Here is a 70,456-nt window from a genome sequence, read left to right as displayed (position 1 = left end):
AGGGCTGGCACACCTCCTCTGTGGGGCATCCTCTCTTTCCTGGAGCTGCCTGTTCCCTGCTATGTTTCACAGGGCACTCCTGCTATGCCTGGCAATGACAATGTTTAATCACCCAATCAACCAGGGTGCAAGAGACCTCCAAGATCATCAAGTCCAACTGATCACCCAACCCTAACTAACCAACCAGACCATGGCACTGAGTGCCTCATCCAGGCTTTGCTTAAACACCTCCAGGGATGCTGACCCCACCACCTCCCTGGGCAGCACATCCCAATGTCCAATCTCTCTTTCTGGGGAGAACTTCTTTCTAAGATCAAGCCTAAACCTCCCCCTGCACAGCTTGAGACTGTGTCCTCTTGTTCTGGTGCTGGTTGCCTGGGAGAAGAGCCCAACCCCCTCCTGGCTACAACCTCCCTTCAGGTAGTTGTAGACAGCAATGAGGTCTGCCCTGAGCCTCCTCTTCTCCAGGCTAAACACCCCCAGCTCCCTCAGCCTCTCCTCACAGGGCTGTGCTCCAGACCCCTCACCTGAGCTTGTGTGGGTGAAGAGGAGCTTGCAGAAGAAATGAGAGTTGTCTTAAGGTCCTACAGCTAAAACCAGCCAAGAAACTCAGAGCAGCCCTGTCCTCTCAGCAAGAGTTGTTCCTCAGCCTGTCCCTGCTGCACTGACCAAGGGGGTCACCAACTCAAAATGGCCTTTTTATTAGACTGCTCTGCTAGGGTCACTTGGAGGCTTTGCAGAGTGAGCTGTGCCATGAATCATAGGATCACAGAATTGTTTGGGTTGGAAGAGACCTTTAAGATCATCAAGTCCAACCTTCCACCTCAGACCACCTTGAACACCTCCAGGGATGGTGACTCCCCCACCTCCCTGGGCAACCTGTTTCAAATCCTGACCACTCTTGCAGCAAAGACACTTTTTTTCTACCATCCAAACTAGCCCTCCCCTGGCACATTTTCAGGCCATTTCCTCTAGTTTTGTCACCTGATTCTAGAGAGAAGAGACCAAACCTCACTCCAACCTCCTTTCAGGGAGCTGTGGAGAGCCATGAGGTCTCCCCTCAGCCTTCTCCAGACTGAACAACCCCAGCTCCCTCAGCCACTCCTCATGAGCCCTGTTCTCCAGACCCTTCACCAGCTTTCTTGCCCTTCTCTGGAAGTGAAATCCTGCTCTGGAGAAGATTTTCTTGGTGAAGCTTCCTGGGCATCAGCAAGGCTTCCTCATGGTTTTTTTTTTTTTTTTTTTTTTTTAAGCCTCTCCCCCCTCTCCCTGCCCATGCTGTAACCACACAGGCATTGATGCACATGAGAGGTTTTGAAGGCCAAGTGTCCATAGATGCCTCTGCAGTGCTGTCAAACTGCTGCTGAGTTGCAGCTGCCTCTGGGGTGGAGACATGGAAGCTGCTGACATTGCACAGTGATGCTCTTCCTCTTTCTAACCATGGGGAACAAAGGTTGCTGCTCTCTTCAGGGGGAAGTTGGAGAGGACTGCTGGGTGGGAGGGTGCCAGAGCTTTGTGTGGGGAGCTAGGGAAAGGAATGAGGGTGGTTGCTGGTGGAAATTCACTGTGCACTGCCAAAAAAAGAACTCCTGTCTGTAAATATTGCTCTGTGCCCAGCAAGATTAGCACAGGGAAATGCCAGTTGTTAGGGTTCCTGTTACCATCTGAAGTATGCAAACAATTTGCTGGAGCTGGGTGAGGAGCTGGGGCAGAACAATGTTGGGTTTTTCCCCAGCCAAACTGTTCCAGTGTGCCAGCACTGGCAGCTTCCATCTGCTGCACAACTGGATCCATCCTGTGCTCTCATGGGACAGCATGCTGTCAGTTATGGCCTGCCCCAGGCCCTGCTGGAAACCTGGAGGTGTTGAGATGCTGACCTTCTGTGCATGCTGCCTAAGGGACCCTAGGATGGGTGCAAAGACCCAGGGAGGTTCTTCTCACCTTCTACTCTGTGCTGATGAGGCCACACCTGGAGTATTGTCTCCAGTTCTGGGCTCCACAAGTTCAGGAGGGACAAAGAGCTGCTGGAGAGAGTCCAATGGGGGCTATGAAGATGCTGGTGGGATTGGAGCATGTCTGTGAGGAGGAGAGGCTGAGAGACCTGGGGATGTTTAGCCTGGAGAAGAGCAGGCTGTGAGAGGGGATCTGCTCAGGGCTGACCATTACCTTGAAGGTGACCCTGCTCTGGCAGGGCAGCTGGACTAGATGACCTCCAGAGGTCACTTCCAATCCTCACCTTTCTGTGACTCTGTGAAGGTTCTAGGGATCACCAAGATCACTGCTGGGGGTGGAGGCTGTGCTTGGCCTTCCATATGTGTGTGTGTGTGGGTCAAGGAGCTCTTGGGACCCCTGCAAGAGGGCAGAGGTTCCTTGCTCCTGGCTGAAGATGTCCATTTGGCTGTTTGGAGGCCAGACACCACTGTGATGGGTCCTGTGGAAGGAATGATAAACACTGGCTCTTCCCAGTGGCTGGCTGGGAGGCTGAGTGACTGTCCCAGGGGCAGTGTGGGGGCAGGATTAGCAGCTGGCTGTCCCTGGCCCCCAGCCCTCAGCGTGCAGCAACACCAATTGCATAACCCAGGGTGAGGACCTGGCCATGGAGCTGCTGCAGCCTGCACCTCCCCATGGGGACAAGCCCTGAACCACAGCTCCCTCTGCTCCTGCCTGCCACTGGAGTGGAAATAGCTCTGGGGTCTGCAGGGGCTGCCCCAGCCAGCCAAGCCCAGCCATAGTGGATGCTAGAGCAGCTCTGTAAGCATGAAACCTGGCTTTGGAAGTGCTGCTGGGCAGGGGCTTGCTCACTTGAAATAGTTGATGCCTTGAGCTTCCTTAGGGTAAAAGTTGGGTTCTCCTTCTCTGGAGGCTTTCAAACCCCATCTGGATGTGTTCCTGTGCAACCTGTGCTGGGTGAACCTTCATTAGCACAGGGGTTGGACCATATCTCCAGAGGATCCTTCCATCCCTCACTCTGCTGGGGTCCTGGGTGAACCTTCATTAGCACAGGGGTTGGACCAGATCTCCAGAGGATCTCATCCATGCTGGGGTCCTGGGTGAACCTTCATTAGCACAGGGGTTGGACCAGATCTCCAGAGGATCCTTCCATCCCTCACTCTGCTGGGGTCCTGGGTGTTGTAAGTTGTGCCAGCAGCAAAGCTTCAGTGTGATGTTTATGTTGAAGACAAGTCTGACCTCCTCCATCAAGTTATCTTCTCTTGCTTCTGTAGGCTGACAGCTGGGTTCTCAGGGTCCAGCCACTCCAGCCCCCACAGGGCTGTGATCCACCTTTCCCCTCAGCACCAGCAGTGCAGGATGAGTGTTGGGTCTGTAACTTATCTCAGGACTGTTATGAGGCACAATTTAGCTGCAAAGCCAAGGCCACATAGTACTAGAGAGGGGTCAGGTTCCTAGGGCACGCAAATTAGCCTTTGAGACTAATTTGGGTGCTGAGTAGCTGGGCAGGTATTTACATGTTGCCTGCAGAGACCCTAGAGGTCTCTGGATCCTATTCTTCTCCCTTGGATCACCTAAAATGGTAAGAATTTGCAAGGGGGATTAAGGTTGTGATCTCTGGGGAGGGGAGTGGACATCTGGTAGGAGCCCTGTCCATATTAATAGCCTCCCTTTAAATGTATGTTATCAAAGGAAGGAGCTCCTGATCTGCCAGGGACCCTCCCCCCTGTCACCTAAGGGGCTGCTGGTGGCTTGGGGCTGCTCACCATGGCTTTCCACAGGCACACAGGTAAAGTGGAACATGCTGCTAGGTGTTGTGGGAGAACTCAGACAACATCTGAGTTGTACCTGGTAAATGGAGAGAAAGGTTTTGCTGGCTAGCAGGCTCCTGCACCAAGAAAAGACCTTCTGAAGGCAGCCTTCAGCCTCAGCAACCTGCAGCTGCTGATGGCAAATAGGCTTCTAAGGAGTGTGGGGAACTGGTGCTGGGAGCACAGTGATGGCAAATAGGCTTCTAAGGAGTGTGAGGGATTGGTGCTGGGAGCACAGAGATGGCAAATAGGCTTCTAAGGAGTGTGGGGATTGGTGCTGGGAGCACAGTGATGGCAAATAGGCTTCTAAGGAGTGTGGGGGATTGGTGCTGGGAGCACAGAGATGGCAAATAGGCTTCTAAGGAGTGTCAGGGATTGGTGCTGGGAGCACAGAGATGGCAAATAGGCTTCTAAGGAGTGTCAGGGATTGGTGCTGGGAGCACAGAGATGGCAAATAGGCTTCTAAGGAGTGTCAGGGATTGGTGCTGGGAGCACAGAGATGGCAAATAGGCTTCTAAGGAGTGTCAGGGATTGGTGCTGGGAGCACAGAGATGGCAAATAGGCTTCTAAGGAGTGTGAGGGATTGGTGCTGGGAGCACAGAGATGGCAAATAGGCTTCTAAGGAGTGTGAGGGATTGGTGCTGGGAGCACAGAGATGGCAAATAGGCTTCTAAGGAGTGTCAGGGATTGGTGCTGGGAGCACAGAGATGGCAAATAGGCTTCTAAGGAGTGTGAGGGATTGGTGCTGGGAGCACAGAGATGGCAAATAGGCTTCTAAGGAGTGTCAGGGATTGGTGCTGGGAGCACAGAGATGGCAAATAGGCTTCTAAGGAGTGTCAGGGATTGGTGCTGGGAGCACAGAGATGGCAAATAGGCTTCTAAGGAGTGTGAGGGATTGGTGCTGGGAGCACAGAGATGGCAAATAGGCTTCTAAGGAGTGTGAGGGATTGGTGCTGGGAGCACAGAGATGGCAAATAGGCTTCTAAGGAGTGTGAGGGATTGGTGCTGGGAGCACAGTGATGGCAAATAGGCTTCTAAGGAGTGTGAGGGATTGGTGCTGGGAGCACAGTGGTGATGATGGCCTCATCCATTTTGTCAGAGGCATTGGATGGGAAGTGCTTTTGTACCTGCTGCTGTTGGAAGGCTGGGGCTCAACTGTTTGAGGAAGATGAGATGTCTCAGTGCTCCTCTTTGCAGCCAGCTTGCTGTGGCAGTCACTGCAGTGAGCAGGGGAAGCCTGCAGCAGCCTTGTGTGTAAAGCCAGGTGGCTTGCCCTGCTCTGGTGGAAGGTTTGTGGTGACTCCTTCTCTGGATTTGTCTTGTAGATCAAATGGGCTCAGCCTCTCCAGTGAGAGGAAAATGTTTTCTTTCCCTTCCCACTAACACTGGCAGGCTTCTTGAGAGCAGGTTTTGCATGTCCCCTGTGGCATGAAGAAGGGTTGTGTCTTCTCAGCCCTGACTGGACTCCAGTGCAGTCCCTCCAGTTACAGACAACTGAAAGCTCTTTGGGATGTCCAGAAGCTCAGCTGATGGTTAGAAGCTCTCCATGTTTGTGTGTCCAGCATGTGTTCACAGCCTTGCATCACAACCCAGAGCAGCAGTGCCACTGCCCCTCTTGATGAGGCATAGTGCAAGAGGTAGGCATGCCTGGAGAGAGGGCAGCAGGTCTGGGGCACAGCTGCCACACACCAGGAGCCAGTGGTGCTCAGGAGACTTGGTTGGAAACATAAAGGCTGCTTAATGCTGGGGAGGAAGTCACACCATGCTGTTCAACCTCATGCTCAGCCTCTGAGGAGCAGGTATGAGCATGAGGCTTCTGGCATGGCACAGAACTACTGAGGATCTGCTTGTGTGACAGACAGACATCAGGCAAGGAGGACTCTGTTTTACAAGGGGACACATGGAAAGCAAGAGTGGTTTGGGGAAAAGTTGCCTTTCTCTGGCTGAGAGAGTTGGGGATGTTCAGCCTGGAGAAGGGAAGGCTCTGGGGAGACCTCAGAGCTGCATTTCAGTATTTGGAGGAAGTTACAGGAAAGCTGGGGAGGGGCTTTTGGCAAGGGCTTGTAGTGACAGGGTGAGGGACAACAGCTTTGTGCTGGAAGAGGGGAGGTTGAGACTGGAGATGAGGAAGAAGTTCTTTAGAGTGAGGCTGGGGAGACACTGGAACAGGTTGCCTAGGGAGGCTGTGGATGCCTCATCCCTGCAACTGTTTAAGACTAGGGATTTGAGCAGCCTGGGCTGGTGGGAAGTGTCCCTGCCCCATGGCAGGGGGCTTGAAACCAGGTGATCTTGGAGGTCCCTTCCAACCCAAGCTGTTCTATGATTCTCCTGGGGAGATTCTGATTAGACACAAGAGGAAAAGCTTTTACAATAAGAACAACTGGGATAATCTGTCCAGGGCTGGAATCCCCAGCAATGGACACTTGGAAGAATCAGCTGGAAAGGGTGCTGGGCCATCTTGTCTGGACTGTGCTTTTTTTATCCTGAGAGAGTTGATCCTTCATGTTCCTTCTCACCTGATAATGATTTCTTCTGTAACTTCATGCTGCAAGCCTGCCTGATGCTGCAGCATCCTTTCATTGCCCTCTCAGCTCTGTTTCCTTTCTCCTCTTCCTCAGGGAGGTGTTCTCTGGGGCAAGGATCCATGGATTTGCTGTTGTGCTGTAACACAAAACGCTGAGGTGGCTTCTGAGCAGATGCTGCAGCTGGAATGCTGCCAACACCAAGTTGTAGCTCAACCTCCACTCCCACACCCCTCAGGGAGCCTGGCTCTGCAGGACAGCTGCAATGGCGTACAGCAGTACCTGCCCTAGAGGGTGAATCCACAGCAGAGGAAAGTCTCATGCTTGGTTTTCAGGGGCACCTGCACATGAAAAGGGCATCAAGCTCATGAGGTGCATAGCTGGGGAGCAGCTGAGGGAACTGGGGTTGTTTGGTCTGGAGGAGGCACAGGGGACACCTCATTGCTCTCTACAACTCCCTGAAAGGTTGGAGTGAGGTGGAGGTTGGTCTCTTCTGCCAAGGAACAAGTGATGGCACTAGAGAAAATGACCTGAAATTGCACCAGGGAAGGTTGAGGGTGGAGATGAGAAGAAACTTCTTCACTGAAAGAGTTCTCAAAGACTAGACCAGGCTGCCCAGGGAGGTGGTTGAATCTCCATCCCTGGAGGTGTTGAAAACATGTGTAGACATGGCACTTTGGGATGTGGTTTAGCAGTCATGGTGGTGTTGAACTTGATGATCTTGGAGGTCTCTTCCAGCCTCAATGATTCTATGATTAGGTTCTGTAACAGAAGGATCTCAGAGCTCAAAGATTAAAGCAGCCTCAGAGTGAGGTGCTGACCAGGACTTTTGCACTTGAGCTGATTTGACTTAACTTTTGAAAGGTTTGGATTTCATTTCTTGAACTCTGCCCAAGTGCTCAGCCTTCCTCCAGGCAGTGGTGCTGGGCACACTGGGAGCCTGGTTAGCCTTAGCTCAGCTCTGTATTAAGTGCAAAAACCCTGGTGGGAAGGGGGGAGGTGTTTGCAGGACTTGGAGCAGTCTGGCTTTGAATAGCATGTCCCAGCTTCCCTGGGGAACTCTGAAGATTAAATAATGACTGGGATGTGCTCAGGCATGGTGGCAATAGGACCGTAGGGAATGCTCTTGGCAAGCGCTCCAGGAACTTGGAGTTGTTCTGGTTCTAAATAAAGAAGTTTCCATTTTATCAACAGGACAATTCTTCTTGAATTATGGAGCAAGAGAAAAGAAACTTCCATTTTATCCACAGGGCAATTCTTACTTGAATTATGGAGCAAGAGAAAAGAAACTTCCATTTTATCCACAGGGCAATTCTTCTTGAGTTATGGAGTAAGAGACTCACAGCTGGCCCAGCCTGGCAATAGCAGAGCAATGTTCTTCCTCCCTCACTGCCAGCATCCCCCCAGCAAAAGTGACCTGCAAGTGACCAGCAGGACCAGGGAAGGGATTGTCTCCATGTACTCAGCATTGAGGAGGCCACACCTGGAGTCCTGGGTTCGGTTTTGGAGCCCTCACTCCAAGAAGGACATTGAGGTGCTGGAGTAGGTCCAGAGAAGGGCAAGGAAAGCTGGGGAAGGGTCTGGAGAACAGGGCTGGTGAGGAGCAGCTGAGGGAGCTTGGGGGTGTTTAGTCTGGAGAAGAAGAGGCTGAGGGGAGACCTCATTGCTCTTTACAGCTCCTAAAAGGAGGTTGGAGTGAGGTGGGAGTTGGTCTCTTCTCCCTAGTGACAAGGGAAAGGATGAGAGGAAATGTCCTCAAGTTGCAGTGGGGAAGGTTTAAGTTGGACATGAGAAGAAACTTCTGCACTGAAAAGGGTTCTCAAAGGCTGGCACAGGCTGCCTGGGGAGGTGATGGAATTCCCATCCCTGGAGGTGTTTCAGAGCAGCAGAGATGTGGTGCTGAGGGCCATGGTTCAGCACCAGCCTTGGTACTTCTGGTAACTCACATGGCCATTGCATAGAGGAATCTGAGGTGAGAGAGCAGGGGATGCCAGGCTGTGAGCTGGAACAGGCGAGGTGTGGGAGGTGTGCTCACTCACTCTACTGAGACAAATCGAAGTGATGGGAAGCCAAAAAACAGCTGCTCTTTTCCTTCCTTACTGCCACAGCATGCAGCTCTGCACAGGGTTAACACCTTCAGCCAAATCTTCTTTCCTGAGTGGCAGAACAATCCCTCAAGTGGAAGCAGAGTTTCCCTTGGTGTTTTGAGAGCCCACACTGGAAGTTCTTCCTTGGTGGTTTATCACATTTGACCATGTTCCCCAGAGACATCAGCACACATCCTCTGCTAAGTTGCTTTGCTTATCAGCTATGCTTCAGCTCCCTTTGAGTGCTTGGGTTTCATCTGGTGTGCAAGCCACTGCCTTGTGGCAGACAGCTCAGAGAGCTCACACAGCTCAACTGAAGCAGGAGGAACCAGCCCAGGGGCTGTGGGAGACAGGAACTCACAGGAGGTTGTACTGAACAGACAGCTTTGGTGGAGTGGCACTTCTCAGGTCTGTAGGTACCCTTTCCATCCCAAAGCTTGCCATGCTGCAGATCACAGCACATTAGAAGTTGGAAGGGACCTCTAGAGATGAAGTCTGACCCCCCCTGAGTCACCCAGGGTAGTCTGCACAGGAATGCATCCAGGTGGGTTTGGAAAGTCTCCAGAGAAGGAGACTCCACAACCTCCCTGGGCAGCTTGTTCCAGGGCTCTGTCACCCTCACTGTAAAGAAGTTTCTCCTCATGTTGAGCTGAAATCTTCTATGTTCAAGCTTGATGTAGCCCTGACCCTGACTGCTGCATGGGAGAGCTTTTTGACTGCCCCACAGCATGGTGTCAGCAGGACTTGAGGTGCTTGGAAGCTGCTGGTGGAGGTCTTTGGAAGATGATGGAAGGCATGGCTGTCCAAGGGCTGAGCCAGATGCTTTTGAAGAGCAAGGGATGCTTTCTGGGGACAAGTGGCTAACTGGCAGCTCTGTGGTCAGGTGAATGTTAGGGCTGAATTCCAGTGGGTCCTTGTGCCAAACAGCCTGATACCTGAGAAGGCCACCAGCCTGGCCAGCTGCCCTCAAGCTGTAGCCAAATCCATCAGGGAGCTACATTTAGATAAGCCCCCTGCCAGGGCTGGGGGGAGAAGGACACCATGCTTGAAGGGGGATTAGTTTCTAGAAGTATTGCTGGACTTTTCCTTGAGCTTTTATTTTTATTGAGGGTCCTCTAGGCTATTTAAGGATGGACATGTACTGAACTTGGCCTTCTCCTCAGCAGCCTGCACTCTTCTCACCTGCTTCTCCCCAGCAGAACATCCTCTGCTCAGGGAGGTCAGGCTGGGTCAGTTCCAGTCTGTCCATACTTTTCCCTCTGTTTTCCAAATCCCCTTCTATAGCCCCAGAGTCAAGCTGCAGTGGGGGTTGGATCAGTGCATGCCTTCAGGGTGGGTGATTCTCTTGAGGTTACAGAGGACACTTGACCAGGCTGCCAGCTCAGAGACACAGCAGTCTGGTCTAAAGCTAGGGCCAGAGAAACTCTGCTTGAGGAACCTCCAAGCTGCAGCCCTTGCCCTTTTAATCACACCACCATGAAATGGAGCACAGGGATGCAGCACTTCTGGTTTCAGTGGCTGGTTTGATGAGTGGGAGCCTGAGGTTTGAGTTGCTGTAGCATGGCTGCACCACAGGGGTGAATTCCTGCTGCATGGGGAAGCTGTGCAGCATGCACTAAAAGAAAGCTCTGAAGGAAGAGCAAGGAGGAGCCATGGCTTTCATGGACCCACCATGGCCTTAGTTTCATGTCTTGCCTGATTTCCAGCTGGCAAAGTCAGGTCAGGGTTAATATAGCTGGAAGCTCTGTGGGGATGTGGTGCAGCTGGGGGCTGTAGAGGTTGTTAAGGAGATAAACATCTCCAAACCCATGATCTGCTGCCCACCAGGCTTCAGAAGATCTGTTTATTTATTTCTTTTTGTAGCACACCACATGTTTTCTGCCTGCCTGCTGTGAGCAGGGACAGTGACTTAGGGGAGCAGCAGTAGGGTGTTAAATGCTTCTTCCTCACAGCAGCAGATCTCTGAAGTCTCCATGGGCATCTGCTTCCCTCTGGGAAAATGATTTGGTGGTCCCAGCATGATTTGCTGGTGTGGGACCCCCCACTGCCACAGACCTGGTGGCTTTTGGGGCTCTCATGCACCAGCCCCACAGAGGTCTTCTGCCCTGGAGGGGCTGTAGAACATGCTCTGGCTGTTGTGGGCTCCTGGTGTGACACAGATGAGCAGAGCCCCTGAGCAGCCAGCACATTTGCTGGGACAATGTGGTCAGTGCCTCTTCATTGCAGGCAAGGGGACAGGGATGACTTTGCTGGGTTTAGATCAGGAATCACAGAATGGTTGGGGTTGGAAGGGACATTAGAGATCACCTAGTTCCAAACCCTTGCCTTGGGCAGGGACACCTCCCACTAGACCAGGTTGCTCAAGTCCTCATCTAGCCTGGCTGTGAACAGTTCCAGGGATAGGGAATGTGCAACCTCTTCCAGTCTCTCATCCCCTTCACTGTGAAGAATTTCTTCCTAATCTTCAGTCTCAATCTCCCCTCTCCCAGCTCAAAGCCATTGCCCTCATCCTGTCACTCCCAGCCCTTGTCAAAAGTCCCTTCCCAGCTCTCCTGTAGCTCCCTTCAGGTACTGGAAGGCTGCTCTAAGCTCTCCCCAGAGCCTTCTCTTCTCCAGGCTGAACAGCCTCAACTCTCTCATAGGGGAGGTGCTGCAGGCCTCTGATCATCTTCTTGGCTTCCTCTGGAGCCACTCCAGCAGTTCCATGTCCTTCTTGTGAACTGGACACAGGAGAGGTGGGGATGAGACTGCAGAGGGCAGAAATCTCCTCGAGGGGCTGGAGGCAAACCCATGCCCTGGCTTTTTGTACCAGAGGGGCCTTTTGGTCCACCAGCTGGCACGAGGTTGGGCAGAAGCTGAGCTGTCTGGCTGCACAGCCAGCACCTGGGGCTGCCAGCCCCAGTGTTAATTTGTCTGTGGAGCTCCAAAGCTGCAGTGACAAATGTCTCCCATTAGCACAGCAGGCGTTAGGTGGCAGCTCAGGGTCCTGTTACCCCCTGAGCAGCAGGGGGGGGGGAGGGTTATTTGTTCTGCTGGAAAGCAACCCTAGCCCTGGCATCAGGAAGGGTTCCATGCCATTTGCCTTGCACTCTGGGCAATGGCATTTCTCCTAAATAAAACCCCACGTGCTCAGGAAGGCTCTGCAGGCCTGGCAGGGGCTCACATAGTTTCCAGGCTTCCCAGCCCAGCATTTGTCTCACCCACTTGGAGTGGTACAAACACAGCCCCTCTAGCTGCCAGCAAGGACATGGCTGTCTCCTGACCTTGGCAAGGTGGCACAGCCAGAACTTGGTCCCCACAGGGTGCAGCCCCTGCCAGCTGCACCTCCAGCCTGCTGCTGGGGGTGGGAGGGCAGTTTTAGGGGAAGGGCATGAAGCCATCCCCCACCTGTGCTGCAGCCCTCCTGTGCCTTGCTCTTCTCTAAGACTTCATAGAATCATAGAATCAGTCAGGGTTGGAAGGGACCACAAGGGTCATCTAGTTCCAACCCCCCTGCCATGGGCAGGGACACCTCACACCAGATCAGGCTGGCCAGAGCCTCATCCAGCCTGGCCTGAAAAACCTTTCAGGGATGAGGCTTCTACTACCTCCTTGTGCAACCTGTGCCAGTCTCTCACCACCCTCATGGATAAGAACTTCTTCCTAACAATCAATCTGAATCTCCTCACTTCTAGTTTGCTCCATTCCCCCCACTCCTATCACTCCCTGACACCCTAAAAAGTCCCTCCCCAGCTTTCTTGTAGCCCCCTTCAGATACGGGAAGGTCACAATAAGGTCTCCCTGAAGCCTTCTCCTCTCCAGACTGAACAACTCCAACTCTTTCAGTCTGTTCTCACAGGAGAGGTGCTCCAGCCCTCTGCTCATCCTGGTGGCCCTTCTCTGGACATGTTCCAGCATGTCCATATCCCACTTCCTGCCTTGCTTTCTGGAAAAGAAATTCTCCAGCTTACTCTGGCCTGGTGTTATCCAAAAAGGTTACACAGGGGAGCCAGTGAGATGACTTCTGGGTTCTATAATCTGTAGAAGAACAGAATCACAGAATGGTGATGGTTGACAGGGACCTCTGGAGATCATCCAGTACAAACTCCCTGCTAGAGCAGGGTCACCCAGAGCAGGTTGTACAGGAATGTGTCCAGGTGGGTTTTGCAAGTCTCCAGAGAAGGAGACTCCATAATCTCTCTGGGCAGCCTGCTCCAGGGCTCCTCCAGCACCCTCACAGCAAAGAAGTTTTTTCTTAAGTTCCAGTGAAGCTTCCTGGGTTCTAGTTTGTGTCCATTGCTCCTTGTGCTGTCTCTGGGCACCACGAGAAAGAGCCCAGCCCCATCCTCATGACCTCCAGCCTTTAGCTATTGATCAGCATTGATCAGATCTCCTCTCAGGCTGCTCTTCTCCAGGCTGTACAGCTCCAGGGCTCTCAGCTTCTCCTCACCTCCACTCCCCTCAGCATCTTTGTGGCTCTCCATGGAACTCTTTCCAGTAGTTCCCTGTCTCTCTTGAACTGGGGAGCCCAGAAGTGGATAATATATTCCAGATGTGGCCTCACCAGGGCACAGTAGAAGGGAGAACCTCCCTTGACCTGCTGGCCATACTCTTCTTAATGCACCCTATGAATTGTGACTTAATGCAGTGTGAGTTCAGTCTCCTACCCCAGCATTTTCCACTGTCTGTCCACCAGCTTCCAGAGCCCAGAGATGAGGCAGAAGAGGTCTGAACTAGCAGCAAAATGTTCCTTTGTGGGTAGTCACCCCCCTGGGCTTTGCACGTGGCTGTGCCAGGGCTGCTCATGGTGTGCTGCCAGCAGTGCAGGAGGGACAAACAAAAGGGGGGGGGGGGAGGCAAAGGAGGTGTTGGAGGCAGCAGCCAGCCCTCACTTGTTGCTGTGGTGATTGGGCAGTGGCAGGAGCTGTTGGGTTGTTAGGTGAGGTGTGCTCACACCAGTGCCTCTGCTGCAAGCTCCCACTCCTCAGAGAGCCCTTGGCCACATGTGCCACCTTGGGGTGACAGGTTGAGGTGACACAGGTGGGCAGTTTGCAGGTCAGACCAGACAACTCGGGGCTTTATCCAGATAGGTCCTGGAAACCTCTCAGGATGGAGAGAGGCTTACAGAATAGAGAGTTAACCAAGGTTGGAAAAGACTTTTGAGGTCATCAAGTCCAACCTATCCCCCAACACCATCTGATCAGCTAAACCATGGCACTGAGTGCCTCATCCAGGCTTATTTTAAACACTTCCAGGGATGGTGACTCCTCCACCTCCCTGGGCAGCACATTCCAATGGCCAATCTCTCCTTCTGGGAAGAATTTCTTCCTAACACCCTGCCTAAACTTCCCCTGGCACAGCTTGAGACTGTGTCCTCTTGTTCTGTCACTGGCTGCCTGGGAGAAGAGCAGTGGGCAAGAGTCTGAAAGCAAGCTGAGTGAGAACAGGTCCTTGTGCTGTGACAACACAGCAGTCCTGCCTAGGCAGCACCCTGTGGCCAGGGGTGGACCTGGTGGGGTCCTGCTGACCCTCCCTTGCCATGAGGGCACAGCTGGGCATGATGTGCCCTCCACAAAACACCCCAAAGAGCCCAGTCCCTGCCCTGTGGCTGTGCTGGGGCTTGGAGCAGCAGGGCTGGAAGGAGCAGTCACCCTGCCCCAAGCTCCAGCTGGAGCACAAAGCAAAGCAGCCTGTCAACCCTGGAGCTTGGGAGCTTGGTGAGGTGCTCTGAGGTGAGGCTACATGTTCCTCATGGTAGCAGGTCCTAATGGCCTCCCCAGCCCACAGCAGGAGGCAGCAGCAATCTGTGTGGCCTGACCCCATCCTTCTCCCTTTCCTGCTCTGTGCTGGGCTGCAGTTCCATCAGGAAAAGGAATAACCACATCTCTTGGCAGCCCTGCTGCCAGGCCACTGCCACGTCTCCTGCCTGCTTGGCTGGTGGTGCAGGAAGCTGAAGGCTGTGTCCAGGCTGTTGGCTGTGCAGGGGACATGGGGCTCTGCAGGGGCAGGGGTGGCACAGGGAGAAGTGGAACAGCTCCTGGGACCATAGGACTTGGTGTAACCCAGCCTGTGTTTGTCTGAGGTGGGTTTTGGAAGCCTCAGAGAAGGGGGACTCCACAGCCTCTCTGGGCAGCCTGCTCCAGTGCTCTGCCACCCTCATAGGAAAGAGGTTTTGAGCCCTCACTGCAAGAAGGACATTGAGGTGCTGGAGTGTGTCCCGAGAAGGGCAATGAAGCTGGTGAGGGGTGTGGAGAACAGGGCTGGGGAGGAGCAGCTGAGGGAACTGAGGGTGTTTAGCCTGGAGGAGGCTGAGGGGAGACCTTCTCACTCTCAAGCTCCTGAAAGGAGGTTGGACTGAGGTGGAGGTTGGTCTCTTCTCTCTTGTGTCAGGTGACAGAATGAGAGGAAATGGCCTGAAATTGTGCCAGGGGAGGGTTAGGTTGGAGAGGAGGAAAAATGTCTTTGGAGCAAGAGTGGTCAGGGATTGGAACAGGCTGCCCAGGGAGGTAGGTGGTGGAGTCCCCATCCCTTGAGGTGTTCCAAGAAATGTGTGGCCATGACACTTGGGGTCATGGTGGTGCTAGGTTGGTGGTTGGACTTGATGATCTTAGAGCTCTTTTCCAACTGAAACAACGATTCTAAGTGGCCTGGGAGGCTGAGACTGGGTGGGTAGGCTGGAGTGGGTGTGTGGGGAGAACATGTGAGCCTGAACCCTTCTGCCCAAAGTGCAAAATGCTCTGGTCAAGGTTCCCTGCACCCACTGATGAGCTGGCTCCCTGGCCATGGTGGAACATCATGCCTTGGCACAGCCCTGCTGGCATGGGAGTATCTGTACTTGTGGGGAGAGATTTCTTGCATTGCTCTTTCTCCCCTCATGATCTGCAAGTGAAAGCCTGGTGAAAAGAGGCAGCTGGAAGCTGCACAACTATCCAGCACAAAAGGCCTCCCAAGGCTGCAGCTGGCTGTGGGCTTAGGCTGGAGACATGGAAACTATTCCTAGCTCCTCATGTTTGGCAGGGATTTCTGCACACAAGTGATGCAGCACCTCAGCCAGGACCTCACCCAGGCCTGCAGAGGGCCTGGCCATAAAGAACCAAGAGGCTCTCAGTGAGTCATTAGGCACTGAGGGGAGGCTGAGAGAATTGGGGTTGTTCAGCCTGGAGAAGAGAAGGCTCTGGGGAGACCTTAGAGCAACTTCCCAGTACCTGAAGGGTCCTACAAGAAAGCTGGGGAGGGGCTTTCTACAAAGGCTTGTAGCACCAGGACAAGGGGCAGTGGTTTGAAACCAAAGCAGGGGAGGTTTAAGCTGGGCATTAGGAAGATCTTCACTCTGAGGGTGGTGGAACCCTGGAACAGGTTGCCCAGGGAGGTGGTTGAGGTCCCATCCCTGAGATGTTCAAGGCCAGCCTTGATGGCGCTCTGAGCAATCTGCTTGAGTTGGAGATGTCTCTGCTGACTGCAGGGGGTTTGGACTAGAATTCTGGTGGTGCCTTCCATCCCAATGCATTCTGTGATCATCATCCAAACTTGATGTGAAAGAGGTAAATAAACCAGTCTGGGGTCATACAGAGGGTGAGGGGGAAAGGCTGCTGTGGGACTTGGCCTGCACTCACAGCAGGTTGGAGCCCAGGAGACAGCTGCAGTTTTCATAGAGTCAACAGAATCATTTTGGTTGGAAAAGCTCAACCATCATAGTCCAACCATTACCTAACTCCACTCTGTGCTTGACCAGAGCCCATCCTGCCTCCTTGTCCACAGCATTCTGGCATTTGTATCTCAAGGGAGCTGGAAACGTTTGTGTTCCTGCTGCACTGCTGTATTGGGTTTGCTAGCAGGGCAAAGGGGCTGTGAGGGTGGCTTCTGTCAGAAGCAGCTGAGGTTTCCTCTCTGTTTAGTAGAGCAAATGTCAGCTGGCTTCAAGATGGACCTACTACTGGACAAAACTCAGGTCAGCAGCATCTCTTCAGTTGCTGGAGCATGTCCAGAGAAGGGCACATGTACAGTGCAGGAACTTAACCAGAAAAACCAACAGCACAAGAATGCTGACCAGGGGTTAATAATTTGTACTGCTCTTCTTCCACAAGCCAGAAACATCTTCTGGAAGAAAAGAAAGAACCATTTGAGGCCACACCTTGAGTCCTGGGTTCAGTTTTGGGCTCCTCACTCCAAAAAGGACATTGAGGTGCTGGAGTGTGTCCAGAGAAGGGCAATGAAGCTGGTGAGGTGGGGGGAGAACAGGGCTGGGAAGGAGCAGCTGAGGGACCTGGGGGTGTTTAGTGTGGAGAAGAGGAGGCCGAGGGGAGACCTCAGTGCTCTCCACAACTCCCTTGAAAGGAGTTTGGAGCCAGGTCAGGGTCAATCTCTTTACCCAAGTAACAAGGGGACAGGACAAGAGGAAATGGCCTTGAGTTGCACCAGGGGAGGTTTAGGTTGGACACTGAAGAAGCTTCTTTCCTGAAAAGGTTCTCAGGACACTGGCACAGGGTGCCCAGGGAGGTGGCTGAATCCCCATCCCTGCAAGGGTTTCAAAGAGGCAGAGCTGTGGTGCTGAGGGCCATGGTTTAGCACCAGACCTTGGTAGAGTTAGAGAGGAGTTGGCCTTGATGACCTTAAAGGTCTTTTCCAATCAAAATGATTCTGTGGTTCTGTGCCTCTTGAGTCCTGGGTTCAGTTTTGGAGCCCTCACTCCAAGAAGGACATTGAGGTGCCAGAGCATGTCCAGAGAAAGGAGAGGAAGCTGATGGGAGGGTCTGGAGAACAGGGCTGGTGAGGAGCAGCTGAGGGAACTGGGGGGGTTTAGTGCAGAGAAGAGGAGGCTGATGGGGGACCTTATTGCTCTCTACAACTCCCTGAGAGGAGGTTGGAGTGAGGTGGGGTTGGTCTCTTCTCCTTAGTATCAGGTGATAGAAGGAGAGGAAATGGCCTGAAGTTGCAGCAGGGGAGGTTTAGGTTGCACATCAGAAGAAACTTCTGTCCTGAAAAGGTTCTCAAAGCCTGGCACAGGCTGCTTGGGGAGGTGGTTGAACCCCCATCCCTGGAGCTGCTTCGAAGCAGCAGGGAGGTGGTGCTGAGTGCCAGGGTTCAGCACCAGCCTCGGCAGAGTCAGCAAACGCTGGAGCCTGCCGACCTCAACCACCTGCAGTGAGCTGCGTGCCCAGCCCCAAGCAGTGACCAGGGCTCCCTCTCCCTTCCGGCAGGGCCTGGCAGCTACAGCGTGGGCACCATGTCGGAGCGCTTCGACTGCCACTACTGCCGGGAGCCCCTGCAGGGCAAGAAGTACGTGAAGAAGGAGGGGAGGCACAGCTGCGTCAAGTGCTTCGACAAGATCTGTGCCAACACCTGCATCGAGTGCAAGAAACCCATCGGGGCCGACTCCAAGGTGAGTCACTGCCTGCACCCCTGCCTCTGCCAGCTTTGGGCTCTGCCTTGAAAATCGTCCCCAGACCTTGAGCAGAAAGCGGTAGGGTGGCTGTCATATATCTTCAGGAAAGCTTTGGAGCCTGTCTCCCGTAACATCCTCACAGAAAAGCGCAGGAGGTGTGCCATAGACGGCTGGGCAGTGAGGTGGGCTGCAAACTGGCTCTGCTACAGAGTTCAGAGGGTTGGCATCACTGGCACAGAGTCAACTTTGGAGGCCTGTGGCAAGTGGCATTGAGTGCACCCTCAGCAGGTTTGCTGATGACACCAAGCTGTGTGGTGCAGCAGACAGGCTGGAGGGAAGGGATCCATCCAGAGGGACCTGGACAGGCTGGAGAGATGGGCACAAGACAACCTCATGAGGTTCAACAAGACCAAGTGCAGGGTCCTGCATCTGGGTCGAGACAATCCCAAGCACAAGTCCAGGCTGGGCAGGGACTGGCTGGAGAGCAGCCCTGAGGAGAGGGACTTGGGGGTGCTGGTGGATGAGAAGCTCAACAGGAGCTGTCAGTGTGCACTTGCAGCCCAGAAAGCCAACCAGAGCCTGGGCTGCATCAAGAGAAGTGTGGCCAGCAGGTCAAGGGAGGTGATTCTCCCCCTCTGCTCAGCTCTGCTGAGACCCCACCTGGAGTACTCTGTACAGTTCTGGAGCCCCTATTACAAGAGGGACATGGATATGCTGGAAGGTGTCCAGAGAAGGGCCACCAGGATGAGCAGAGGGCTGGAACTGCTCTGCTATGAGGACAGACTGAGAGAGTTGGGGCTGTTCAGTCTGGAGAAGAGAAGGCTCTGAGGTGACCTTCTTGTGGCTTTCCAGTATCTGAAGGGGGCTACAAGAAAGCTGGGGAGGGACTTTTTAGGATATCAGGTCTATAGGACTAGGGGGAATAGAATAAAGCTGGAAGTGGGGAGATTCAGGCTGGATGTGAGGAAGAAGTTCTTCCCCATGAGAGTGGTGAGAGCCTGGAATGGGTTGTCCAGGGAGGTGGTTGAGGCCCCATCCCTGGAGGTGTTTAAGGCCAGGATGGATGAGGCTCTGGCCAGGCTGATCTAGTGTGAGGTGTCCCTGCCCATGGCAGGGGAGTTGGAACTGGATGATCCTTGTGGTCCCTTCCAACCCTGACTGATTCTATGATTCTAAGTGGTGTCCCTCAGGGATCGGTACTGGGTCCAGTTTTGTTCAATATCTTTATCAACGACCTGGCTGAGGGGATTGGACTGGAGAAGCTATTAGCAGCTCCCCTGGTTTTTGGCCGGGTGGGGTGGTTCTTGTGCTGTTTATCGATTGTAAGTAGTGTATGTTTGTTTTCATTCATTGCATTTCGTTGTAGATTGTAGTTTTGCCTGTAAATATAGCTTTGTTCGCTTCCAACCTGAGCTGGACTTTCAATTTAATGTTTGGGGTGGGGTGGAATTTTAACCCACCACAGTGCCCAGCGCTTCAGTGGGTGCTGAGAAGAGGGCCAGCTGCTGGGAACCCTCCTCATTCAGTTTCTTGGTGCTGGTCTCCTTGAGAGCTTCTATGTGAAAACAATTCCCTGAAAGGATATTAGGAAATATTTGGATATTAGGAAGCATTTCTTCACCACAGGGGCTCTCAATTATTGGAATGGTCTGCCCAGGCCAGTGCTGGAGCCACCATCCCCAGGGGTGTTCAAGCAGCCTATGGACCTGGCACCTAGGGACATGGTTTAGTGGTGACCCTTCAGTGCTGGGTGGAGAGTTGGACTGGATGAGCTTGGAGGTCTCTTCCAACCATATACATATATATATGTTCTGTGAAAGGAGGTTGGAGGGAGGTGGGGTTGGTCTCTTCCCCCTAGTGTCAGGTGATAGTATGAGAGGAAAGAGCCTGAAATTGTGCCAGGAGAGGGTTAGGTTGGAGACTGGGAAAAATGTCTTTGCTGCAAGAGTGGTCAGGCTGTCCAGGGAAGAGTGCCCATCCAGGGAGGTGATCAAGAAACCCGTGGCCATAGCACTTTGGGCCGTGGTTTAATGGCCATGGTGGTGTTGGGTTGAAGGTTGGAGTCAACGATCTTAGAGGGTTTTCCAACCAGAACAATTCTGTGATTTTTACAATCCCTTAACTGCTTGCAGACGATCTGCACCTCCAACATCTGAACGCAGACGTGGTTAGCATCTAACCCATCCAACCTGTCCTGCCAAGGCTGCTGAGGCAGTGGCTTGGTTCTAGGGCTGCTCAGCAAGACAGAAGGGCTCATTGTTCACTCCTTTTCTGCTCTTTGAAGGAGCTGCATTTCAAGAACCGCTACTGGCACGACAGCTGCTTCCGCTGCTTCAAGTGCTACACGTCCTTGGTCAACGAGCCCTTCATGCTGAGGGAGAACAACAAGGTCTGGTGCAGCAACTGCACAGCTGCTGAGGATGCACCCAGGTGTAAGGGCTGCTTCAAGCCTATTATTGCAGGTACTGGTGCCAGTCCTGGGGGTACAACTGCCTGGATCTGCTCTAGGGCAAAACCATGGTGGGTTAGCAGGCTGCGGCGGCTGCCCTGAGGGGTATGGACATCACAGTGGGAGGCTGGAGCACCACAGGATGGGTTGAGTCAGCCTGCAGCTGATGTTAAATGCAAGCTCTGTTCTGTAGAACAAGGTCCTCTTCTCAGAGTCTTTGTCAGGCAGACAAATATTGTAGGAGAATCTAGAAGTCAGACACAGAAATGAGAGGCTGACCCCTTGTGCACCTTACAATCAAATCCTGAGCATAGGGATGGTCAGGGCTTGCCTCCAGGGTGGGGACTTTGTCACAAGCCTTAGCTGCCACATGACAAGTTAATTTTGTCCCTTGTAGGAGACCAAAACGTTGAGTACAAGAAGATGGTCTGGCACAAGGACTGTTTCACTTGCAGCCAATGCAAGCAAGTGATTGGATCTGGGAGCTTCTTCCCCAAGGGTGATGACTTCTACTGTGTCTCCTGCCACGAGCTGAAGTTTGCCAAGACCTGTGCTAAATGCAAGAATGTAAGTCCTTCCCTTTGCAAAGGCAGCTGCCAGACTAACCTTCACCTGTCTTTGGGAAGAGTAAACCAAGGCAGATCCTGATGAAGCTGTACCAGGCAATGCTGCAGGCTTGGGGCAGTGGCTGGAAAGCTGCCCAGCAGAAAAAAGACTTGGAGGTGCTGGTTGACAGCTGGCTGAATGTGAGCCAGCAAGTGCCCAGCTAGCCAAGGCCAACAGCATCCTGCCCTGGATCAGCAGTAGTGGGGCAAGCAGGACCCAGAGCAGTGATTGTTCCCCTGGACAAGAATACTGACCAGGAGTTAATAATTTGTACTGCTCTTCTTCCACAAGCCAGAAACATCTTCTGGAAGAAAAGTAAGAACCATTTGAGGCCACACCTTGAGTCCTGAGTTCAGTTTTGGGCTCCTCATTCCAAGAAGGACCTTGAGGTGTTGGAGTGTGTCCAGAGAAGGGCAATGAAGCTGGTGAGGGGGGTGAACAGGGCTGGGAAGGAGCAGCTGAGGACCTGGGGGTGTTTGGTGTGGAGAAGAGGAGGCTGAGGGGAGACCTCAGTGCTCTCCACAACTCCCTTGAAAAGAGGTTGGAGCCAGGTCAGGGTCAATCTCTTTGCCCAAGTAACAAGGGACAGGACAAGAGGAAATGGCCCTGAGTTGCACCAGGGGAGGTTGAGGTTGCACACTGAAGAAACTTCTCAAGACACTGGCACAGGCTGCCAAGGGAGGTGGCTGAAGCCCATCCCTGCAAGGGTTTCAAAGAGGCAGAGCTGTGGTGCTGAGGGTCATGGTTTAGCACCAGCCTTGGTAGAGTTAGAGAAGGGTTGGCCTTGATGACCTTAATGGTCTTTTCCACCCAAAATGATTCTGTGGTTCTGTGCCTGTGTTCCTTCCTTGAGCTACTCGTAGTGTAAGCTGATGGTTGTATAATGGAGAGCTAATGGTTCACAAGACAGTGTTTGAGCACGGACTGCAGGCTTAGCTGATGGCAACTCTTCTGAACCCACCTGGGCCCCACCCTTGGGGATGGTTTCAGCTCTCCAGTAGGTTTTGTGGATTCAGGCAGCTGGTTTAGAACTTTTTTGATTAGTGTAGGACTGTGGAGTCACTGCAGGTAAAAGAAGCCCTTATGAAAGCTGCAGGCTTGCAGGCCAGAGGAACTCATGGGCACTGCACTGTTTAATTTCAGTGGCAACTTTGGAGATCTTCACCCTGACAGAGCCCTTCCAACCCTACACCCTGTGCCTGCACCCCCCCTCTTCCTCCCTGCCCCTCCTGAAACACATCTCTGCTCTTTGCCTCCTAGCCCATCACTTCTGGAGGCCTCACTTACCAGGAACAGCCTTGGCATTCTGAGTGTTTCATTTGCTCCAACTGCAAGAAGCAGCTGGGTGGGAAGCGCTTCACGGCTGTGGAGGATGAGTTCTACTGCGTAGAATGCTACAAGGAGTGTGTGGCCAAGAAGTGTGCTGGCTGCAAGAACCCCATCACAGGTATGTTAGGTTTGGTGCAGCTTTTGGGGCAGGGGGTGCTTGAGGTCAGAACAGCCATCCACAGATACACACAGCTCAGGTCTGGTGTCCCAAGCCCAGCAATGTACATGTGATCCAACTCTGGGCCCTGTGCTCCTGGAGTCTTGAGTTAGTGACTTAGCTCCTCACCCGTTGCTGCCTCTTTTACCTCCTTCAAAACTTGTCCAACTAGAACTATTCACACCTGTATCTTGGTCACCTTAGTCTAAAAATAGAGCTGTGTTTTACTGTACCAAAATGATACTTGCTTGGTTTCTCCTGTATTTTGTGTAACAGCTCCTAGAATGGTTTCGGTTGGAAGGGATGTTAAAGATCATCTAGGTGAAACCCCTTGCCATAGGCAGGGACACCTTCCAGTGGAGCAGATTGCTCAAGGCCCCATTGAGCCTGGCCTTGAACACCTCCAGGGAGGGAGCACCCATGACCTCCCTGGGCAACCTGCTCCAATGTCTCACCACCCTCCCTGTAAAGAATTTCTTCTTAACCTCCAGTCCAGTTACTGGATGATAAAGCTCAGCTCTGAACTATGGGCACCACTCTGCCAGTGCCATGACACTTGCATTCCACTCTGCATCCTAGAGCATGGGGCTGAGCCCTTCAGGGTCAACCAGGTAGGGTGTTTAACCCTACCTGACTTGCTCTACATCTTGAGGTTTCCTTCAGCCAAACTGCTTCCTGTAGAAAGGATCCAAGGGGAAAAAAATTACTGTAGAATCAAGCTCCACAAGCTGTCTGTTTCTCCAAGAGCAGCAATACTGAGCAGCAACCACTGTGGTTCAGTTGCAACTGTGGCCAGAGTTTTAGGCATGCAAATATGGGCTGCATCAAAAGGAGTGTGAACAGCAGGTTGAGAGGTGATTCTTCCCCTTTACTTGGCTCTTGTGGGACAGTATCTTGAATACTGCATCCAGTTCTGGTGTCCCCATTGTAATAAGGACACAGAGTTGTTGGAGCAAGTCCAGAGGAGGGTCACAATGATGATCCAAGAGCTGGAGCACCTCTGCTATGAGGACAGGAGGATGGAGCAGGATTGTTCAGAAAAGACTCCAGGGAGTCCTTAGAGTTGCTTTCCAATGCCTGAAGAGAACCTACAGGAAAGCTGGAGTGGGACTTCTGATAAGGGTAGCTAGAGACAGGACAAGGGGGGATGCTTTAAAGCTGAGGGAGAGCAGGGTTAGACTGGATCTCAGGAAGAAGTTCTTCAGTATGAGGGTGGTGAGACTCTGCAATAGGCTGCCCAGGAAGCTTGTGGATGCCTCCTCCCTGCAGGTGATTGAGGTCAGGTTGGAGGAGGCCTTGATCTAGTTGAAAGTTGTCCCTGCCTATGGTGAGGAGGTTGGAGTAGGTAATCCCTCTAAGGTCATGGCTTGAAAATATCCTGTGTGATTTATTCACAGAATTAAACAGGTTGGAAAAGATCATCAAGTCCAACCTCTTACCCAACACCATCTAATCAACTAAACCAAGGCCCTAAGCACCTCATCCAGTCTTATTTTACAACACTTCCAGGAACGGTGACTCCATCACCTCCCTGGGCAGCACATCCCAAAGCCAATCTCTCTTTCTGGGAAGAATTTCTTCCCACCATGCACTCCAAACCTCCCCTGGCACAGCTTGAGACTGTGTCCTCTTGTTCTGGTGCTGGTTGCCTGGGAGAAGAGACCAACCCCCACCTGGCTAGAGCCTCCCTTCAGATAGCTGTAGAGAGCAATGAGGTCTCCCCTGAGCCTCCTCTTCTCCAGGCTAAACAACCCCAGCTCCCTCCACTGCTCCTCCCCAGCTTTGTTGCCCTTCTCTGGACACATTCAAGCAACTCAACATCTTTCTTAAAGGGAGGGATCCCTTCCTGCCTCAGCCAGTCTGTGGTTCCGCAAGACTGCAGCAGGCCAGGCAGTGGCAAGGAGGGGAGGTGCTGCTTGGTGGGGCGAACCCAGTCGGGGGAAAAGCTACTACCTGGCGTCCTATGATTGTGTTCTCTCCTAGCAGGATTTGGAAGAGGAACCAGTGTGGTTAACTACGAGGATGAGTCCTGGCATGATTACTGTTTCAAGTGCACGAGGTGTGCCCGTGCCCTGGCCAACAAGCGCTTTGTTTGCCACAACGGAAAGATTTACTGTGCTGAGTGCCCCAAACGGCTGTAAGGAGGAGCAGACCCCAAGTGCTGTAAAAAAAGGGATATTAGAGAGCCCTGCTTTATCCAAAACAGTTCTCAGAAAAGGAGCAGGTGGTTGGTTTTGGGTTTTTTTGTTGTTTGCATGTTAAGAATGTTAACATTTTTTCCATTTTAGTACAAAATCCTCAAGTAGCCTCCAGCTAACCCCAGCTTGACTTTGGAAGCTCCTGCAGCACCAAAGCCAAGTTGTAACAATCTAACTGCTCCTAAGTAACTCTTACTGCAAAAGGCTTGCAAGGCTGTTAGGTTTTAACACTAGACCTTCCCCTACCTACCTGACCTGTGTTTGGCTTCCACTAAAACCCAACTGGTTTTAAACTTGCCTGGTATGTGTTTAAGGTTAGCACTTAGCTGAAGCGGGTTTGACGAGGCATGCAGCTGGGGATCAGAGCTCCATGATGATGCTGCACACACATGGCACCACTCAATACCCAATCAACACCTGAGCTTTCCTCCTACCACACCAAACTGCAGCATGTGTATGGAATGGCTTCCTCTTACCTTAGAAGAACAGGTTTTTGGCAGTAAGATTTAGCTCTAGTTAATTATCCAAAACCTTGGTTTAGCCTTGATTTCTGCATGGGTTTGCCCCCAAAGTTTTGCTCATCAGCTTTTTCTACATGGTTGTTTAAACAAGGCTGTCTGCATACACTTAATTTTAATCTAATCACAAGAAGTAAATCTTTCAACTCCAACCAAAGTGCACATGGCATTTACAAGTGCCTTCAAACCAGCTCAGACAATGCCAGCTCTCCCCTGCTGGCAGTGTATGGTTCATCATTTAATAAAAACTACACCAGTGCCTGCTTGAGTCCTGCAGTCTGCAAAACTCTTCTTTCATGTGGCCATCTTTCTTTCTTTCTTACATGATTGACACCTCTTACAGAGGAGCTACCAAAAAAAAAGAAAAAAATAAGTCTCATGCAGTGATACTGACAAAGCAGTGTCAGCTGCTCTGCCACACTACCCTTAAATAGCTGAGGACCAAAGCAACAATTTCCATAAACTAAGTGATTTTGTTCAATGTGTAACTGCCACTGGACCACCTGCCAGAAAGAGCCCTCTGGAGAACAGATGTCCGAGCCACTCTCCATACAAACACTGACTACCCTTCAGCACTCTCAGGGCTGGTGTAAGGTTTTATGTTTACCTCCCCCAGTAGTGAAATACAGAGATGTTTATCAACTGGCTGCTGCTCCACTAACTCCCTTTGGTTCACAAGCACCAACTAGAAAGAAAGAAGCCTTGCAAGAAAAACAAAAAAGGCAGCATCTTGCTGTCTTCCTCATGGTCACCACTCCACTGGGAACACAAATCACAGAATCACAAAAAGCATCAGGTTGGAAGGCAGCCTCAAAGGTCCAGCTAGTCCAATCCCCTCTGCAGGCAGCAGGGACATCTCCAACTAGCTCAGGCTGCTCAGATCTCCATCAAGCCTTACCTTGAATGGCTCCAGGAATGGGGCCTCCATCACATTGCTGTGCAACCTGTTCCAGTGTCTCCCCACTTTCACTGGCAAGAATTTCTTCCTTATATCCAGTCTCAAGCTCTCCTCTACCAGCTCAGAGCCATTATCCTAGCACTACAAGCCCTTGTAAAAAGTGCCTCCTACACCTCTCCTGTAGCCCCTTTCAGGTACAGAAAGGCTGCTCTAAAGTCTCACTGGAGCCTTCTCTTATCTAGGCTGAACAACCTCAACTTTCTGAGCCTGCCCTCATAGGAGAGCTGCTCCAGCCCTCTGGTCCTTTTTGTGGCCCTCCTCTGGCTCTGCTCCATCAGGCTCATGTCCTTCCTGTGTTGAGGGTCCCAAGGCTGGACACTGTAGACCAGAGTAGAGGGACAGAATCACCTCTCTGGATCTCTTGGCCATAAAGATGCTGGTGCTACAGCAAAAAGCAAAGGCTTATAGTGAGAACAATAATTCAGCAGCTACAAACACATCAGCACAAACACACACAGAGCCAGGTCTGAAGGTGGTTGTTAGTACCAATACTTTCTTCCCAGCCACACCACCACTGCCACCTTCCCAAGCACCCAACCAATACCTTCTTCCCAACCACACAGCTGCAACTGCCAAAGGATTCCTAGTTTTGGGGCTCTGCAGTATGGAGCAGTTCAGGCAGCAGCAGGGTGCACCTCCAGGCAGGTCAGCATAGCAAAGGGTAGGAGGCTCCTGGTAAGGGAAATGTTTAGCATTACAGCAATAAAGCATTGTTCAACTGCAAAGTTTATTTAACAGGGAGCACATATTTACAAAGAGCTGTAACAGACCATTCAACAAATAATATCAGCACAGTAAAAAAAAAAAGTAATAATAATATCAGCATCTTTTTTGTTGTGTTAGAATGATTGTCTCTGCCAGCATGAAACTGCTATCATACAAAAATACATTTCTCCTTTTACCTAAGGCACTGCTCTAAGGCCTAAAACAGTTCTATCCGTGTTCTGAACAGCAAACAGCAAGAGTAAGACTGCTGAGGGTTTCCTATCCTAACTGCCCTGGTGGAGGGGAGGACACATTTAGTGCCAGCAAAACCATTTGCATTTCACCACTGAAAACACAGTTGCTACTTGGGTGATACTGGATTGGATTGATCAAACCAATGGTTTACAGCAGGATTTGAGACAGCTAGTCTTTAAGAGAGAGAGAGATCTCTTATCCACTACATCTGTTGCAGGAGACATAAGAACAAGGCTGCATTCTGACTTTCAGTAGCAGTTCTGAGAAGATGCTTAGTTAATCTCTTCATGCTGTAAAAAGCAGGCAAATTTGGGTTAAATAAGATTGCTGAATGCAGGCTTTAGGGGAAGGGAAAAATATATATCTCTATATCTGCAGCTTGCAGCCACTGTTACAAAGCTAGAACAAGAACACATAGACTCATTAACACAAACAAAACATGACTTCAGTGGTCTAATACTGTTCTGTACACAATAAAATAATACTTCCATAAGTGTAGATAAATAAGTAACTCAAAAGGGAAACTTTTAAAAAAGCATGACATGTTAAACTGCACTAGGACAGACAAAACCAGGTACTCAACAGTTGGGTCATAGATCAGTGCACCTGCTGCCACATGGTTTGAGGGTTGCCAACAGATTAAAACAGTAGTGGTGGCACAATACTGGATTTTGAAACTGCCAATATTTTGATGTCAGAAAGTTTTCTTCCCCCCTCTCCCCCCCTCAAAACTGAAGATTCTTCATTTTGTGGTTTTCAACAGCACAGGAATCAACAAGTTTGGAGCGTGTTACAAAGGGAGTTCAGCTTTAACACCCTCTGAAGGAGTCTTTTATTCCAAGTGCCATCTTAGGAACATGTCAAACCTGGCCAGTGGCACTTTGCTGTGATACTGATATGACAATTAAAAAAAACCCCAAACAACCCCAGACTCAAATAGGTTACTGTAAAGTCTGTAGAAGTGAAAAGGAGCAAGAACTGAACATGGAAATCTTACCTAACAGTTAGCTAAACAAATGGAAAAGAGAGAACATCAGCACAAGAGTTTCCCTGAAATGTTGCAAGGTGCAAATTACAAAGTTTGCCATCCCTCCCCTGGGTGGTTTTGTTTGTTTGTTTTGCAAACTTGAAGATGGATAAAGGTAAACAAGCAGCTTTTCAAAACAAGGCCTTCGGTACTTGCTAAAACACTTGGGTTACTGAAGTGCAATCAGATTATTTTCCAGGTCTCTAGTGTTCACAGTTCTGTCCAGAGAGCAAAGAGAAGAAAACATTTAACAAATCATAACTGTGTCTATGCTACACTGTCAGAGTCTACATCCAGCAAGTCAGCACACAACCACCTGCTTGCTCACAGCCCAAAGATAAGCACAGCAGCTTTTTTTTTTTTAATATATATCTAAGAATGTTAGTTTTCAAAGCTATGGACACCAATCTTAATCCTAAACATAATTAAAGCTTTAAATTAAAAGGCTAGGCTTCCTTCACTAAAAAGTGAATGGTTTTGATCAGAAGCAGCAGCTGCACTACATTAAATCCATCTCTTCCCATGGTCCAGTTAGCTGTGGCCTGAAGGGAAGTCTCAGCAGGGCTGAAGTTGACAAGACGCAGAGTGACAGAGGAGACTCAGGAAACAGTTCAGGCTAGGAAAGTGCTACACTTTAATTAAAACAAAACTGCTACACATCACTTAAGGAAAACGTGCACAACAAGTCTTGTCTTTTCCACTACCACTCATTTCAACTGCTCACACCCCCATTTCTCTCATGGAAAGAGATCTGCTGCTTGGGGTTCAGCTCCCAGCCCAGAGAAGTTTAGTCTGACTCTAGCTTCCTGAAGCCTCTCTGACCTGCTATGCTTGTATTGCATCAGGGTTTGGTCTCTCAAGTACCTGTGGCTTCAGATGCAGCCCTGCTTCTTTTGGAAAATTCAGAGTATTGTATGTGCAGCTTTATTACTCCTCACAGAATGCAACACAACTAGTTGTCTGGGGAGTTTAAGGATGTTGGTACCCCCCTCAATGGAGTGAAAGACCTAGTCTACAGTAAATACAAAGGGCAAGTAATACCTTCCCAGAGCCTGAGGAGACCTTGTAAGACCAGGCAGGCCAGGAAGAGAAAGCCACAAGACATGCCTAGGAGTGGAAAGGTCTTATCTGCAGAGTTACATCAGATACCTTCTCAACTGTTAGTATCTTCAAATGTAACAAGTGCCATTTAAGACAGCATAGGAGAAGCCTAAGAATACAACAGATGGGCTTGAGTGCTGGTACAGGTGCTTCACAAGGGGCTCAGTTGTGTCTTTGGAAGAGCCTTAACGCTCGGCCCAGGCTGCTGTCTAAAGCAAGCCCCTAAAAAGGCATCAGTTGGTGACTCCTTTTGACAGAATGCAATTTAGAAGCACTAAAGAAAGAGCTTTGCCTCCAGTCAACACATTGGAAAAAGTGCCTCAAAAAGAAGAAGCTGAAGTTAAGGCAAGGAGAGTAAAATGCAAGGAAGTTAATTACCTAGGCAGGGGAAGAGACAAGATAGGGAAATCAGCTTGGATTACCTGATGAAGCATCTATAGGTTTGGTCAATGAATTCACTGCACCATCTTCCTCAAAAGCCAACTTGGGACTAGAAGGTAATGTAGCAGCAGCATCATTCAAGTTGTGTTTACAGTCCCCAGCAGAGATGCTGTCTGAGCTCAGCTTGGCCGACCTGGAATGTACTCCAACATCAATGAACTCCTCAAAAGTCCAGGAGCCAGATTTGCCATTCAGATTCTGAATAAATCCAATTGTATGATCAGCTTCATTAACCCCCAACTTCACTGGGTCATCAACAACCACTTCTTCCGCAGGATGACTGGGGGGGGAAAAAAAAAAAAAAAAGAACAGAACAGGATGGCTACTTGTGTTGCAGTTTCTCTATGTTTAACCTTCAGACTGATTACAGGCCAGCCAATTAGCAGTCTGCATACTTTGGAAGGCACTAAATGTCCTGGAGGACATGCCCAGATGAGCTGCTCCAGCTGCCCTGCAGGACCTCCCATCCAGGAGGCAATAGGGAAGAATGACTCACCAACACACAGCCCCTTTTTACTACACTAAGAGTTCTCAGGTAAGCTCTGCTTCCAGAAATTTGAGCTAAGAAAGCAACAAGTTTAATGCCCTGCATCACTGTGTCCAGTTCTGGATCCCTCAGTGCAAGAAGGGCCTCAGGGAACTGCCTGAATGAGTCCAGCATAGCGCCACAAAGATGCTGAAGGGAGTGGAACGTCTCCCTGCTGAGGGAGGCTCGGGCTCTTTAGCTTGGAGAAGAGGAGCCTGAGGGGTAACCTCTCCTCAAGAAGGTGACCTCTTCTTCTTTGGAGATATTCAAAACCGACCTGGATGTGTTCCTCACCTCTAGGTGATCCTGCTCTGGCAAGGGGGTTGGACTGGATGATTCTTTGAGGTCCCTTCCAACCCCTAACATTCTGTGATTCTGTGAAGATATGAAGGGCTGTGCTGGGAGGACAAAGCCAGGCTCTGCTCAGTGATGTCCAGTGACAGGACAAGGGGTAATGGGTGCAAGCTGGAGCACAGGAGGTCCAGGTGAACATAAGGAAAACTTCTCCACTGCAAGGGTGACAGAGCCCTCAAGCAGGCTACACAGAGGGGTTGTGGAGTCTTCTTCTCTGGAGACCTTCAAACCCCACCTGAATGTGTTCCTGTGTGACCTGCCCTAGGTGGTCCTGCTCTGGCTGGGGAGGGTTGGATTGGATGATCTTTCAAGGTCCCTTCCAACCCCTACCATTCTGTGATTAAAATCCTATTTAAGTAGTCTGCATTTCTTCCTTTTTTCTCTGGTTAAGTTTTTTAAACAGCAAACTGAGCCTCAGAAGCCTGGCAATATTTAAAACAAGATTCAAAACCTCAACCCAAATCACAGAGATCAATTTTCACTCATTTTTAAGAAAATCATGAAAAAAGTCCTTATGTTCCATCACTAGAGGAAGGAGATTAATTTATCATCACTTAAAGAAAAAAAGTAAGAGTTCACAATGTCATTTGAACATCATTAGCATTTAGATGAGGAAATGGAACAATCAGAAGAGGACAGATTTTCCCATAGTAGATGGGAATGCTTTATGTTCAAAAAGTTAAAATGTGAAATACTAAAAAATACTTAAAAAACCCCAAAACCCAACAAGAATTCCCATTAAGGGAGGCTTTTGTGTTGTATCTACTGCTCCAGTGCAACTGGAACTGTTCTAGAGCTTTCTGTTGGCTGTTTTCTGTTGGTATGAGGTTTGACAAGGCCAAGTGCCAGGTCCTGCACTCAGGTCACAACAACCCAATGGTAAGCTACAGACGTGGAGATGTGTGGCCAGTTGCCAAACTGTAACCTGGAGAGGGACCTGGGGGTACTGGTTGGTAGCTGACTGAACATGAGTCAGCAGTGTGCCCAGGTGGCCAAGAAAGCCAGTGGCATCCTGGCTTGGATTAGAAACAGTGGCCAGCAGGGACAGGGAGGTGATCATCCCTCTGTACTCAGCACTGGTGAGGCCGCAGCTCAAGTGCTGGGTTTGGTTCTGGGCCCCTCACTGTCAGAAGGACATTGAGGTTCTGGAGCATGAACAGAGAAGGGCAGCAAAGCTGGTGAAGGGCCTGGAGTGCATGGCCTAAGAGGAGCATCTGAAGGAGCTGGGGGTGTTCAGTCTGGAGAAGAAGAGGCAGAGGGGAGACCTCTTGGCTCTCTGCAACTCCCTGAAGAGAGGTTGGAGTGAGGAAGGGGCCAGCCTCTTCTCCTTGGTGGCAAGTGACAGAACTCTAGGAGATGGTTACAAGCTCTGCCAGGGGAGGTTCAGGCTGAATATTAGGAAATATTTCTTTACTGAAGAGGTTCTCCAACATTGGAATGGTCTGCCCAGGGCAGTGGTGGAGTGACCATCCCTGGAAGTGTTCAAGAAATGTGTGGACATGGCACCTTGGACATGGTTTAGTGTTGACCCTTCAGAGCTGGGGCAGGGGCTGGACTGGATGATCTCAAAGGTCTCTTCCAACCATATTCTGTGATTCTTTCTTTTAGTGGAGTCTCCTCTTCTTGTTTGATGTTTTTTGTGGATGAGAAGGACTGCTGCCCATTTCAAGGGCAAAGATTTCAAGCCAGTGCTGTTATGTTCAGCCCTGGCACATTGCTGGTTCTGTTCCTCCCTTTTTAGCAGAGCCAGTGCTGTGAACATGGTGCCACCTCAACAAGCAATCATCCTGCATTAACTGCCTCTGTCTGAAGCACTATGCTGACAGTACACACACACCCCACATGCCTGCAGCAAGTCAGACAAACACCACAGAGCTGGCAGGGTGAAGGGTTTAAATTGAGTGCTTTTGAGGACTGCTTCAATTGAAACACAGAGAGAGACATGTGCTAACTGCTCTGGCAGTCAAGCAGCCAGTGACAGAGACTCACCTGGAATCCTGTAATTCAGCAACACTTTGCAGGTCACCTCCATTCATAAACACTTCACTGGCCTTCAGCTCTGACACATCTTGTTCCTCACACTCTGCAGAGATTAAGCTGTGTGCAGTTTCTAAACCACCCTCTTCCTCCTCCTTGACGTCCTGGGGTAAGTCAACACCATTTAGCTTTCCTGAAAGTCAGGGAAAAAGAACAGAGAGTAAAAAATGAAAATGAATTAAGAAGAGGAGCTTCAGTAAGAGAATGGCTGATCTGAATGAAGGAAAGTGCCCACATGACCTTCCCCAGCCAGAACTTGAGGCACTTGGCTTCAGCAGATTCATTTCTCTCTAGACAAGCTACCTCTAACACTGTGTTTGTCCTCCATCTTTAAAAATACACTTGTAAAATGAAAACTTGCTGTCTGCATTTCACTCTCAATTCATTTTTGCATTTAGGCATTTTGACTGTCTCCTGTGGTACAGAACAGGCAATGATCTAAATCTGTGTTCAAACAGAGAGCCTCCTGGCACTTCTGGGACTTGTGTCTCACCATCACACTGCCAGTGACCTTTTTAATGATGCTCAAAGATCCCTGAGACACCAACTGCTACTTACACCTCACCAAGTTTCCTTACCTGGCTGATCAGTCTTCTCAAGACTCAGCTCTTCCTCCTCTTCAATATCCTCTCCCTCCATAGCCTCAGAGGCAGCCTTCCCTTCATTCTGCAACTGAATTGCCAGAGTGTTACTTGCAATAACTCAACTCCTCTCTAGCATTTCACAGGCACAGCTCCTACACAGGACTCCTCTGTGCCCAGCAATAAAGCCAGATTACTCCAAAGGCTAACAATTAGGTCACTCAGCAACACATGATAGTCTGAGCCAGAGCCTGTGAAGGAATCACAGCACCACAGGATGTTAGGGGTTGGAAGGGAACTCCAGAGATCATCAAGTCCAATCCCCCTGCCAGAGCAGAACCATAGAATCGAGCACAGGTCACACAGGAACACATCCAGATGGGGCTTGGAAGTCTCCAGAGAAGGAGACTCCACAACCTCTCTGGGCAGCCTGTTCCAGGGCTCTGTGACCCTCTCAGTGAAGAAGTTCCTCCTCATGTTGAGGTGGAACCTCCTGTGCTGGAGTTTCCATCCATTGCCTCTTGTCCTATCACAAGGTGCAAGTGAGCAGAGCCTTTCCCTGTCCCCTCCCTCCTGACCCCCAGCCCTCAGATATTTATAAAGATTTATTAAATCCCCTCTCAGTCTTCCCCTCCAGACTAACCAGCCCCAGGTTTCTCAGCCTCTCCTCCTAAGGCCCTTAATCATCCCTGTAGCTCCCCCTTGGACTCTCTCCAGCAGATCCCTGTCCCTCTTGAACTGGGGAGCCCAGAACTGGATGCAATATTGCAGGTGAGGTCTCACCAGGGCAGAGTAGAGGGGGAGAACCTCCCTGGATCTGCTGGACACACTCCTCTTAATGCACCCCAGGATCCCATTTGCTTTCTTGGCCACAAGGGCACATTGCTGTGTGGGACCCACTTCCACCTCCTACCTATGAACTGTTCCTGAGTTGCTTTTCCCCTCATTTCTCCACATATTTATTGACTTTCAGCTACATGAAGACTTGGGTCTTTGCATGTTCAGAGAAGAACATCTACTGCTCAATATAACATGCATAGTTTACCACAAACCTCAGGTCACTACATTAACAGATATCTCTCTCTGGTTTGCTACAGTAATCCAAAGGGGCATCTAAGATTTGCTTTAAGCAAAGAGATGAAGATGAGAGAGACCTGAAGAACAGGTCTCATGAGGAGAAGCTGAGGGAGCTGAGGTTGCTTAGTCTGGAGAAGGGGAAGCTGAGGGGAGACCTCATTGCTCTCTACAGCTCCCTGAAAGGAGGTTGGAGCCAGGTGGGGGGTTGGTCTCTCTTCCCTAGTATCATGAAATGAGGAAATGGCCTCAAGTTGCACCAAGGTAGGTTTAGGTTGGATCTTAGGAAAATGCCTTTGCTGCAAGAGGCAGCAAGGTATTGGAACAGGCTGCCCAGGGAGGTGGTGGAGTCCCCATCCCTGGAGGTGTTCAAGAAACCTGTGGCCATGGCACTTTGGGACATGGTTTAATGGCCATAATGGTGTTGGGTTAATGGACTCAATACCCTTGGGGGACTTATCCAACCAAAACAATTTTATGATTCTATGAAGCCAGGAATTTAAGTTAAGAAGCCCCATTAGAATGCATACAGTTTAAGAAAAAAAATGATGTATTACCACCCAGGGTTTCTTTAACCAATCTGCAAGCAGCAACACCAGATCACATTGATTCTATATGCCTTGAACAAAAATGCACAGAAGACTTTGGGTCAGATCAAGCAGAGCAGAAGCACGTGTGCAATGGGAAGCTGCTGAGAATTAGTCTGGTGCAGCAACACCTTGCACTTCCCCTGGAAGCCAGTTTAAGGATAACAGAGGAAGATATGACAGAAGGCAAAGCCTCCTCTGGGAAGAGTCTATTCTGTCATCATAGAGATCTGAACAAGTACCTTGGCTTCGTTTTGATCCGATTTCCGTGTCCTCTTCATTATTTCTTCAATCCTCTGTTAAAACAGGCAAAACATTTGCAGTCACATCCAGAGCTTTATATTTCAGCACTCTGCTTTACATTTTCAGCCATCAGAATAGATTCTCCTATTTAACTTACACTATTTTCCTATTTTATCTACACTTACTACATTTTTTCAAGCTCACAATCCAGACTTGCCTCTTTTTTTTAAAGGACACACTACTAAGTCTCTGATGCACTTAAAATTTGCCTGCTCAGTTTAACACCTCAAACACTATTTTAGGCTGAGAAAGTTCTCTGCATACCTTTTTTCTTTCAAGCCTTTCCTGCATATTTTGCTGCATAATTCTCTCCCTTTCCAGCCGCTGTCTTTCAGCCTCTTCTTGAGCTTTTGCTTCGGCTTCTTCTCTCTGAATAGAAAAACAAAAAAAGAAGAGTGCACCAAGTGCACAACCAAGAGTCAAAACGAGAGCTGTTGCAGAGATTCTGCTTCAGCAGAGACAGGAAACATCAGACAATCACTATTTAATATGACCACACATTGCAGCTAAATGCCAACTTAGAAAGCTGCTCACACAGAATATATATTACTGTGACATTCAGAAACTGATCTGAAAAGAAAAATGATGTGCAAGGCTGGATTGTGATTATGCAAATGTTCTGGATGTTGTTGAGCTCCTCAGGACTCAAACTAGACTTCAGATTGAAGATTTGCCTAGGAAGGATAATATGGGAAAGCAACAAGACAGCCATTAAATTCTGCATGTGGCGTGGTGAACTTCACAGTCTTGGCAGTCAGATATTACCACCAAGATGCTTGGTGCTAAGCACCTTCTGCTCCCTTCTACACTGGAAAATCTTTTCATGAAATCACAGAGTGGTTTGGGTTGGAAGGGACCTTGAAGATCATCTACTTCCACCCCCCCTGCCATGGGCAGGGACTCGGGTTGCTCAAAGCCCCACCCAGCCCAGCCTTGAACATCTCCAGGGAGGGCATCTACGACCTCCCCTGGGCAGCTTGTTCCAGTGCCTCACCACTGGAAATTTCAGCTTTTAAAGTAACGTTCAGACACATGCCAGTGCTAGCCATATGATACAGCTCTTCAAACACCAAGAGCTTCATTGTAAAACTGCTTTAGCTAAAAAAAAAAAAAAAAAAAAAAAAAAAAAGGAATTAAAAAAAAAAAAAATCAACTCTCATTTGAACAAAGCCTACTTTCTGCCAAACAGCTCTCTCAGAAGAATACCTTTGTAGAGGCAGACAGATGTTAGGTGTTGAAGACTATTTAGCAACTAGAAAAAGCAAAGTTGGAAACACTAGCCATCTGTCTTTTGAAGGAAACAGAGCAAGCCAGACCACTTCCCAGACAGACCACAGCCTCATCAGCCACAGCAGTAAGCTGGTACTGTGAGCTCAGGGCAAATACTTTATGCATGTTAAAGAGCATCCCAGATACATTAAAAAAAAAAAATCTGCTTCTGTCCCACACTTGCATTTATCAAATGTTGGGAAAAAAAAAAAAAGACCAAACCACCCAACCCCAAATACAGAGTAGGGCAAAGGAAGGACTTCAGGCCATTCTAAAATCCATCTCAGACAGGATGAACTCTGCTTTACATCAGTCTTGGCAGATCTGCCAAAACTGTTCTGTGAAGGAAAACCAAAGATACCTCCCCCCCCCCCCCAAAAAACAAGTTGGCAGTTTGCACGAGGAACACAGGTGGAGCCTACAGATAGCAGACCTGGTGCTGAAGCTCTGCAAGCTTCTCCTGCTCCTCCTGCTCTCTGCAGATCCTCTCCTCCTCAGCTTGTCTTTGTTGCTCTTCATGAGCCAGTTTCTTTTCTTCCTCCTGCTTGAGGAGCTCTTCCTCCCGCCGTGCCTTTTCCTCCAGTGCTCTCTTGGCCATCTCTTCTTCTCTGATTCTAGTGATTTCAAGACACAGATTACCAAGTGAATGTTTTTTCTTTGACAGTGTACATGCACATGAGACAGTCTAGGAAAGCAGGAGTTGTTCTAAGTTATTCAGCCCAGGAAAGCAGGAGTGGTTCTGAGTTATTCAGCCCAAGAAAGCAGGAGTAGTTCTAAGTTATTCACCTAGTGCCTCTGCTTCAGGAACTGTATTAACATTTACAGGACATTTAATTAATGTTTTGGAAATGTTCACAGGACAGCAAAGTGCCCTTGTGGCCAAGAAGCCCAGTGGGATCGTGGGGTGCATTAAGAAGAACATGGCCAGCAGGTCAAGGGAGGTAGTTCTCCCCCTCTACTTTGCCCTGCTGAGGCCACACCTGGAGTATTGTGTCCAGTTCTGGACTCCCCAGTTCAAGAGGGAAAGGGGAACTACTGGAGAGAGTCCAGTGGAGGCTACAAGGACAACAAAGGGACTGGAACATCTGTCTGATGAGAGAGCTGAGGCTGTTTAGAAGGCAGAGAGAGGATCTGGTCCATGTTTACAAATACCTGAAGGGTGGGTGTCAGGAAGAAGGGGCCAGGCTCTTTTCAGTGGTGTCCTGTGATAGGTCAAGGGGCAAAGGATACCAACTGGAACACAGGAAGTTCCACCCCAACACAAGGAGAAACTTCTTTGATGTGAGAGTGCTGAAGCCCTGGGGCAGGCTGCCCATAGAGGTCATGGGGTCTCCTTCTCTGGAGACTTTCAAGACCCATCTGGTTCCTGTGTGACATGCCCTAGGTGATCCTGCTCCGGCAAGGACGTTGGACTTGGTGTCCAGAGAAGGGCCACCAGGATGAGCAGAGGGCTGGAGCGCCTCTCCTATGAGGACAGACTGAAAGAGTTGGGGTTGTTCAGTCTGGAGAAGAGAAGGCTCCCAGGTGACCTTCTTGTGGCTTTTCAGTATCTGAAGGAGGCTACAAGAAAGCTGGGGAGGGAATTTTTAGGCTATCAGGTAGTGATAGGACTGGGGGGAATGGAATGAAGCTGGAAGTGGGGAGATTCAGGCTGGATGTGAGGAAGAAGTTCTTCCCCATGAGAGTGGTGAGAGCCTGGAATGGGCTGTCCAAGGGAGGTGGTTGAGGCCCCATCCCTGGAGGTGTTTAAGGCCAGGCTGGATGAGGCTCTGGCCAGGCTGATCTAGTGTGAGGTGTCCCTGCCCATGGCAGGGGGGTTGGAACTGGATGATTCTTGAGGTCCCTTTCGATCCTGACTGATTCTATGATGTGTGGAGGTCCCTTCCAACCTGTACCATGCTGTGATTCTATGACACACAGTTCAAGTGTCCACTCCCACCACAGCCCACCACTGAAAGCATGCCTCCCTTCTCCTGAATCCTTACCTCTCCTCTTCCTGTCTCTGCATTCTTTCTTGGTCTTCACGCTCCCTTTGCTCCCGTGCTAGACGCCGTTTCTCTGCTAAGATTTTAGCAGCTTCCTCAGCTGTGGTGGTCCCTGCTACTGATTTGCTACCTGATTCTGTGAAGGTTAAAAGAAAAGGCTGTTAAAAAGGCTCAGTAAATTAAGACAGACGTTGTCATTGTGAGATGAGATGTTTCTGTTAGCCAGCTGAGTGAGCACACCCTGCCTCTGAAGGCTCCCAAGAGCCAACTGAGAAGCCTAAGGAGCTGCAGAGCCACAATAGCTCACTGACACTGAAATTCCAACTCATTTCAACTACACTCACCCAGCCACATTCCAGATGATACACTTCAAAAGATATTCCCCAACTACCAAGAGGGCCAATGGGATCCTGGGGTGCATTAAGAGGAGTGTGACCAGCAGATTCAAGGAGGTCCTCCTCCCCCTCTACTCAGCCCTGGTGAGACCTCACTTGGAATATTGCATCCAGTGTTGGGCTCCCCAGTTCAGGAGGGACAGGGATCTGCTGGAGAGAATTCAGCAGAGAGCTACCAGCATGATTGAGGGACTGGAGCACATGCCCTAAGAGCAGAGGCTGAGAGACCTGGGGTTGGTTAGTCTGGAGAAGACTGAGAGGGGATTTAATAAATCTTTATAAATATCTGAGGGCTGGGGGTCAGGAGGGAGGGGACAGGCTCTGCTCAGTTGCACCCTGGGATAGGACAAAGGGCAATGGATAGAAACTACAACACAGGAGGTTCCACCTCAACATGAGGAGGAACTTCTGCACTGGGAGGGTCACAGAGCACTGGAACAGGCTGCCCAGAGAGGTTGTGGAGTCTCCTTCTCTGGAGCCTTTCCAGCCCCATCTGGATGTGTTCCTGTGTGACCTGTGCTGGATTCTATGCTCCTGCCCTGTAAGGGGGGTTGGACTTGATCTCCCAAGGTCCCTTCCAATTCGTAACATCCTCTGATCCTACAGTACTTAAAAACATATTTCTAGAGAGACACATTTATTTTCTAACACTTAAAAAAAACCCTGAAAATATCCAGCTTTAGGAAACACTTATAATTCCTTCTAAAAAACCCATGACCCTATAGATGAAACATTCATTTTTATTTCTCTTGTTTCGTATCAATAACCTTCATGTCTCTAAATCTATAGATTATCTGAGGGTGCAAACAACCATTGTGTTATTTGTCCCTGCAGGTACATACTAATCACTTCAGGAATGCTGGATTTCTACACATTTTAGCAATAAATTAATTTCCAGTTTTCATGGTGATCAAAACAGCTTCAAGCAACCAGGTCAGCAGGTACTTGTGCAGTCCCATAGTTTATGTGTGTGCTCACATCCTGCCTGGTGTTATAATCAGAGATAGTAGAGATCATGATCAGAGATAGCAGAGGTCATGATAGCAGATATCACAGAATCATAGAATTGTCAGGGTTGGAAGAAACCTCAAGGATCAGCCAGTTCCAACCCCTCTGCCATGGGTAGGGTCACCTCACACTAGAGCAGGTTGCTCACAGCCACATCCAGCCTGGCTGCAAAAACCTCCAGGGATGAGGCTTCCACCACCAACTTGGGCAACCTGTGCCAGTGTCTCACCACTCTCATGGGGAAGAACTTCTTCCTAACATCCAATCTGAACCTCCCCATTTCTAGTTTTTTCTCCATCCCCCCCCAAATCCTATCACTCCCTGACACCCTAAAAAGTCCCTCTCCAGCTTTCTTGTAGCCCCCTTCAGATCCTGGAAGGCCACAAGAAGGTCTCCTCAGAGCCTTCTCTTCTCCAGACTGAACAGCCCCAACTCTCTCCGTCTGTCCTCATAGCAGAGGAGCTCCAGCCCTCTGCTCATCCTCATGGCCCTTCTCTAGACACCTTCCAGCACTTCCTGTAATAGGGGCTCCAGAACTGGACACAGTACTCCAGGTGGGATCTCACCAGAGCGGAGTAGAGGGGGAGAAGACCTCCCTAGACCTGCTGCTATGCAGGTCATGATCAGAGATAGCACATACCATGACCAGAGACATCAGATATCATGATCAGAGACAGCAGAGATACTAGTAAGAAATTCTTTACAGTGAGGGTGGTGAGACGCTGGAAGAGGCTGCACAGGGGGGATGTGGATGCCCCTTCCCTGAAGATTTCAAAGCCAGGTTGGATGAGGCCTTGAGCAACCTTGTCAAGTGGAAGGTGTCCCTGCCCATGGCAGGGGGGTTGGAACTAGATGATCTTTAAGGACCTTTGCATCCCAAACCATTCTATGAATCTGTATTAGAAATCATACATGATCAATTTAATATATATATATAATTTATATAAATTATAAATTAATATTAGGAAAACTTCCACCCTTGTCATCATCCAGTTTCTCTCAATAGGTATTGAAAGAACTCTGACTTTTAATCAGTTATTCCAGCTTCCTATTTGAATGTGACTAAGGAACTGGTTGAACATGCAGAGAATCAGCTTTCGGTGTCAGTGGAGGAACAGCAACCTAATGTAGGCAAGGACTTGCCTTTCTTCCTTTTAATATTTCACAAACCAACACATAGTTGTCTGCTTAACAATAACAGAGCCTTGAAGCCAGAGCCATTTTAGTAGACAATGACACCAAGGTTTCATCAGTTACTATGGTTCTAACCTAAAGACAAATCATTCAGAAGACTGTATCAGCATTAAGAACTTTAATACCTGAAAAGCTGCTTAAGCCCAATGGACACATAATCACTGCCTGCAGCTGTAATTACCCAGACTACACCCAGAGCAACTGAATCATGGCACTGTTTTGTGCAGAAAAATTGTTCTTGCAGTCCTAGGAAAAGCATTCCAGAAACATACAGAGTGCAGTTTTATAAAATTCAGATTTATCCAACACTGAAAAAAAAAAATTACATCCCCAGGACAGACTGGCTTGGGCAAAAAATGCAGTCATGTTGGTACAAACATGAATAGGCCACACCACTTCCAAATCTGACCTCAGCCAACAGGGGCTCTCCTCCTCCTCCTCATCCCTGAATAGGGAAGAGCAGTCCTTTGCAGTTCAAAGAACCATCAGCAGGATTTGCCTACTTGAGATCTAGAGGTGTGAAGTGCCCTTCTCCCTACATTTGGCAACTTGTTTTTTTTATTACTTAAAGGCAGGAGGTTTCACTTACTGTTGCCAGTGTACAATCATGAAGGAATCAAAATGCCTCACTTCTCTTCTACCACTTGAATGTATCACCAGTTGAGACCAGTCACTCTTTGCAGCAGAAGCCATCTTCTGTGATGCCCTGGCACAGCAACCCACACAGCAGTCCCATTTTAACCCTACTGGAATTTCACTTCTATCAAAATTGGTTGACATTTGACATCAGGTGTAAACAATTTCCTCCTTTGAAAATTCAACCTAAAGAAGACAATTTAATCCTCAGCAGGAACCCTAAAGGTTTTAGGCTTTTAGGTTAGAGGGTTGCAGCATAGCTTGAAACTATCTGGTACAGAAAATAATAGAAGAAAATTAGTTCTAACAATTCACAATACAGAAATGGAAACTACAGTGGGCATAAACCCAAGAGAGGGTCAAGAGATCTCAAGTCTGGGGGGGATCTTCCCATTGCATTTTCACTTTGGAAGTTACTGGATTGCAGGCAATGCCAATTCACTGACTGAATCACAGAAAGCCATGTTGTTGTACTGATTTTTTTATCCCTTGTGCAGTCTGTTTCCACAGGGCAAGACATGGGGCTTCCTAACAGCATTGCTAACATGCCTTAAGAAGATTCTTCCAGTATTTTATACTCATCTCCATCTTCTTTTTGTACTCCCAACTGTCATTCCTGACAAGAACTTTTTTTTTTACTCACAGGCCCTTTCTGTGACGGAAGGAGAAAGAGGGAAACAGGCAAGAGAAACATCTTAGAACTGTAAAATGCATCTACAGGACTGACTGTTGGCCTTACCAACTCCAGCTTGTGGTTTAAGGGCAAAGAGGCACTATGAAGATAGTGCAGCCATTAAGAATACAGACTGCCTTTAGGCAGCTCCTCTTCAGCAATATTTAAGTTGCCAATCGAGCAAGAAGGATGCAGAAGATCTGCAACTTGTGAAGAGGTGGAAGTTGAACCTCCTCCTTTTCTCTCATTCATCTGTTTAGGTTTTCTTCCCAAAGATAGAGAAGAATATTGCAGATCTGCTATCTGAGGAGAAGCTTCTGTCAGTTCCTTACTGGATTGTTATTTCCCAGTTTGACAGCAAGAACACAAACATGCTTGTGTTGTGACATCAGCTGGGTGGAGGGATGACTCCAACACATTCTAAGGCAAGTCATTTATTTACAATCAATCTATAAATCATATTGCAAAGCCTTCACTACCCAGATAAAAAAAAAAAAAAAAAGTTGAGGCTCCATGATAGTTTATTACCTATCATCATGCATAAGGTGAGAGCTCGTGAAGGAGCACTTCTTATGCTTTAAGTTGGAACGAGCCTTTTAACTCTCACAGAAGCTGCCAAAGGCTGCTGCCAGAAATGACAACTGCTCCAAGTCACTGAAAAATAGAAAGTGTTTTACTGCAGAACAGTGTATTTTAGCAGGAAGACACAATAAAAAAAACCCCAAAAACAAGACAAAACTTGATTGTCAGCAACAGGCAATCAAATCAAGTTTGAAGGAGAAGAGATGGGTATGAAGATAGAAGTACACAAAGCTGAGATTAGGTTGAACCTAGAAGACCTAGAGACTGATTTGCCACATGCCATTGACTGGTGTGCTCTGACTTCAGAAGCTGTCTGCAATATGGTACTGCACCAACCCACAGGGTGAACAGATGTGCAAAATTGCCTTGACAACTGAAAGCAACTTTTTCTTTTTAAAAACAAGAATTTTGCCTGACTTAGCACTACTGCAGGGTACCCCAACATTCCAAGAGAGAGATTGAAATCATCTCTAGTTTGGAGAACATGGCCACTATTTCCTTATCTTGCCAAAGAGCTTCACTCACAGCCATGATGACCCACTCCAAAGACAATTAGCTTGGACATCAGCAATAAGCTAAAATGGAAGTAGATAAACTGTGTTAATACAGTTCCAGAAGTCAGTGTGGAGAGGAGACAGGTGGGGCACTGAGGAACAAGGACAGGTGCTCTTGTTCCAGAACAACTGGAAGAAACAGAAACAGGACAGGCTGTTACAGAGGTGCCAACCTCTCTTTCAACACTGGTTACAACTGATGATGCCCCCTCTGAGGCATGCAAGACATTTATCACAGTAATGCAGGGACATCAAGGGATGGACGTTCTGACTGCAAAGATGAATGACACGACACTGAAGATGGATGGGCAACTTCTTACAAACATCCACATGGGACTAAGACATCCAGGCTGCTTTCTACAGGAACAAAAGCTCAAAGAACTCCAGACATGAGTTCTTCAGCCAGCTAACACTATTGAACACCCAGCTCTGAGTAGTGGAAGGAAGAGCCTTGGAAATCACAGACGATGGCAGCAGCCAAGGAACGCACAAGAGGAACTGTACATGCAGTAACATGCAGCAAGCATGGCTCCCACTTACCTTGTGTCTGAAGGATTTCTGCCCTCAGTACTGCCCACTGGCTGCAGTTTAAACTCCAGAGATCCCTCCTTTTCCTGTTAAGTGTCCCCTAAGTCCTTCTCCACAGAGAAGTGCCTGCCAGATCCCATCAGAAGGCTCTCCCAGATTCTGTTCTGGAGATGGCAGATGGTGTTCTTCCGGTCAGAGGGACAGGGGCTGTCCTTACTTGGCACAATGAAGAGGACTAGGACACTAATTGTTTATCTGGTGGATGGTTCTCCTTATCTGCCAAGCTAATTGCTCAGTGTGACCTGTGAACTGACCACTTTTTCCTGAGGCAGCAGTGATTACACATTCACTGGAATTGACTGAGGCAAGTTTTCCAGCTTGGTGAAAGATGTCTCAGGCTGGGCTGCACCAATAGCTGACTTCTTCCTCCAAGCAGGTCCCTTGCATGAGCAATTATAACAACTACCAACTGCACTGAAAGACCTTTGCATAGTTTAATTACTGACTTTGCCAACCTAAGCTAGTAGATTTCTCAGCTAGTGTGCCTGAAGTCCAAAAGGCAAATAGGATTTTTGCTTTTCTCATAGTACAAGCAGTAACAGTGAAAGCTCTGGACTTAAACTCCCAAGTCAAGTAAACTACCTGCTGCACTAAAATTCATACCCCAAAGTCATACCATGTAAAATTACTGCATGAAATTTTCAGCAATAAACAGCTTCTGCCCTGAAACATCCTACTCTCCAGTGGCCTGCCTCCTGAAGGAATGATTTCACCTAGCACACACTGCAGATGTCTTGAGTAAGAGTTCAGCTGTCACTGAGAAACACTCACCTTCTTTGGTCTTTGTGCTAGCTGCAATGGCATCCCTGTCCAAGGCTGGTGAAGCACCTTGTTCTTGCCCTGTTCCTTCTGTGCTCTTATCTTTTGGTTTGCTCTCTACTTCAGTTTTCTTTTTGGTAATGTTTATAACACCTGGTGTGAGAGGTGGACGTTGGATGGGTGCTGGTTTAGAGACTGGAGTAGGAGATGGTGGCCTTTGTTTTGACACACTAGGTGAAGGTGGGCGAGTCTTTTGCCTGTTGAAATAAAGAATATTTGAACATCTCAAAACATGCAACTAGGACAGCAGTCTGCTTTGGTTAGCTGACATTACAGATAATGAGGGTGACAGAACACTGCAACAGGCTGTGGAGGGGTTGTGGAATCTCCTCTGAAGACCTTCAAAACCCTCCTGGATGCGTTCCTGTGTGACCTGCCCTACATGATCCTGCTTTGGCAGGGGGGTTGGATTGGATGATCTTTCAAGGTCCCTTCCAACCCCTAATATCCTGTGATTCTTCATAAATCTCAAATACAAGATTCCAAAACACCCTGGGCACACTGCACTCACTACTTGTTGGCTAACACCAAAACAGGTCTTCTAGCCTAGACCTCCATTTACTCTACGTTAAGGATGAATCCTGTGATTCCAGTCCAAGAAACCTACAAAGATTACAGGCTGGAAGCTTGCCTGCTCCCTGTTGGTTTTAGAATCACAGAATCAACCAGGTTGGAAGAGACCTCCAAGATCATCAAGTCCAACTGATCACCCAACCCCAACTAATCAACTAGACCATGGCACTAAGTGCCTCATCCAGTTTTTTCTTAAACAGTTCCAGGGATGTTGACCCCACCACTTCCCTGGGCAGTGCACAGACTGTACAGAAAATCAAGGTATAAATATTTGTGTTTATATGTAAATACAGGATGAGTATATAATACAGATATCTGCACAAACAAGACAAAGGTTCAAGGGCTGCAACCCTACCATGGAAAAGAGAACTCAGATCAAAAGTAAAGTCCTTAGATATACACACATGGCACAGCACGGGTCATCCAAATGCTAAGAGTGCAGCTGTCTGAGGCAGGAAGCAGCCTTCATCTCCTCCTCAGTAGAAGGATACTGGACACATACCTAAGTGTGGATGGTGATGGAGGACGCTTCACCACATTAGCAGGAGAAGGGGATCTTCTATGGACAGACACAGACGGTGAGGGAGGGCGCCTGAAACCAGAACCTGGCGATGGTTTGTCAGCTTCTGATTTCTACAAAGACACATAAAACCAAACAATGCTCACCCTAGAATCCTTCACAGACAGGAGAACTGTTAGCACAACAAACACAGGGCTTCTCAACAAGATGTACTCTACATTTCCTTTATGTTGCAAAACACTGACCTTAACCTAAACGAAACTGTGGCAACCAAGACACTGGAGAGATGAAGGACCATAAGATCCCAGTTTGATTTCAGTACTGCCTTTTTGAAGCAAATGCTGTTGACCATTCCAATAAGCAAGTAAACTGTTGAAGAACCACCCCATCCTGAGCTGTTCCAACCTCTACCCCCCTACCCCATTAATACAAACCAAATTCCTGTGGCTCTTCAACACACCTGAGTTGAATCTGGTGAGCTTGCATCAGATGAAGATAGAGAAGACTTCAATCTGTCGATGCTACGACTGCGCACGGGCACTTTAGGAGCTGGGGAATTGACGGAACTGGCTGAAGCTGAACGAGGACAGAGGTGAGATTCTATAAAAGTTAGGAATTTGACAAGACACAACAAGAAGCAAGTGCACAGTATAAGAACAGGAGAAAAAGAGGGAGAAAGAGAGAAAGATTGTGCATGTTAGAAACCATACAGAGAAACACGGCAGGCAGTGCACGTTGCAGTGGGTCACGGGCACAAGACACCATCGCCACATGATTAGTACTTTGGAAGCAACAGCACCAAGAACAAAACCATTTTGAAAGCAGCAGTCTGCAGCAGACAAAAATAAAATGCTTTTCCATTACATTTGCAATACATCAGCGTTGCTTTAACTGTAACCAAGCTGCATCTAATCACAAATAGTTCGGTTTTAGTGGCTTAGCATCCTTCTCTACAAGTTCTTCAGGACAGGTTAAAAATTTTAAGTGAGTTCCCTCCAATTCTCAAGGAGGATATCTTTTCCAAGGAATCTGGGCATTACTTTAGACATTGTTCTTGTGACATGATTTGTGCAACATTATTTTATTTCACTTTCCCTCTCTGGCCCCTTTATTACTGTGTATGTGTGCCTTCTATCCACATTAACAAACTCAGACAGGTGGTGTAAAAAGAACCAAACCTGTGCAGAGAAAAAGGACAAGAGGGAAGGGATTGAAGCTTGAGGAGGGCAGATTTAGGCTAGAGATTAGGCAGAAATTTTTTTACGGTGAGGAAAGTGAGATACTGCAACAAACTGCCCAGGGAGGTTGTGGCTGCCCCCTCCCTGGAGGTGTTCAAGGCCAGGTTGGATGAGGCCTTGAGCAACCTGGGCTAGTGGGAGATGTCCCTGCCCATAGCAGAGAGGTTGGAAGTAGACAATCTTTATGTTCCCTTCCAACTCAAATCATTCTATGAATCTAGGAACTCTCAAACTAAAGTACCTTCCCTACTAGAAGTGTCAGTCTCCTCTTGTGTAAGAGATGGAAACTGTCTTCCAATTCCTTTTCTCACTAAAATAATCATAGCTACACAGATGCTCATAAGCCCACAAAGATGTAAAAATCTACTGCTGAAACTTCATACTCAACAGGGCTCTAGGCACCCTGATCTAATTGAGGATGACTCTGCTTACTGCAGAAGGGGTTGCACTAGATGACCTTTAGAGATCCCTTCTAACCCAAATCATTCTATGATTCTTTGATACTGGATTTTTCTATAGTCTGACTAAACTGTGACAGATGCCAGCACTTATAATTTTGTAATTTCATGGAAAATACATTTTATTTTTGTATTCACAGCATTTGTGCAAGGAGAACTACATTCTGCTTGTGCACAGTTTCTGCTAAAGGACAGGTAGGCTTCTACTGAAATGTAGAAAGTGCCTTGAAGGTAAACTGATAAAAATGCAGGAGTTCTCTTTACTTCAGCAGCAGTGAATAAGTCACATGCTGTCAGTAACAGTTAAAAAGATGGGTATTTCCCCACATGCCATGAACTGGAATATTCATGGTAAAATAAAAGTAGCACATAGAGAGGTGTGCAAAAAAATATGACCAACAACTACAAACCCCCCAAAAAAAAAGTCAAACCTGAGCATTACACACGGGAAGCAGTGGAGAAAGGTCACCATTATCAACAAGGACCAAGGTAAGTGGCATAAGATCAAAAATAAAAATGGAACAACATACTCAAGAGGAAACAAGCAAAACTGGGAAGGCAAGATAGGAGAAAGGACTCCACATTGGTTCCAACTATGCATTTACTGGGAAATTCTTCTAATTAGTAACAATTAAGTGCAGGATGCAGTCAGGGTTGGCCCATGATGCAGATTCCTGCACCAGTACTAAATTGAGCCACACTGTGGGCTTTATCAGCTCAGTCTGGACTAACATGAAATTGCTTGAGCCAGCCAGGGTTACTCTACAGCACCCTCTCCTTCTAGGATGCCTCTACTTCTGTAATTAGCCTGAGTGAAGCCAGCTCAGGGCTCCCTGTGCTTAAAGTTATCCCTCTGCCACGTTCCTACAGGAGCTTCTCCTCCTCAAGAAATTTAGGCTTTGCACTTAATTCCTTTCAGCCTCCTTTGAAATGGTTTGTTTGGGTTTCTACCCCTTTTATTTTCTAACACCCTTCTCTGACCAGCGTGTCTGATTCATTGGGGGGTGCTCCCAAACCCAGGTCTCTGTCAGTCTCAAAACAAAACCACAAACAAAACCCAAAACAAATGCCAGCAGCTGGTTCTCTGCAGAGCAAGGAAACTGGCACTGGAGTTTAAAAGCCAGTAATCATTCTATGGTTTTGTAAATAAACATGCAAGAGAGCATATGAATTGGTTACTGCTGACCAAAGAAAGGACTGGGCAAGTTGTATTACACATAACCAGGTATTAACTGGCTGATTCACGCTTCAATGCAGCACAGTTAGCAACTATCAGGTAAGTTCTTGCTTGAAGAGCAACTGCAGAAAACTTTCAGGCTTTGCTGCCCTCCTGTTACCTGAGGGATCTTGTCCATCAGCCGACAATGTAGCAGCACTTTTACTCCTAGCTAAAGAGGCCTGTGTGGGGGCGAGGAGGCGACTGATTACGCTACTGTCCAGGGGACTGAGCTGGGAGCGACGAGCTAAATGGTGAGAACAAACCAAGAAAGGATCCAACATGAAATCATGTCATGAGAAAAAGACAAAGCAGTACAAAGCAAAGGCAGTCTGTGAGCATTATTGCAAATTGTAACAGTTTTGGAAGGAAAATACAGAAGTCAAGGAGAGGGGAAATCGGAACTAAAAGCACAGAAGGGTTAAATGCTGCAACCTCTTATGTTGCACTTCTTGTCCTTGGCTTGCTTCATACTGATCATTTTAATGTGCAAAGACTGGCATGCATACAACAGATGAAAGCTGAAGTTGGTCAAAACATGAACAAATTTTGACCCAGCTCTTCAGAGCTGTACTCTTTATACTGCAGGTAAGGCTGTTCTGACATAATAAAGAGAAGATTCACAAGACAAAGCCAATGGTGATCATCAGCCATCATTTGCACATAAATTCACAAGGACAGCATCCATCACCCTCCCATACAAAAAGAGCCTGAAGCAGAGTATTGTTTCCACTGCTGGCAAGAGCTGCTAAAAAGGAAAGTTTAAAAGCTGTTAAAGAGAAAAAAAATGTTAGAAAAGTTGCTGGTCTTCAGGTTTAGGAAGAGATCCTAGAAAAGGAAGGATTTGTAACCTAGTGGGGAATACACAGACCCTAGTGGGGAATACACAGACCAAAAGAGACTCAAGTAAGGACAGGTTTCCTCCTTCATTTGCATGCACAAAGTTTAGGCCAGCAGCAGGAACAGAGAAGTTGCTTTTAAGTTGAGTAAACAGAGAGAGTTTAAAAAGCAAAGAGAAGATTTAAGTAAGAAGTGAACATACCACTGACATTTTTACTCTGTCTTACATTTAAACCTACCAGCTTTCAATTAGGCCTCTCTTAAGCAGAGAGACATTTTGCTATCTACTTATAGGTGCACTTAAAGTCCTTCTTACAGGATTTCCTTTTTGTCCAAAGGGAGAAATTTAATCTTTACCATTTACAATTTTAGCTTTAACACTGAATGCCTCAAAGGCCATTAAAAAGACCTAAAAATTTAAGAACCAAGGAAAGCAGTGAAATTAAACCTATCCAAACTTGACTTATGAACAGCTTTAAAAAGAAATACTCAGCTTTACGAAACAACCACCTGTTTTTTCTTCCTTTTTCACTTTTTCTAGGTCTGGAGAGGATTGGGGTTTACTACTCATTCTACTCAAAGATGTGCTCCTCTTCTTCTCTGTTCCTCCTAGAGACCAAGCGTAAGGAAGATTATTTTTAACAAGATATTGATGTATATTATGTGATCTTCTAAACTGCCCTTCCCATGCTTTGCTTTTGCTAACCCCCCCAATCTATCATTACAAAACACTATTTTCTCATGACCTATATAGTTTGCCTACTCTTCTCCCCACCCTTCCACTTTCCAGACAGAACAAGGTTGGTTTACAGACACAGTTACCCAACAGCTGGCACTGCAATGTCTGTAATATTTATGCCACAGTGCCCTCAATGAAAGCATGAGTGAAAACATTTTATCATGAAATTGGGATGTGGTTTCAAACCAGCTTGAAATATCCCAGTTACTGCCTCCCAAGTCTCCAAACAAACTGGCTTCTAGCACCTTTCTGTTCCACCTGTGAACCTTTGAGTGCTGACTGCTGCGAATGCAGAGGAACTTTGTTATTCAGTCTGTTTAATGAGGCACTCCTCTTTGTGGTACCTAGAAGTGAAAGTGCATGGATTAATGACACTGAAAAGCCTGTAAGTCCCCTCCAACACCTGCCCCACTTCCCTGAGATACAGAAGAAGAATTAAGTCACTTTATAGCATGAATCCTTCAGAAGCAGGAAAGCTGGATCAGGGAAGAATTACTCTACAGAAAGCATTATTTCTTACATTCCTGTAACTACTGATCAGAGCAGCAGGATGCCAGTCTCAGTAGATTTCTTGTCTGACCTACTGAGGCCATCCTTGTACTCCTTTTAGGTAAGTAAAACATCCTTTTAGGAAAGATAATTTGTTTTAAAGACCACTGCTCACAATCTGCATGGGTAAGAGCGAGCTCAGAATTTACAGTGAACACAGCTGACAAAATACTCCACTGATCCAGGGAGAAGCATCTCCCTCTCATTTCTGCATTCTGCTCCTCCACCTTCCCAGCCACATGAGCATAGCAGAAGCAATCTGGTTAATTCTGTGACTGGATTTTGTGTTGCCTGAATTTAACCACGTTTTACCAAAGAGCCAAGTTCTTCTTGAGTGCCAAGGAAAGAGCACAGAATCACTCCAACTTGTTGTGGTGACCTAAACCAGTCAGTCCACCTCTACATCCTGACCACGTGGATCAACTGTAGCCATGTCCATGTTTCTTCCAGTTTAGGCCACTTGGGGATTTTTCCTCCAAAGTGAACAAGGAATCATAAAGGATTTTGAGGGATGACAGCAAGTTTAAGAGCAATCCCAATTAGCTGATAATTAGTGACTTCCTGTGTACTGAATTTATACTTTACAACTCTGTTTCTGACTCAGAGCTGAAGCCTGCAGACACATTATATATCATTTAAAATCACAAGCAGTCTCCAGTGACTCAGAGCCCCTTGGAGCTATGCCAGTGTAAATATCTTCACTGACTCCCTCCTAGACATGCAGTACATGAGTACAAGTTTTTCTGCTACATCACCTTCCAACATGAACCCACAAGATCCCTGTTAGTTGTGTCCATGTCAGGGAATCTTCTAGCATGGCTCATTTGATTGAAGGCTGCAGACTGACAAAACATTGCAGCACAGAGATGGTTGAAGTTGTTTCATTTGGGATTAAAACCCAAAGCAACACATCTGGGATAGAAGCAGGCTCCTATGAAACACTGAGCAGATTCCCCACAGGGACATCTCAGGTTAAAACAAGCTGATATGTTCTCATGCAAATAATTTTCACTTGGAGAAGGCAAATAGCCATGATTTACAGACTTTATTGGATGGGGCAGAGGGGAGACTCATGTGAGCAGATTTACTAGAGAGTGGAAAAACCAGAGATCTATGTCACTCTCTACATCCTTGTTAAGACTACTTGTGTGGTACACACTTTAAACATGGCACACTGCAGACTGGAGCTTCATGTGCCTTGAAGTTGCACTTTAAAATGAGACTTGAAGCCACAGAAATTGGTAACATTCAAGATAATCAAAGATAATTAAAATAAAATTAAAATAGTTGCCTTCCAGGCTATTTCTATTCCTTAGTAGTCAATGGCACAGCAAGCAACTCAGAATGCTTGTCAGCAGAGGAGTGCACTTACAGTTTAAGGTATCTGAGTGTCAGTATCAAGATGACACTAATTTGTTGGGCTAGGAAATGGTGTCAGAGCTGCAGAGGCTACAGCTACAACCATGCTAGAACTCCAAATCAAAATCAAACAACCTCCTCCCACTCAAAAGAGTGTCAGGATTTTCCACGCATCCTTCTCTAATTTGATTAAAGCAGAACTCTAATATTCAAGTGTGTGTCTACAGAGCACAGGACAGAAAGAGATCCCACCTAAGATGATTTTTCCCTTCCCACAAGCAATCAAATGACTGAAGCTCTCTATCCCACCAAGGCACAACTTTATCATTTGTTTTTTGGGTACCGTTTCTAGTTTGCTGAATTTTTTGGGTGTGATTTAAGGCATGCAAACCCCTTCAGGATGATGCGAAATGATTTGTGGATCAATCATTCACTGAGATTTGACTTGAGCAGGACAATTGGAGGGATGAGAAGTAACAAACCAGCCGTGTTTACCGTTGTTCTCCTCCTCTAACAGAGATCACAGCAACTGGCTCAAAGCCCTGAACAGTCAAGCTGGATCGACAAATTGCATGAAATGCATTTGAGATCAACACATGAAGAGAGTTACACAGAGAGGGAGGAAGAGGAGGATCATTGCCCCTCTTGTCTCCCACTCCTCCTCCTCCCTTCCCCAGCTAACAGGGAAGCAGTAGCCTGCTATCAGCATGAGCCACAAAGACCTACCTCGATCAGAAGCGTTGAGAAGCGCGGCAGAGGATGACAACCGCTTGCTGACGACAGCTTCTGTCTGCTTCAGGTTTGCTGTGGAGGTGGACCTCTTGCTGCCTGGGGAAAGAATTGCCTGCTTTAGAATCCATCTTCACACTTGAGCCAGCACCTTTCACACACTGCTGTGAGCTGACTTGGGCAGCGTTACATCCTGAAAGCTATCTGCAGTTTTGCTTAATGAGAAGAAGAAACAGGAATGAATTCCCCCCTGCCCGCCCTCCTTTGAACAGACTTGGTACAATCAACACCAGCTGTAAGGTGCACAGAAAAGGCACTGAGTTTTAGTGGAGTAATGCCAAGACTTTGTATCTTAAGTGATTTTTACATGTGCTTAAAGACAAAAATCTACTGAGGGTGTGCGCTGTGACACAGACTGGTAATGTAGAGGAAGCAACACTAAAATTTGAAACCCAGGCATTTCTTTCTTCATTTTTGTTTGTCCAAACAGCTTTTCAATCACTAATTAATGAAAAAAAAAACCAAAACCCAAAACAAAACAAATGCTTTTGGAGGAACAAAAGCAAGTCCTGAGGAAAGGGAAGAAAGCATTCCTATTTCTGATGACTTCCCAAGGGTTGCTTGTAGCTATTTTAGAAATTTACAGTTTTTCTCTAGAAATTTCCTTAATCCACTCCTTAAGTTCATATTTCCTATCAATTTTGCAGCTCTTCTGAAATAGAACTGCCACAACAAGCTTGATTTTTTTCTATGTGTATACACACAGACATGCATATACACATTAAACAAACAAAACAAAACAAAAAAATCAACCACATCTCACATAGCAACATTTCAAGTTTCCTACAAGCCAGATAAATGTCTGCTTTTTAATTTCAAATAATGGACTTTCAGGATGAGCATTGCTCCAGAGTGTGAAAGCCTTGGAAAAGCATCTACCTGTTTCTAGCAGAAATCAGTAACGCACACAAAGTAGTGCAGACTAGAACAAGAAACACAAGGAATTCTATACATCAAACACAAATCATCCATCTTGCTGGCATGTTGGACAGCAAAGATGATTAACATGAACTCATTAGTGCATAAGTACCAAAGGAAAAAGCAGCACTACTCACCACACAGGCAGCATCTTTTCCCTCTAGCCAGCATGCTATAGCAAGAACCAGGACACTGGGATCCCTAGGGACAAGCCCTGCCACTGTATTTTTGCCTCCTGCACTCACCTCAGGCTTCCTGAACTAGATGCCTCCTGCAAAACCATGTCAAGTGAAAACCAGATTTTGGAGCTGAAGCTCCATTAAGACTGGAAAAGACCTCTAGGATCACCAAGTCCAACCTTCCACCCAACAACTCCATGCTCACTAAACCATGTCCTGAAGTGCCACATCTACATGTTTTCTGAACACCTCCAGGGATGGCAACTCCACCACCTCCCTGGCCAGCCTGTTCCAGTGCCTGACCACTCTTGCAGAAAAGAAATTGTTCCTATTATCCAACCTAAACCTCCCCTGGTGCAGCTTGAGGCCATTTCCTCTTGTCCTGTTAGTTACTTAGGAGATGAGACCAAAATAGGCCTCACTCCTCCTCTTCTTCCAGGTAGCTGTAGAGAGCAATGAGGTCTCCTCTCAGCCTCCTCTTTTTCAGGCTAAACAACCCCAGCTCCCTTAGCCTCTCCTCATAAGAGCTGCTCTCAAAACCCCTCTCCAACTTCCTTGACCTGCTCCAGCACATCCCACATGGTAAGAGGGAGACAGGAGAATCTACAGCTAAGAAATTAAGATCTGAGCTTAGCAGATACTTTCCCAACATCATAACAGCAATAAAAGAGAGGTATTTCATGAATGAAGCCTGAGCTCTGGGCTAACTAAAACAGCTGAGAGGTTTCCTACACCAATATCAGGGAGCTCATAATTCATGTAGTTGGGTGTTTTGGAAGGTGAAGACTACCCTCTAGTGTCTGCTCTTAAGAAGCTCCTGCCTGACCTCATGTGAGTCTAAGGCCTCCAAACATCATGGAGATGCTTCATACAGATTTCTTTTGGTTCAAACTAGGACTTCACCACTTGCACAAATTCTGAGATTGAGTAGAGAGGTGCAGAGGACAACAAGTCTTGCCTTGAGAAAAAGATATGCTGAGCAAAGTAATTCTTTCCCAGCATTTGTGCAAGTTCTGGAAGTGTTCAGTAAAGAGACAAGGGATGAAATTTGTGCTAGAAGACTCAAAAAAGTACAGGGCACAAAGATGACTGTTCAGAAAATAATCAAACACACAACAAAACACCAAAAAACAACCCTCTAAAAAACCCCACAGAATCATAGAATTGTTTGGGTTGGAAAGATCATCCAGTTCCAACCCCCCTGCTATGGGAAGGGACACCTTCCACTAGCCCAGGTTGCTCAAGGTCCTTGTCCAAACTGGCCTTGAATATCTCCAGGGAGGGGGCATCCACAACCTCCCTGGACAACCTATTCCAGTGTCTCACCACCCTCACTGTGAAGAATTTCTTCCTAATCCCCAGTCTTAATTTCCCCTCTTCCAGTTTCAGACCATTGCCTCTCATCCTATCACTATAAGCCCTTGTCAAAAGTCCCCCCTGCCAGGTTCTTGTAGCCCCCTTCAGGTACTGGAAGTCTCTACTTCTCAGAAAGCAGTGGTGAGGGCATGACCTAATCTCAACTGATGCCTTGACAGAGAAGATTTAATTGGTGAGGAGTATTCATACAAGTATTTTAGGTTTCTTTTTCCTGAGAAGTTTTGTCTGCACTATTTGGCTAAAAAACCTTAAGAAGTCAGTGTTTTTCTCTTTTGATAATAAATTTGCAAAGAAATGCTCAGATGGCCTCAACTTTTCTCCTACCTTACCTACAGGACAGCTACTGCAAACTTTAAAGCTTTGGACAATTCACTAGGAAAAAAAAAAAAAAGCTTTAAAAGACAGAATATTCTTAAGTAAGTTCACCTGGTCATGGAGGTATTTACAAAATATCTTTTGAAGAAATAACTCAAATATCTTTTGTATTTTGGAAGGAAAAATAGAATCCTTACATCAAGGGGTTTGAAATGCAAGAAGCACACAGCACAAACCATAGAACTGTATAATGGTTTGGGTTGGAAGGGACCTTTAAAGATCATCTAGTGAGATACCAAACATCTGTATTTTTTTTTTAGCAGAAGATGGAAAGCAAACTGCAGCAGCAGAGCCAAAGAAAACATACAACTGCCATGAAGCAAGGCTTGTAAGTGGGAAAGGAGCTTGGAAACACAGGACCTTAAGAAAATAATTTTGAGAAAACAGCTCTCAATCAGAGCTTCTCACAGAGTATGACTGAGAGAGGGTACTGCAGCACTGCCTGACTGAGGTTGGATAAAATTAGGCTATGTAAAATAAGATTCTCTCTCACTTCCTTCTAAGCTTCTACTAGGACAAGGAAGTTCTTTATTTAGAAAGGAGAGACTCTGGCAGCCCAATTGCTATTCTAATAGAACATCTTCACTACAGATGCACCTGAACATCCATTTTTGCTTTGCAGTCATCACTAACCCTCCCTCATTTACAAGGGCTCTGTCATCAAGGATGCTTTATGACATAGTCTTGCAAGCCTACATCCTGCATGTTTCATCTCAGCACGGACAGCAATGCCATGAATGGAGTAATACCATGAACGGAACATCTGACTCTGGGGCTTTCACCAATTTTTTAATTTCAGGCCTCCAGGTGGTTTTTGAAAGTCTCCAGAGGAGACTCCATAACCTCTCTGGACAGCCTGTTCCAGTGTTCTGTCACCCTCACAGTGAAAAAGTTTTCCCTTCTGTTCCCATGGAACCTCCTCTGCTTCAGCTTGCACCCACTGCTTCTTGTCCAGTCCTTGTCCTATCATTGGACATCACTGAGCAGAGCCTGGCTCTGTCCTCTCGACACTGCCCTGCACACCTTTATAAACATGAATGAGGTCACCCCTCAGCCTCCTTTTCTCCCAGCTCCCTCAGCCTTTCCTCAGCAGGGAAATGTTCCACTGCCTTAATCATCTTTGTGGCTCTGCACTGGACTCTCTCAAGCAGTTCCCTGAGGTCCTTCTTGAACCGAGGGGCCCAGAACTGGACACAATATTCTAGATGTGGCCTCACCAGGACAGAGTAGAGGGGAAGAAGAACCTCTCTTGACCTACTAACCACTCCCCTTCTAATACACCCCAAGATACCATTTGCCTTCTGGATCGCAAGGGCATATTGCTGGCTCATGGTCATCCTCTTATCTACCAGGACCCCCAGGGCCCTCTCCTCTGTGCTGCTCTCCAGCAGGCCAGTTATCCAAATTTGATCTACTCAGTTGAACTTAGCTGCTTCTCCTCTTGTTTATTTATGATACTTAAGCACCTATTCTATTTCACAAGGGTGTCTGGCAACAGGACAAGCGGGAATGGTTTTAAGCTGAGGGACAGTAGGGTTAGACTGGATCTTGGGAAGAAGTTCTTCAGTATGAGGGTAGTGAGACTCTGGAATATGCTGCCCAGGAAGGCTGTGGATGGCTCCTATCTGGCCTTGTGCAACCAAGTCTAGTTGAACTGTGTCCCTGCCCATGGCAAAGGGGGTTGGAGTAGATGATCTCTGAGGTCTCTTCCAATCTAAGCCATTCCATGATTATTACAACAGGAGTATGTTTATTTCAAGACATTTTATTTTTCATGTGCTTCAGCAGCACTGAAGATCATCCTCCACAATCAAAAGGACAGTCAAGACTTATTTCCTCCCATAAATCAGGAGAGCAAAGAATATTATTGCTTGTTGTAAAGTTTAGCTTTACAATTATGCAAGGTAGAATGGAGGAGGAAAAAAAAATAATCAAACCAGTGCTTCCCCAAACAAGTAAGGCAAATATGATTTCCTAGTTTCAAGGTTAAATGGCATTTGGGAACGAGGAACATAGTAATTGGATTTATATAGGTATCCAAGGAACACATGTTGAACAGGTAAAACGATCCAAAGTGGCTAATTTGGGAGAAAATCAGGGATTTGTGCTGTGCAGAGAAAGGGAAGAGAGAGGTTAAATGCAACACACATGCTTCTAGTGTTGCCAGAATCAGCCACAGTAGTTAAATCATCCTCAGCCAGACTTTCATTGCATTTTCAAGTCTCATGCTGTCAGCATTTGGAGACAGCTGTATTGAATTAGTAATGCTGGGAGCATGCACAGGTTTTCAGAACTCAGATTGAGCTGAGTCTCAGCTGAGAGCTGTCATCTTCAAGAAATAATTTTGCTTATTAAACATATGTATCAGTGAACCAAAGCATTTCTATGAATGGCCTCAGTGTGTGTACTGGAAAGGGCCAGAAATCTAATGCAAACATATTTAATAGATAAAATTAGGGTTAGATCATTTGGACAGATCTGATTTCTCAAAATCCTTCCTGAAAGAAATATCAAACTGCACAAAGAAGCCATTCCCTTCCAGGGTCTCAAGAAAGTATCATTTGATGTTGCAAATGTTACGTCCACTGCTGGTAAAACAAAGCAAAAAGCAAACAGAGCCACAGCCCTACCATGGATTTTCTGCAAACTGGGGAACAATGAAAGGATTCAAAACTGCCCTTAAAAAAAAAACCACCACCAAACAAAAAAAAGAGCTCTGAATACTGAACTAATTTATATTCAAATACATGCCACTGAGAATTTCTCTTCTACTCTCCCCATGCTGTATCCACTCATCTTTAAAAACTGAAGTGCACATATCCTTGCCCTGAAAATTCCCTCAGGATGCCATGACTTAATCTATAGCTTAATTAGCTAGGAGGGATAGTTAAAAACACAGGAGGCTGCTTTCTACTTAGGGATCATATTTGTGGGACAGCTGGCCAAGATCCAGGAAAAGACCTTGAAGATGGTTGTCCTTAGTTCCAGAGAAAGAAGAACTCAAGTTTAAAAGGTTAGTAGTGAGTGTAAAACAACAGAAAAAAAAGAACATTTGAGAAATCAATACCATCAGTTCCACCTTCATCAGCAGTCTGTTGTTCTGTAGAAGAAGAAGGTTTGTAAGCTAAGTCACAAGGTCAAATAGGAAACAATGCAAGTTAACCAAAAAAAAAAAAATGGGGAAGCTGGATAGCATCATGATCTTTTCTATCAAAGCACTTTCAAACATGTTATAAATAAACACTTACAAGTCAACACACAAGCTGACAGAAAAAGACACTACTCAAAACACACTCCATACAACTTCACCAACCCAGAAGATTGACTGAACTAAAGCTTTTTTAATTTATTATCTTATTCCTTGGCAGTATTTTATGTTACTTATTGGTTGGGTCCTCCAGTTAGGCAGTGCATGAAAACATCCCTTCCACTGCAATCCTGATTTGCTGGTCTGATCTCAGAATGTTTACAAGCAGAAACAGTTAGCTGTGTGAAACAGGAAACAGTCTGAGTTCAAATTAAAAAGTGTTAAATGCATCACCTAATCTAGAACTGAACCTATTCCCTGAGAGGCTCAGAGACTCCCCACTGCATCTCCTTATCCATTAGTGGTTGTTCAAATATTAGTTGGCATTCTGCAACTCCAAGGGTAAACATTTTAGATGTAATAGAGGAGAGCAATACTACACAGCATTTTCTTTTTGTTCTGTTTTATCAGTCTTAGCACACTGTTACATCTGCTGTGTTTGAAGGACTTAGAATTCTTTTACCATTATATAGAATCATAGAATCAACCAGGTTGGAAGAGACCTCCAAGATCATCCAGTCCAACTGATCACCTTGTTGCAGTTCCCCTTCTCTGATGGTTTGGGACTGGCAATGTAATGCTGCCAGGTGTTTTATTGCCCACGTGGCTTCTTCTCTAGCTCTTAACCAAAGTAAAAAAACAGCTCTAGAGTCTAAGCAGCATTTCAGGGCAAGCACAGATAAAATTCCCTCCCCAAGAGCTACCCACAGATCTCAAAGGAAGATCCAAGATAGGAAAGGATGCCCAGTGCTATGGATAGCACCTACCAGTGTTCACACCCAACATTCTGTGATTTTAGCTGTGCTACTCACCAGGTTTGCTCTCTGAATCTGGAGTGACAGAGCCTCCCCACGACCACCTCTTCTGTCGTGTCTCCAGTCGCTGGTTCCGTTCCAAGGTGCGATGCATAACAGCTTCGTATCGCTCCTAGCAAAACACATGAAGCTTTTAAACTACACAGCACAGCTATGCCAGAACACAAAAGAGAGATTCCCACCTTCCCCCCAATATCATTTTAAATCTGCTTTACCTACCCTGTCTGGTAAGAGGCTTTTGTTGCAAAAGCTATCACCCAAAGAATGTTATGGGCAATTAATGGTTTCAAACGCTGCAAACATTCTTAGGTTGAGCTAAAGCACAGATAATCTTTTCTACTCTTTGCTTAAAATAGCCACCAGATTTCCTACTCAGTAAACAACACTCCTTACTTTCTAAACAGGGATGAACCCCAGACTGAGCAAAAAGAATTGCTTAACCTCTAAATGATTGATATTCTGGAGCTCCTTCTAAAAGGTGGTAACAATTCTCCATTACAAAAGATGGAGTCTAAGGTTATTTGTATTTTTAGAGAGCTATACAAGCACTAAGCCAAGATACTGGCATTAAAAGAAATATGATGAAAGCAGAAATAGCAAGACAAATGCACCTGCAAGAAAGACCAACTCCAGACCTCAGCAACCACTGCTGAGAGGACAAAGAAGACTGAAAGAAGCTGTCTCCAGGACTAGCAACTGCTAGTGGGAGTGGGGGGGAATTTTAGCTCTTGTGCACAAAGATGAACTGCAACCATGCTAGACTGTTTCTTCTCAGCCAGGTCATGTGTCAACAACAGATTTCTCTTCTGGATCAGTCATATCCCAAGTGATCTTTTGAAGCAGTGTTTACTGTTGATACACTGCAGTAAGATGCCAAGGGGACTCATTATCCAAACATTTCTCCCCTTTGAGAACACAAGGCTTTCACCTTCTTTCAACACGATTTCTCAACACAAACTAAGAAAGTCACAATATACAACAGACAAAGTAAACTTGGAAGGAAGGGAGGAAGGATTCCATTCAGTGACAAAAGATAAAATTAGAAGTTTGTGTCTGAAATCTAAGGCTTAGCTTCCCCTCTGTTAAAGAAACCTGAACTAGACTTTATCTAAGGTGCCAGAGCACCCAGACATTATGCAATCTGCAGATGATATTTCAGAAGGTCCTGCAGTGAGGTAACTCTTCAAAGTCACAGTTAAGACATAGGCTTCACTTTACAAACAACAAAAAACTCAGTTATGAGCTCAAGACATCAACATAGGAAGCTGCACAGTTGTGCAGAATATCTAGGGGAAGACAGGTAACTTAATCCTAGTCATGGGTATTTGTCTTCAAGACTCCTTTTAGGCAGACAACCATTTTTCTCCACAGTATTTGCTGCTGCTTCTGTTTTATCTAAGGAAGTTGATTAACTAAGTGAGACTTGGCTGAAGTACCAAAGAAGAAAGTTGGAGACTATGTGTTTTTCTATTCCCTTCTAGCTATTAAATTTACAACTGGAGATGGTATTTTGCTGGCAAATATTGTCAAACTGAGATAGTAAGCTTGAAAAGTGAATCTTTCCTAATGTCAGAGTACCAAAGTCAAGAGCTGTTCTCACTTTCTGGTTCAAAGCAAGGTTTACACATCAAGTGCACACTGTTTTCCCACCTGCCAGATTCTTCATGCAGAAAACTCTATGCACAAGGTCATCTTCCTCCAGGGACCAAATAAAAGACACTCCTGGGTCAGGCCTTGTCTTCCTCAATTATTCACCCTGGTAGCCACTTAAAACACACCCACCCTCTTCAAAGTACATGAACAAATGTTCTGTAGACTTAGAGTTAACACCTCTTGGAGTGCAAGGGATTTTTTTTTTTTTGCTGAAAGAGATGCACTGGACTGCAGTCAAGGCCCACCCAAAACATTTCTGCTTGTTCTCCAGCAATGTAAACTATTCCATGAAGTTCCATTGGATTATCAATCTGAACACACCCAGAAGCTGACTACAGATAACCAAACACCAGAATACAATGCTGACACCCAAAAAGGGTAAAAAAAGAGTTATTGCTACAACAATGTAACAACAGCTGGGCTACAAGGGAACAGCCAACCAGGCTTACAAGCTCTTCCTCAATGACTCACAGCATCAAAGCACACATCTGTGTCACTCCTTTACTGTTGATACCTTGGAAATGAACCCTTAGTAAACTTGCATGACATTGAATAGCCACTAGAAGACGTACTCTTCAGAAAGGATGGCCTAACTCCACATATTTGTTTCTACTTCATCCATTTGCAGCAAGCACTGCAAATCCAACACTGCCCTGCTGGTCCACCTGCAGTCAAAGCAAGGCCAAAGAGCGGAGCAAGAACAGTCAACACACAGTTCAAAACAGCAAATGATAACTACACTGGTTATAATTTTGTAACAGCTTGATACAGGATGGCAAACTGTCTTTTAGAAGAACTGAAAGAATGTGAGCCTCTTAGGCCACTGTGGAGCTCCCAGGAAACAAGACACAGAATTAAGGAAAGTCTAAGACCTGTCACCCATGTCGATTTACAAAGGATCTACAAAGAACACCAAAAGGAACCTAGAAATGTGGGGTGAGGTTTCTGCTCATGTGAAAAACAACCAGTGGCCAAAGAGCAGCCACAGCTCCTGAAGTCCTTAGTGCCTCAACTATAGCTAAAGACACACCTGGAATTGGGAAGGAGGACATGTCTACATGGGCCACTGGACGGACATGGAAAATATTTATGTTCTAATACATTCACCATTTCTGTAACTTTCTATTTCACACCATTTCAGAGCATGGGTAATGTAGGCCAACAACACAGGAGTTTCTTTAAAACTACAGGACTTAGACATGAGGTACCTTTTCCTCCTCTATTTTTTGTTTTCTCTTTTCTTCTACTGCTGCCCTCCGTTGTTCCTCTTTCTGCTTCTGCTCTTTTAGCTTCCTCTGCCTTTCTTCTAACTGTTTTTCATACTGGAGTTTTGCTTTTCTCTCCTTTTCCAGGATCTGTGTCTCTTTGGCAGCTGTAAATTTTGAAGAAAAAAAGGAAAGTAAAACAATTCATTGACATTAAAACACAAGTTACAGGTGAGAGACTAGCAAGAAAAATCATCACTGCTTGATGTTGAAACATACAGCAAGATTAGCTTGCAGAGCTGGAGGACATTGCACATGATGATAGAGGAGTTTTTAATTCTGCCCCAGGTTAGGCTGGAATTAGAACCTTTCCTTCCATTAGATTTTACTGTCTAGACAGGCATGTCAGGATATGCACATACCCTGTGTTAAGCATATACTTTTCTTGCCATCACAATAGCAAGCTGAGTTATCAAAAGGCAGAATTTTCTATGTTGTGATTTCTTATTGGTTTATTTTTAGAACAAGATATAATGACAAATAGTTAAAACACCACGTGATAAGATGGGAAAAGCTCACGGCTGCTCCATCTGAGTTCAAAATAGTTATGTCACTACTCTCCACAGCTTCCACCTAGGAAAAGCTGTGTGCAGATTACCAGGAAGCTTCAGGTCCTGTGACCAAAAGTAGGTGGCTGAATACACAGTGGAAATTATTTTCCATGGCTAGACAGACAAAATGAGCTGAGAGGCCAGATAATTACACCAACAACTCATAGGCAGCACAGAGCATGGTGTGCTCTAGAAAGTGAACCCCATCCAGCTGAGCATTTCACCAGCCATAGAGTCATACAATGGTTTGGGTTGGAAGGGAATTCCAAAGGTCACCTAGTCCTATCCCCCTGCAGTGAGCAGGTTGCTCAAAGCCATTTTCAGCTTGACCTTGAATATCTCCATGGATAGAGCCTTAAGTACCTCCCAGGGCAACCTGTTCTAGTGTTCTGTCACCCTCATGGTGCAGAACTTGTTCCTAACATCCAATCGAATCTCCTCTAACCTCAAACTCTTGCCCCTCATCCTGTCGCTGCAAACAGTCCTTCTGCAGCCTTCTTGTAGCTCCCTTCATGTACTGGCAGGCTGCTATTAGGTCTCCCTGGAGCCTTTTCTCCAGGCTGAACACCCCCAGTTCCCTCAGCCTGTCCTTGTAGCAGAGGTGCTCCAGCCCCCAGCCATCTTCACGGCCCTCCTTTGTGGCATCTACACACAAGGCCTTCAAAATACTTCTGAGATGTGCTCTAGTCTTATCCTCTCTCTGTGTTAGGGTGACAGAATCTCTCCTGCTGCTGTGTGTCTTTGCTCTTATGCTAAGAAACAAGCACACAGGCCAGAGAGACACCACTCCTCACAACCTGGGAGACCAAGAAGCAGGACTGCAGGGCATACCATGACCCTTTCATCTGTTGCTGCACATACATGCAGCATTCACATCACAGCATAAAGCTGGGCAAGAGTTTTGTGTTCTTCTCCAGGCCTCAGATTCCTCACTGAGATAAAGTGTACAGTGTTGACACTTCAAGCCAGCACCCATGTCAGAGTGCTAGGAAACAAGGGAAGCAGTGTTCACAGAAGAAAAGCCATTCAGCTAGCTAAACCTTTTCTGGTTTTCTCTGAATCAGCATTCCCCAAACTTCAGTCTTCGAGGAGACAGGAAGCAGTTCTAAGCAAAAAAGTTTTACTGTCAGAAGTGTTTTTTGCTAAGGCTTTCAATGAGTAATTGGCTTAATTTGCTTGCTGGTCACTAAGAAATGGAAGGTCAGATGTGACATACAGCTGCAAGAAGCTAAAAACTTCTGGCCAACTTTTCTTCTCTAATACTCCCCCGTTTAGGTTCACACATAGTCGGTGATGCAAGACCAAGAGCAGACCTTCTCTCATCACCAGCAAGCTGAAAAGAGTGACTGAGCAAGGAATAAGGTATCCCTTTCTCACCAACAGGTTAGGAAATGCTATTTTAAAAGAGACACAAAAGTACCATGTTGCTTTTCTCGCTCTTCTCTACGCTCCCTGGCCAGTCTTTGTCTTTCTTCTGTTCTCAGAGTGGAGCCATCTATCACTGTCAGAAGAAAAATTGAAGATACATCACAGCAAGTTACTGTGAACAGTCAAAGTCAAAAGCCTTTCATATCAAATACAACTTCTTGAGAGATACACATGACCACACTATATATACATCTTTAATTAAAAAAAAAAAAAAATCACAGGAAGCTGAATCCCCTCCTTTTTTCCCCCCCTTTTCCATTCCCTCCCAGCAACCAATCCCCTATTTTTAACAGGTGCAGCAGAAAGCAAACAAAGTATTAAAAGGGCCAATGTCTACAGTCTCAGAAAGCCTGAGCATAAGTCAGATGTGAGAACAGATCCTTATTACAAATTCAGGTCTGATCCTCACTCTTGTACAAATTAATTCCTCTGAACAGCAATTACAATAATCTAGGAAAACTCAGTCTAAGAACATATAATTCACCCATTATGACAAATTCTAAGTGCTGTAGCATAGCCAGTTTGCAGGCTAAGCAGAAACAAAACTGTTTAAGTCCTTGCAGGTATAAAAACCTGAATTTCAGCAGGAAATGACCTGGTAACCTGACCAGAGCACAAAAAAAAGAAAAAAATGTCTTTGTTGTTAGGCCTCACTGAATAGTTAAAACACCTTTAGCAACTGAACTCTGAGAGACTTAGGAGCAAAAGTCTGTCATTAAAACCAGACCTTCAACAAATCTACGAACCACCTACCAGGTGCTTTATGTTCTGATGCTCCATGAACAGAGAGCACCAAAGTTTGATTTAAAAGATGTTTTATTCATTCCCTATTAACTCTCCCTTGTGAGCCCAGTACTTCATTAAAAACAATGATCAACAATTATACCTGGTTTAGTTGCTGTCTTGATGTTTATTGAGGTCTGGACTGCAAGAGGGCTAATGCCACTTTGGATTCTTCTTTCTTCTGCTATGGCTTGGGCTGCAGCAACTGTAAGAAAGAATGACTCCATATCAACAAAAGAACTCTACAACCCAAACTCATAAAATAAATACATAGAATTCTACCTGAGGTTGCAAAGCCTTTTACTAAGTAACTAACTTGGGACTACTCAACTTGTAAGAATTTAAAAAAAAAATGCTGAATGAGACTTCAGACATGGCATAGATTTCTTTGTCAAAAAAAATCCAGTTACAAAATGTTATGTTCAGGTTGAGAGAGTTGGGCTTGTTCAGCCTAGAAAAGAGCAGGCTCCAGAGATACCTTTAAAGCACCCTCCCAGTATTTGAAGGGGGCTAAAGGAGAGCTAGGGGAAGGGACTTTTGACCAAGACATGAAGAGAGAGGATGAGGAGCAGTGGCTTTGAACTGGAAGAAGCTGGATTTAGATTAGACATTAGAAAGAATTCCCCATGAGGGTGCCGAGGCACTGGAAAAGGTTGCCCAGAGAAGTCATGGAGGCTCCAAGGCTGGCAGTGTTCAAGGCCAGGTTGGATGGGACCTTGAGTAATCTGGTTGACAAAGGTGTCCCTGCCCACGGCAGGGGAGGTGGAACTGGCTTATCTTTAAGGTCCTTTCCAACCCAAACCAGTCTGTGATGTTTTAAAATGTGTTGCAAAGGACTACAGAGTTTAAACAAACAAACAAACATAGTAAATAGCTTTCATGTGAATAAAAGGAATATTTATCAAACTTATCAGCCTGACTTAATAATAGAACCTCTTTGCTACCACACATGTATTTCCAGGCTGAGCACATGCATGTAGTAGTTACTCAGCACTGGTAAGAGTCATACTCAGGTGAGAGCCAAGCAGGGAAAGGTTTAAGAAGACATTTCATTGTTTCATTACATGAAACAGAAAGCAAATTTGCTGAATAAACCAAACTATTAAGGGCTGCTTACAGTGCACTTATAAAGCTGGATCTTTAAAAGGAAATTTTAATCATAAATTAGACTCCAGAACAGTAATTTGAGTATTTGTGCAGAGACTCCTCCACCTTAGTCAAGTTTCACCAAGGTGAGAACAGTGAAGTGCTGGACTAAGACTCCCTACTCACACAGAAATTAAATGCTAACAACATTCATAACAGAAGCCATTAAGGAATCAGGGAGAGTAAATCTACTGTATGGCTCTGCACAGATGTTCTTTATTTTGGTATCAGCTTTCACTCTAACTGAGCACCCTTTAGGGTATGAAGTGCTCCAGGGAAATAAGGCTGGGTAACCTGTAAGACAGCATTACCCCATTTTCCTGCACACCTTTGATCAAGGAGTGTCCTTACACAAGTGACACCTTGTTCTCACCTTGGCTGGCAGATACAGGGAGATCCTAACCTATTTCCTACAGAAAAGCAAGAGAATACACTGCAATCAAGCAGACATGAGAAAGCAGATGCTTGGTTTACAGAGAGAGCAATCCACAGAAGTAACACCCAACGTGCCCTGCTTTCAGGCAGGAATAGGAGGATTTGGTGCTACACTTCAAAAAGGCCACAGCTTTGTCAATGATCTTAGGCTTCCCTTGAACAGAGTAGTGCAGAATGCAAAGGAGGAAGGAAGAGTCTCCCTCTTCTCCATGCATTGCCATGACAACTAGTTGTGTTATGGTAATAACCCTCCCTAAGGCTATGCCCAAGAACAATCACCTCAAAGTGTTTAATCCCATGTGATGCCAGTGATAAATGCCCATTACAATACTTACTCAGCAATTCTAAATTGTCACCCACAGCTGTTGCTATGTCTTGAATTAATTTTTCATTGCAGCAACAAACAAAAGTCTTCCTCAGTTCCATCCCATACATCTCTGAGGTTCTTTTCTAACAAATCAGAGACCAGAGATCCACTGGCATGGTAAGATTACCAATGAGTAAAGAGAACAGCTCTAAAGGGGCTTACTCTGTACTAAGCAAGCTCCAAAAGGGCTCACTATGCAAAGCAAAAGTCAGTCAAGAAGCTGATCTTGTACACTACTGCATTGTCACACAGATGGGAATCCAGCCCCAAAATTCACCAAGTGCAGAACAGCAAAACTGGTCTCAAAACCATTAGATGTGAAAACAGCCTGAGGGAAACCAATCCACTACAGGTTTTTCTGAGAGCAAAAATATGCAGCCAGGGCACTGACATCGAGCGATGCCTTTGTAGATCACAAAGACTGCAGCAATAGGATCTTCCTCAACCACTATTTAAAGTTAAGTGAAATACAGAAGCCCAGCTGCATCTTTTCCTTCAGCCCCCATCAGCAAAAGGGAGGAGAGGCAGGAGGTGTACAGGCAGACTGAGCCACCTCAGAAATGAATCCACCAGAATAATTTCACCCTACACCTACACCAGGCTTAGTTAAGACCAACAGTGGAATTTTGCCTCAACTCTCACAAAGTTCATACATCCAAATTTCTCTAACAAAGTTACAGTAAACAGCAAGCTGCAATTCAAACAGGTACAACATTAATCTTATTTTTACTTGCAGAAGTTGTTTATTATTAGATATCTTGCTGAACAAGACAATCATGTATGGGGATTGTGTCTTTATTTATTTGTTTAAAAATAAACACTTGAATAATGCTCATAATTAGAAAGCACTCATTAAAAAAAAGTCATAGCTGGAAAGCAATTAGTCAGTTCATCTTCACTAATTAAGGTTGCAAAAAATTACTTGGGAGGTTCTATAGAAGGGGAAAGTGGGTTACAGAAACAGTTCAGCCTGCAAAGGACACAGAGGTGAAAAAAAGTCTAGAAATACTTAGCCAAAGGATTTTTTTTTCGTATGTCAATTAAAATATTTATATTCACTGTTCAGTGCTTCATTATTTGCACAGAAACCTCCTGCTTACAAATTGGAAAGCAACAGATTTCAGGGCTCTGGGTGTGCACCTCCATGCTACACAGAAGCAATCCATTTAACTAAGAGAAAGTTTGAACTGAAACAAGGGATCTGAACAAAGGGTTCTTTAAAGGGGAACAGCCATCATATTAGATGCATCCCTATGATGTGGGAACACAATTTCACCAAGTCTCAGGTCAACAGACAGGTTTAGCAGCCCTTGTCAATTGTATGGCACATTTACAAGGTGAAACTGTGACTTCCCAAATCCAAATTCTACTGCAGTAAGAGAAAATTAATTGCATGCTGTTGTACTCTGCAACCTTAAAACAAAACAACAAAGATTTTATCTGGCTTTAATATGATAAACAAAACCTCTTTAAAAAACTTATTTATATATTCTTTGGCACAGATGTCTGCATTTTTGAGGGTCTGCTTTTCCATCATGAAGGTAGTAGTCTGCTATGGAGCAAAGCTTCACTGGAATAAAGCTGGAACCATCTCTGAGAAGTAAGGAATTAAGATACCTAGGAAGGGGAAACTAGTCAACCATTTCACTATAACCTGTGCCATGTGCTGGATTACTGAGGGCTGTCTTCATCAACATATTCAGCAAGACAAATTCTCTTAGAGACAAATTAAATCTCATTTCTATTCAGAGCTCCCCCTCCCACAGCAGTCACACTAAAGGCTTTCACAACTATAATTTGTGAGCAGCATAATGTGTGTGCTTATTTTACAGCAGTCTGCCTTTAAATACTCAAAGCTAAAATTAATCAAAGTACAAGCTACACATGTGGCCAATAATATTTGCATTCATGCATGATAAAATAGGGTTACTGGGAACATAAAATTGTTAGGGGATTTGGGAAGCACTTTTTCTTCTGCACCTCCATCAGTGTGTCTGGCCAAATGTATTGTGGGTATCACAAATCAAGGGAAGCTCCAGGAAGGTGCCAGATAAAGCAACTCTCCCAGTTTCACCTTCCAGCTGGGTATGGTGGTGCCTCCCTCCCAGGCATCATGATGGTACTTCCCAACAGGCCCTGAAGAGACCAGTGCTAAAAATAAAACTTAAGTTCTATTTCAATCCTTGCACTCAGTTAATACCCTTGGCCCTTGCCAAGACTGCCAAAGGACCAATACAGTTGCTGTTCTTAATAAACCTCATTAGGGACTGATGAGGTTTATTAGGATCCATCCCTTTACCTTAGTGAGGTTTAGGGCTTCCACTCCTTTGCCTCTGTGACTTGGCCAGAGGCTGCTACACACACTCTTCCCTTCCAGTGCCAGACCAGAAAGGAGAGCAGAATGTGCTGACTTTTGCTGCAATCATAGAATCATCTCATTTGGAAAAGACCTCTAAGATCATCAAATCCAGTCTTCAACCCAACACCACTATGCCCACTAAACCATGGCCCCAAGTGCCATGCCCACATGTTTCTTGAATACCTCCAGGGATGGTGACTCCACCACCTCCCTGTGCAGCCTGTTCCAATGCCTGACCACTCTTGCAGCAAAGATATTTTTCCTAGTGTCCAACCTAAACCTCCCCTGGTGCAACTCGAGGCCATTTTCTCCTGCCTATCACTTGATACTATGGAGAAGAGACCAACCCCCACCTCACTCCAACCTCCTTATACACAGTGGCAGAGAGCAATGAGGTAATTCTTATCCTTCTGGTTCTTATGATTTAATAACTCAGCAAATAAAAAAACCACCACAGTCCAAGACTGAGCCTCTGAAACAAAAGTTGGGAGATCTCCTGAAGGTTAATATGGTTATGAACATGAAGTGTTTTCATATAAGTTTAATGAGAAGCCAGTAAGCTTTCATAAACCAAAAG

General features: G+C 46.7%; 2 protein-coding genes across 3 annotated transcripts; one reads left to right on the top strand and one right to left on the bottom strand.

Annotated features, from left to right (window-relative positions):
* The first annotated feature begins 17,536 nt into the window (after positions 1 to 17,536).
* Positions 17,537 to 24,419, top strand: FHL1 (four and a half LIM domains 1). Of its 2 annotated transcripts, none has more exons than XM_054388432.1 (5): positions 17,537 to 17,728; positions 20,016 to 20,193; positions 20,578 to 20,747; positions 22,047 to 22,233; positions 24,259 to 24,419. In XM_054388432.1, the coding sequence occupies exons 1-5, from the start codon at positions 17,573 to 17,575 to the stop codon at positions 24,411 to 24,413; spliced, it is 846 nt and encodes a 281-aa protein (XP_054244407.1). In that variant the 5' UTR covers positions 17,537 to 17,572; the 3' UTR covers positions 24,414 to 24,419. The 2 variants fall into 2 exon arrangements, with proteins under 2 accessions (XP_054244407.1, XP_054244408.1); XM_054388433.1 differs by having other exon boundaries at positions 17,552 to 17,728; positions 24,256 to 24,419.
* Positions 24,420 to 29,442: 5,023 nt separating this feature from the next.
* MAP7D3 (MAP7 domain containing 3) lies at positions 29,443 to 65,799 on the bottom strand. Its single transcript, XM_054388575.1, has 19 exons — positions 65,676 to 65,799; positions 64,782 to 64,862; positions 62,754 to 62,917; positions 59,890 to 60,004; positions 58,838 to 58,870; positions 52,859 to 52,960; positions 50,470 to 50,568; positions 49,996 to 50,094; positions 48,767 to 48,892; positions 46,194 to 46,333; positions 45,716 to 45,846; positions 44,593 to 44,837; positions 38,192 to 38,327; positions 36,640 to 36,820; positions 35,202 to 35,306; positions 34,877 to 34,930; positions 32,971 to 33,064; positions 32,345 to 32,525; positions 29,443 to 29,755 (listed from the first exon to the last, which is right to left on the bottom strand). Exons 1-19 carry the CDS (start codon positions 65,797 to 65,799, stop codon positions 29,443 to 29,445), a joined length of 2,523 nt encoding a protein of 840 aa, XP_054244550.1.
* Positions 65,800 to 70,456: the final 4,657 nt, after the last annotated feature.

Source organism: Indicator indicator, chromosome 17 (genome assembly GCF_027791375.1).
Source record: "Indicator indicator isolate 239-I01 chromosome 17, UM_Iind_1.1, whole genome shotgun sequence".
In the NCBI taxonomy this organism is placed as follows: Eukaryota; Metazoa; Chordata; class Aves; order Piciformes; family Indicatoridae; genus Indicator; species Indicator indicator.
Note: the sequence above shows the minus strand (reverse complement) of the source record. Positions and strands in the feature narration are given on the sequence as shown.

Bases quoted from the DNA above. Each gene is read 5' to 3' on its own strand.
- MAP7D3 (XM_054388575.1), bottom strand. From the start codon at position 65,799: ATGGAGTCATTCTTTCTTACAGTTGCTGCAGCCCAAGCCATAGCAGAA. The intron at 45,847-46,193 runs GTGTGTTGAAGA...GTGTCTTTGTAG, and splicing joins GCTCACCAGATTCAACTCAG to AAATCAGAAGCTGACAAACC. The intron at 34,931-35,201 runs GTATGCAGAGAA...CTGTTTTAACAG, and splicing joins AAAGGCTTGAAAGAAAAAAG to AGGATTGAAGAAATAATGAA.
- FHL1 (XM_054388433.1), top strand. From the start codon at position 17,573: ATGTCGGAGCGCTTCGACTGCCACTACTGCCGGGAGCCCCTGCAGGGC. The intron at 17,729-20,015 runs GTGAGTCACTGC...TGCTCTTTGAAG, and splicing joins CCATCGGGGCCGACTCCAAG to GAGCTGCATTTCAAGAACCG. The intron at 20,194-20,577 runs GTACTGGTGCCA...TGTCCCTTGTAG, and splicing joins CTTCAAGCCTATTATTGCAG to GAGACCAAAACGTTGAGTAC.